This window comes from Jaculus jaculus, chromosome 1 (genome assembly GCF_020740685.1).
Source record: "Jaculus jaculus isolate mJacJac1 chromosome 1, mJacJac1.mat.Y.cur, whole genome shotgun sequence".
Classification (NCBI taxonomy): Eukaryota; Metazoa; Chordata; class Mammalia; order Rodentia; family Dipodidae; genus Jaculus; species Jaculus jaculus.
Window position 1 is genome coordinate 226,552,630 of NC_059102.1, and position 72,089 is coordinate 226,624,718.

Genomic DNA, 72,089 nt, shown 5'->3' on the forward strand with positions numbered 1-72,089 from the left:
CCTGAGCGTGACACCTGGGGTTACCCTCTGGCTTGCACACACACACACACACACACACACACAGCCCACGCTGCACACAAATGTGAGCACACGTCGTGTGCACGCCCAATTCCTCCAGTCAGAGGAAGTGGAGGTAGACACAGAGCTTCTTTCTGAGCTGGTCAAAAGGAGCGAACGCTGGCTATGAGAACAGAATCAGAGCCCAGCTCTGAATATACTCGACTCAGCCACTTGAATGCTTCAAAAGTTGAAGTTGAAGGTTGGAGAGATGGACTGGAAGTTAAAGTGCTTGCCTGCAAAGCCAAAGGACCCAGGTTCAATTCCCCAGAACCACGTAAAGCTAGATGCACAAGGCGGGGCATGTATCTGGAGTTGGTTTGGAGTGGCTAGAAGGCCCGGCACGACCCTATTTTTTTTCTCTCTCTCAAATAGACAAATAAAATATTTATTAAAAAGTTGAATTTTAGGGCTGAAGGGATGGCTTAGTGGTTAAGGCATTTGCTTGCAAAGCCAAAGGATCCAGGTTTGATTCCTCAGGACCTACGTTAGCCAAGGGGACGCATGCATGTGGAGTTTATTTTCAGTGGCTTCTCTCTCTCTCTTGCTCACTTGCTCTCTCTCTCTCTCTCTCTTGTTCTCTTTCTCTCTTTCTCTATCAAATAAATAAATAAATAAAAATAAAACATTTTTTTTTTAAGTTGAACTTTAATGCAGTAAGCAGAGCCCAATGAAGCTGCTTTGAAAAGCTGGCTTTAAGAAGTGTTGTGTGGCTGTGGAGATGGCTCACTGGGTGAGACCTCTTCCAGCTTAAGCATGAAGCCAAGAGGACCTGAGACCAGCCAGCTTTGATTCCCCAGCACCTGGGACTCAGATGCACTCTGGGTTGAGGGAGACTCCAACTTAAGGAAGGACACCCAGTGTTCTCTTGCCTCTCCATACATACGTACACGAGGGATACGCAGACCTGCACACATATGTGCATGCACCACGTACACATCACATCATACACCACACCACACACTTTGTGCAAGCATGCCAAAAACTGCTTTGTTGTTTGCAGACAGTTTCCCAAATACTCACTTGTCATCAAAATTGGAAGATTCATAGCAACAATTATTTTTGAACAATTTGAATTTCAAAAGCTTTCTGTTGTTTTCCTCTCAAAGGGGAAGCTTGTCCAGAGAGGGCATTGAAGCTTATTGCACAGTAGACCTGGAAAAAGCTTTAAAAAAAAAAAAAAACCAAGGAGAAATCACATAAGATAAAGGGTTGACTTACGTGTGGAAAGGATTCAAAGGAAGATAGCGTGAAGCAGGCTAGGAGATCCGTGATGGCTTTATGAAGTGGGTGCTGAGACATAGTTCTTTGGCAGCCTCTCCCTGGACTCTGCCCATGAGCCCGGCCTTCCGCTTGTCTGTGTCAGGGTCGAGCAGAGGACCAGCGCACCGCTGGCAGAGTCCACGTGGTCAGCGTTGGAAGGAGTGAGGAAGAGGGGCAAGACTGTCGACTAAAGCCGAGACAGGCAGCACCCCAAAGAGGACAGGTGCAGCTTGATTGTGACATGTCCCGAGAAGGGACAGGGGTTATAGCTGTGGCCGCCGTCCTCTGGGCTGTGGGGAAAAGACTGATCATGAGAGCTCTGACCTCATCAACGAGGTCAGACGTGGGGCTGGAGACATGACTCAGCAGTTCGACCACAAGACACTGAGGAGATCTGAGAGACCCACATAAACAGCTAGGTGTGGCCACACATGTCTATAGCCCCCCCGATTGTAGGGGAACAGAGGTCTGAGAATTGTTGGCGCTTGCAAAAACAAAACAAAACAAACAAACAAAAAAACCTGGCCAGCTCCAGGACCAGTAAACATCTCCATCCAGCTCAAATAAGGACAATGGACGGGGAACCCCAAAATTCTGCTTTAGCCACTGCAGGTGAGCACACCCTGCCACAGATAAGCACTGGGGTGCTGCATGGGCACACACACATGCATACCACACACACACACACACACACACACACACATACACACACACACACACACACATATATATCCCTCACCCACAGAGACATACTACATGGCACAACACAGTCAAAAAAAAAAAAAAAAAGATGGATAGGATTCAATTATTGGAAGACGGGTTCCTAAAGGTGGGGCCCAGCTGGAGTAAGTGTTTCAACAGGACACCTCATGCCTGTGGTCCCTCTGCTTCCTGGTTGTCAGCTTTCCTCCCCCACATCCCTCTGCAGGGATTTTCATGTCTCACCACAAACCTGAAAGCCGTGGAGCAGCCGCCCATGGCCTTATACCTACCTCTGAGACTGTGAGCTAAAAATCAATCTTTCCTCCCTTAAATGGCCTCCCCAGATATTTTTTCGTTACAGTGATGGCAAAGTGGTCAACCCACCTTTCATCTCCCCTCATCCCTCTTTAGATGAGGCATGGAAGCACAGCCCCACAGACTTGGACAGGGAGAGGTAGGCCCAAGTGGCCTTGGGTTAGACAGGAAGAGACCCTGCGCCACCAGACACTGGGCCAAACAAAGTCGAGGCCTGTGACCAGTGAACTGTGGTCATAGTGTGGAAAATCGCAGCATTCAATTTCCTTGATTCCCCAAACCCACCTACGAGATTATTTTCATTTTTATACTGTAGGAGTTAAACTAAACACAGAAACGGCAATCCAGGAACTACTCAGCTCTGACGCTGGTTTTGGGAGTCCATCAAGGGGTGGCGTTGAGTTGTACCTCTGTGTCTGACAGTGGGGTATTTTCACCCCCGAGTGTTCTGAGCTGATGTGCTATTGAGCAAGGCCACGCTCACATGGCTTTGGGCAAGCTGGATGAGGTTGAAAGAGACGGCTGTTCTCGCGGATGGCAGCTGCATTCCAGAGAGACGCCCTGTGAATGGTGCAATGGCAGGGCCCAGAAACTTGGCAGCCTCGGGAAGGGACCTCAGGAGTGTGGAGCCAGCGAAGTGCGAGCTGCCTCTGATCCACTTGCCCTGGATGCCGAGTCGCATGTGAATGTGAACCATAGCAGATGTGGGGCAGTGTGGCTGGCAAGGGGAGGCTCTGCCATGCCGAGATATGGCCACAAGTGCCACATGTGGGTCTTTATGTCCTGGCTGGGCTGCACTAGACAGTAAGTGGGGTGAGCTGTTGTGAGCTCCCTCACTGGGTCCCTGTCTCAGGCGGAGGTGGACAGTGCTGTTGGGCGCAGAGCCTGCCATCTAGCTTCAGGGATGTGTCACTGTGTCTACGGGAAGTTCCCCAAAACTCTCTTACGGAGCGTGGCTTACGTAAACAGGTGTGTCTAAGAGTTCTTCCAAGACACCAGGGAAGTTGGGTGTGGTGGTTTGATTCAGGTGTCCCCCATAAACTTAGGTGTTCTGAATTCTAGGTTCCCAGCTGATAAAGATTTGGGAACTAATGCCTCCTGGAGGCAGTGTATTGTTGGGGGTGGGCTTATGGGTGTTATAGGCAGTTTCCCTTGGCCAGTGTTTGGCACAGTCTCCTGTTGCTGTTGTCCATCTGATGTTGGCCAGGGGGTGATGTCCACCCTCTGCTCATGCCATCTTTTCCCCTGCCATCGTGGAGCTTCCCCTCGAGCCTATACACCAAAATAAACCTCTTTTTTTCCCCCACAAGCTGCTCTTGGTCAGGTGATTTCTACTGGCAGTGCGAACCTGACTGCGACATTGGAGTTAGCGCTGAGGGTCCGCACTGTCCTCTTCAGCATGACCATTCCATCTCTGAAGGTTTCAAGTCACAAGTGTGATCAGAACCCAGTGTTTTCATGTCATCAAGCAGCAGGCATGCCACGTTCCCAGCCCAAGTCCAGCAGGATGTCACCGTTGCACGCTGGGAGCCCTGGCCGGGGTGTGCGAGATGTTCAGGAGAGATGGATGGAAGGCGCATCCTCTCTTGGGCCTTTTGTTCTGAGGGGAAGCCTTGAGGCTGATAGAATCCTTGGTGGGAATCATGATAGCTAATGTGGATGGTCAACTTGATCAGAGTAAGGGGCGGTGAGTAAAGCACACTTGCTGTGCGTCTGAGAGGGCGTTTCCAGACATGATGGCTGTGTGGGGCAGGAAGCGAGGGGAGAGCCTGGGTGGTGTATACTCCTGGATGGTGGAAGTGGGAAGATAAGGAGCTCCGAGCCAGCCTAGACCACAGGAGACCCTGTCTCAAAACACACAGGCAAAGAACCCGAGGGGAGATGAATGTCCGTAACATCAGCCAGTACCTGAGGATCTCATGAAACAAAGATCGAAGGCGGAGGAAACCAGCCAGCGCTACAAGCTCCATTCTCCGTGAGTGAGGGCGTCTATCTCTGCCACCATCACCGCAGACGTCAGACTCCAGCTTCCTCAGCCCACCAGCGTGGATTCCTACAATGACTTACCTCTTCTCCTTCCCTGACCATTCTACCATCCTCTGTAGTCTCACTACTTAAAGAAAGAACTCTGGATGACTGTCTTTCTACCTATACCTACATATCCAACTTCATACTTAGTTCCCCTGCATATAAATTATATCTATATGAATATCCAAATCTACCTTTCCCACCAAATCAATTGACTATCTGGTATCAATCTATCATCTATCAGTGTCTATAAATACATATGTCATCCTCAGCCATCTACAATATCTATGAATTTTCATGTATTTTTTAAACTTCATTTTTACTTATTTATTTGAGAGAAAGAGGCAGAGAGACACAGAGAGAGAAACAGAGACAGAGAGAATGGGCACGCTAGGGCCTTCAGCCACTGCAAACAAACTCCAGACGTGTGCGCCCCCTTGTGCATCTGGCTTACGTGGGTCCTGGAGAATCAAACTGGGGTCCTTTGGCTTTGCAGGCAAACTCCTTAGCCACTAAGCCATCTCTCCAGCCCATGTATTTCAAAGCTAATTGGTATTATAATTACCTTCTCAGTGCTTGGACAAACCAGCAGACCAAAAGCGGCATATGGTAGGCAAGGGCTTATTCCGGCTTACAGTCTCAAGGGCAAGCTTCATCATGGCAGGGCAGAGGCTGGGCATCACTTGTTGCCACAGCAACTGGGCAGTAGCGGCCGCAAGAGTGAGCTGGCTGGAATAATAACCGATCCCCAGTGGCCATCCCAGTAGCACATCTTCTCCAAGGCTCCACCGAAGACTCAGATAGGGATTGAGAATGAACCCTACCCACAAACGCATGAGGCCACGGGAGACATTTCAGACTCACCATCACAACTGGTGAACGAAAATAGAGTAACAAGCAGTAACTGCTGAACTATACTGTCCTTCATCTTTGACACGGTACTCTGCACGCTTTGGACCCATCTGTTAAACCTCCAAGGGGTGGCATGAGGCGGTGTGAGGTGAGAAGGTGGTCAGGTCATGGGGCCTCGTGCACAGGGCAGTGTTCTTGTTAAAAAAGGCCACAGGTAATCACCCCACCCTCCACATGAGGGTAACATGGTGGCTCACACAACGTGAGTCCTCCTAGATTCAGAAGCTGGTGGCACCTTGACCTGGGACTTTCAGCCTTAGAACTTGGAGACAGACATTTCCACGGTTTCTGGTTGTGGTAGTTTTATCACAGCAGCTTGAAGAATGTGAGACATCAAGTCTTCCTGCTGAACAAATGAGGCATTGCTGAGTGCATGCTGCCCCTTCTCCCCAAGCCCTCTCTGTTCTTGTCCCTAAATCTGCCTGGACTGATGCTGTTTCCATAACTCGACCTTTGCAAGACTTAAGATGGCTCTGGCCCTCAGCAGTGAAGAGGAAGTCCAGGGGTGGCCCTCTCCCTCTGAAGAAGGATGTGTGGTTGGAAGTGGCTGCAGTTGTGGGCTGCAGAGGTGTGTGTCCCCTTCCCCCTGTCTTCTGTCCCATGAGCTTCCCTCTTCCACCCCTGCATTTGTCATTTGTCATTTGCAATCCGTTTCCAATGGTGACTTATCTCACAATCAGTCCTAATGTTGACCATGGAGACATCGCATGAAATAAAAATAAAATTCGGGCCCGGCGTGGTGGCCCTCGCCTTTAATCCTAGCACTCGGGAGGTAGAAGTAGGAGGATCATTGAGTTGGAGGCCAATCTGGGACTACAGCGTGAGTTCAAGGTCGGCCTGGAATGGAGTGAGGCCCTACCTCAGAAAACCAAAATAAATAAAATTATGTAATAAATCTCAGTTTCAAGAACTATTCTGAGTTGTGTGGTGCACAGCTCCAAATCCCAGTTCTGAGGAAGCTGAGGCAGGAGTTTGATCATGGGTTTGAGGCCAGCCTAGGCTATATACTGAAAGCCTATCTCTAAAGAACAGGGATATACCTCAGTGGTAGAGCATTGTCCCAGCATGCACAAGGCTCTGGCTTTGAACCACAGCACTGAAAAATCAAAAAAGAAAAGAAGGAATACTTTGATGACTAACCAAGTCACTTGCTTCTGAGCTATGAATAATATATAATTCAAGTACACTGTCACCTTGAGATTGAAGTCCTACATTTAATGTGTGTGTGTGGTGTGGTGTGCTGTGTGAGTTTGATGTATTGGATAGGTTAGTTATGAGTGTTGGGTGTGCATGCTATATGGGTGCTGTTATGAGTGTGCTGTATGCATTGGGCATATGTGTGTAGGTGGGTGTGTTGGGTGGAATGTGAGCACTGTGTGTGTGCGCACAGAATATAACACAGGGGGCAGCTGCATTTGTCAGGGTCCTGAGTGGCAAAATTGACTTTACACTGGTTAACCTTGGGTGAATGCATTTTGCTCTCTGTGCTTTATCTCATCATGTGAGATAAATATCAAATAAGATATTTGGTAAAGAGATCATTTCTGATTTCAAGTCTATAAATATCCTGGGAGCACACACACACACACACACACACACACACACACACACACACACACACATTTGGGATGGGCTGCAATCAGGACTTCAGCTCTGTCTCTCTAACTGTGCCAGTATTACCTTTCTGCTGCACCTCAGTTCTTTTTAAGGTATTTTTAATTTTCTTCCAAGCAGAGAGAAATAGACAGAAGAGAGACAGACTGAGAGAAGGGGAGCACCAGGGCCTCCAGCCGCTGCAAATGCATTCCAGATGCATGTGCCACTTTGAGCATCTGGATTGCTGTGGGTTCTGGAGACATGACCACAGATTGTTAGGCTTTGCAGGCAAGTGACTTATGGCTGAACAATCTCTCCACCTCCGTGTGCCTCAGTTTTGATCTCATGCCAGCTTTCTTCAGGGCTTAGGATGTTATTGAAGAATTGAACCTGGGTCCTTTGGCTTAGCAGGCAACTGCCTTAACCCTAAGCCATCCTTCTAACCCTGATAACTCTTCTTTTGTAATACATGCTATTGGGACTATTCCTCAAGAGGCCTTCATAACACAATATCCACAGAGAAAGGAAGTAGGATCAGGCTTCATGGGAGCCAGGGAAGGAAAATGGGTTAAGTTAAGGAGAACAGATTCAATTAGGACGAGGACGTTGGCCTAGTGATGGTCACACAGCAGTGTGCATGTCCTTAGTGCCTCAGAACTCCATGCTTAAAAATGCTTGGGATGGTAAATTATACGTCACATGTATTTTGCTAGTTTTATAAAGCCACATTCTTAAAAAGTTGCACCCCAGAGGAAGGGCTTTGGAGGATTTTGCAGCAACATTCACGCCTGTCATGATTTTGCATCCCCAAAAGCCTTCCTAAATTCATTAGCCACACCGATGTCAGCTGCCCCTTGTTCTCTCGATGTTATCTGGGGAAGCAAACACACTTCTAAGCATTCCTCCTGACAGCAGTTGTTGGCCTGACATTAGAAATGAATTATTTTCCATTATGCCCCTGACCTCTGTTGTGTGTTCTATGAACACCACATGTTACACTTCCATATTTTTAGTAATGCGTGGCCTTGCGCATTCTCTGCCATCCCCCTCTGGCATAGGGACAGCACACATGGTGCAGGGAAGCCAACATCCCCCTCGATCCACCAGGGTTTGGCACCTCCTCCTAGCTGGACAGCAGCAGAGGCAGAAGTCTGATGGGGGAGAGGAGGATTGCATTCACTACACGCGCCACAGAGACACAGGCTCACGCGTTGTAAAACACATGTTTGGCAAATGATTCCCTGTTGGTTGCGGAAATCCAGATGGGACCGTGTTCTAAGAGCAGTGTCAGATTTTACATGTGTGGACCCCACAAGCGCATGGGGCCAATGAGAAGAGGTGGGTTGGGTTTTCTTAAACACAGGCCAGGAGGGCTGTGGTTCTGGGGACCCATGCAGAGGATAAAGATCATGTTCATATCCCCTCTCCCCCAGGGAGCCTGGGCATGCGTAGAGCTAGGGTTACATATTAGCATGCCCTGGAAGAGCTCCTAGTTTTACAGACAAGGAAACTGAGGCATGGGAGAGTGGTTGTGGTAAGATGTCCCATGTGGGAGCTTGGACCTAGAATTATTGATGCAATGAAGTAGCATCCTCATGATACCGTCCATGGCCATAGCCCACACAGTGGGACGCGAACGCTGTCATTTACTGCTGTGTGACTGAGTGTAGTTGCTTTACCACTCTGATTCTAATTTCCTTCTCCCCAAAATAGGGGTGGTAATAATGGCTCCTTCGCCAGATACCTGGAGGCTTGCGCAAGACAGTGCTTGGCACATAACAAAGCTAATAATAGAGAGTGTTGGCCCAAAGAGAAGAGGCCAACATATTATGACCAGGATGTCCATATGTGGTCACAAGTGGACAAGGGACTGTTTGGGGCCAGAGAGGCTGGTGTGTGTGAGGTGCTGACGGATGAAGCTGTGCTAGCCCGGCCTGAAAGATGGGAGGCTGGTCACAATGTGGCCTTTTTAAAGGCTGACACGGCAAGGTACCCACCTTTGCACGTGTGACTTGGAAGCTGTGTGCTTACTCTAGCTGCATTCTTCTGGTCACCCTCTGCCTTATGAGGACGGCTTTGCAGACCACACGATGGGAGCGCTCATGCTTTCTACTTCCTGCTTCTAGGATCTGGCTTCCTGCTTCCTGTTGGGATTAACCAGCTATAGGCAGATCAGAGAGAGGGCCAGAGATAGGCTGGAGTGTTTCTTCTGCACCCTCCCTGCCCAGCTACAGCTCTCTGCAGCTTTCTCCCAGCTCATCTCAGGCCCATGGCCATGGTTGCTGCTCTTTCAGTCCCTAGAAGCTTCTTTGCCCTCTCGTAGTTCCCCCAAGCTCCATCCTGGCTATGAACACCTGATTCGCAGCATCCTTTTCAGCTGTCACCTTCAAGGGGACCATGGCCCGGGTGGGATGGAGTGTCACACCACAGGGGTCCTGAAATCTATGCTCTGGGTACAGTTTTGAGGTCCTTCATCAAAAGAATGAAGGTTTTAGGGAAAATGACACAGAGGTCTGGCCTGCTTCTGCAGCCATGGAGAGACTTCCTTAGACCAGAGCTTTTCTGTAGCTCACAGTGACTCCACTGCCCACACTGCCGCAGGCTGAAAGATTTGAGTTCACGCTTCCCTCTCCTTCCTTCCTTCCTTCCTCACAGGGACAAAGAAGACTGACACAGTCCTCCTCTGGAATGCAGTGGTTATGCCCCTTTGTGCGTCTGGCTTTATGTAGGTCCTGAGGATTTGAACCAGGCCATTCAGACTTTGCCGGCACGAGATCTTTAACCACTGAACCGTCTTCCCAGCCTGGCTCTGTGGTTCTGCATTGCAACTGTTGGCCCTTCGGGACTGCTGGGGCCCCTTAGGGCATTATGATGTTAAAGGCATTATTTTTCCTCTTCCCAGCATCCATAGTTGTACTGACTGCAGAACCAATGGTGCTAAAATACTGATTTTATAGTGCGGACCATGTCAAGGCCATCGTACCACAGTGTAATAATAATCGTGTTCATAACCACCACATGCTCAAAGTTAAAATAATTTCCTTCAGAGAAGTCCTTGAAGAAGCAGAGAAATTATTAGTATTTTTAAATTTTAACCTGGAGTCTGTGTCTTTTTAAAATTCTGCAGTGAGGGCTGGAGGGATGGCTTAGCAGTTAAGGTGCTTGCCTGCCAAGCCTATGGACTCATGTTTGACTTTGCAGGTCCCACATAAGCCAGATGCACAAAGGAGAGGCCAGCGCAAGGTTGTACGTGCCCGCTAGGTGGAGCTGAGGCCCTATAGTGCCAATTCTCTCTCCCACTCTCCTTCTCTCTGATAAAAAATAATAATTTTGGGCTGGAGAGATGGCTTAGCGGTTAAGTGCTCGCCTGTGAAGCCTATGGACCCCGGTTCGAGGCTCGGTTCCCCAGGTCCCACGTTAGCCAGATGCACAAGGGGGCGCACGCGTCTGGAGTTCGTTTGCAGTGGCTGGAAGCCCATTCTCTCTCTCCCTCTGTCTTTCTCTCTGTGTCTGTTGCTCTCAAATAAATAAATAAATAAATGAACAAAAAATATTAAAAAAAATAATTTTAAAAATTCTGCAATGGAATGGGAAATACAGAAGGAACATGTCTACTGCATCCCAGGGTCTGCATCCCTCTCCAGCACCCAAATGTGTGCAAGACAACCTTTGGTCATCCAGGTGTGAGCTGAGCTCCCACTTTGTCCGTGGTGCATGCGCTGATCACACCTAAGTAGCATACCCCTCAGAGTGAGAGTCAGAAAGGTTTAACCAAACGCCGCTCGAAACCAGGCGTGATGGCGCACGCCTTTAATCCCAGCACTTGGGAGGCAGAGCTAGGAGGATCGCCGTGAGTTCAAGGCCACCCTGAGACTACAGAGTGAATTCCAGATCAGCTTGGGCCAGAGTGAGTCTCTACCTTGAAAAACAAAAAAACAAAACAAAACGCAACTTGAGGACTTCCTTGATGTAGCTTTGGTTTCCACATGTTGACTAGTGTCTAAGAAAACTGCCTCTTGATGATCTGAGGTTGGGGATCAGGGTTCATACCAAAGACCAACAACGGCCACAGTATCCCAGAAGGCTGCCGGCCCGCTCCTTCCCTTCTGAGTATGCAGCTGTGAGCGTGGGCGCGCTGCTTTCCTCGCTAGCCGAGCGCGGTGTTCTGGACACACAAGACTGAGCAGCCACTTCCTGCCAGCTAGACAGGAGTGAGATTTGCAAAATGGCAGCACAATGCCAGTCTCCTTACCACTTAAAAAAATGATCGGTAAGATAGGATTACTTTTTCTAAGATGTCGTTTGTACCACCATGGGATGAGCTTGCTCTTGTTCTCCATGTTATCATTGTGAGCAGCATTAATGTGTGTGTGTGGGTGTGTACGTGTGTGTGTTCATGTTCGTGTGTGGGGAGCACAAGTGTGTGTCCATGTGTGCACATGTATGGCAGCTGGAGGACAAGCTGGGGGGCCTTCTCAGGAGCCCCATCCAACTTTTCCTAAGACAGGGTCTCTCATTGGCCTTCAATTGCCGATGAGGCTGGATGAGCAGGCCAGTGAGTCCCCCTGTCTCCCTGGGTTACAGGTGCGTGTCACCATGCCTGGCGTTTTGTCATGGGTGCTGGCGATGGAACCCACGTCCTCATTCTTGGGAGGCAAGCAGTTCATGCGCCGAGATATTCCCCAGCCCCACTCCTTCTCTTTTATATGCGTCCATGGATGTGATATGTTCAGTGCCTTATCATTTCCATAGCATGTTCTTCACATGGAAGTCACGAACACAAAAGCTCTTGTGGGCGTCGAGGTCCCGACACCCAAATGCTGGGAAACCTCAGCCCCAGTGACGCTTCCAATGAAGGCTGACGCGTGCGGATGCCTGAGCGCCGTGTCCCTGCTCATCATCAGGTCCTCACGAGGTGGGCGCCACCGTGTTACTGCCAGAGCTTAAGGGTCATATACAGACTCAAGTACCCATGGAGGGGACTGTTGGATGTCGACTTCAAGATCTATGACATTTAACTCATATTTTATGAAGGTGAGGAATAGAGGAGCTTGCAGGCTCTAAACATAAGGAAATGAAAGGAGATGGACTGGCTGGCCGCCCTGACTTGTTCAGTCCTTGCTGTGTTGCAATGTCACATTGTACCCTGCAATTATGCCCACTCATTCCGTATCAACTCAAAGGCAGTTTAGAGTTTTACAAAGCTGTGCAACCTTGGGCAAGTCCATCCCCTCACTAGATTCTCACTTTCCCTCTCTGAAAGTAGGGGTTTGCATTGAGCCCTATGTGCTGCTGGGAGTAAATTATGCCATCGGACTGGGTCATGGCCAGGCAGGAGCATGTGCCAGCCCTTAGGCTCACGGCTTCTCATTGCTGGTCGCCGAGTGTTTTGCGCTCCCTGTCCCTCCAACCGCCCACTGAGGCAGCTCACGCTCTTTGGGAGGGTGAATGAGAAAATGCCCATCGCCTGTGACACTCAGAGCCTCCGGATCTCTCTTTCGTACATCTGGGAAGAAATGCCTTTACTTTTCCTGGCGTTGGGCCCAGAAGTTGTTCAGAAACCTCCCCGGGAGGAAGACACTTCCATCAGCCTGGAGACAGCCCTTCCCGGATCTTTGAGAAACAGGTATTTCACGCCGAACTTGGCACCGTCGCCCTCCCACACCCCCTGTACTTGTCTGCCGGGGCTGTTGGGTAATTTTACAAAGAACCTTTTACTGGCAAGGCGGGAGGGGTGGGCAGGGATGGTGGATGGCTATTGGCAGTGGAATATTCCGTTAGGGCACAGGGTCACATTTAGCCCTGGTGGCAAGTGACTTCTGGGGCTACCTGCTTTCTGGGAAGTTGACTGTCTGCCCTTGTTAGGAACCTGGAACGAAGCCCTCAGCTCAGGAAACTCAGCAACATTTACTGTGTTCTCGGCACTTCGGTGAAGGCTCAAAACCCAGTGGTGAGCAAGGCCGGTGGAGCTCATGTCGCCACGGAAGGTTATGTCTAGCAAAAGAGAATCACACATCCAGGACGCCAGAGTCACTTCCAGCTCTGGGTCTTATTTCTTAGGGATGAGGGACAAGTTGATGATGAAACAAATTTTTAAAAAAATCCTGGTGGCTGGAGACACACGTCAGTGGCTGACAGGGCTTGCGAGGCTGCTGACCCAAGGTTGGCCCTCCTCAGTACCCATGTGAAGCCAGACACAAAGTGACACAAGCATCTCTAATCCCAGTGTGTCCATAGCAATGGGATGTGGAGCCAAGAGAATCTGGAAGCCTGAAGGCTGTGGCAGAAAAACTACAAGGGTGACCTTGTCTCAAGAAAGAATGTGGAAGGAGAGGAGAAACACCTTGAGGTTGTCCCCTGACCTCCACAGACACAGTGTGGAATGTGCACACCCATACATTTACATCACACACATATACATGTACACTCACATATATACGCACGCACGTGCACACACACACACAAAGAACATACTTAACAATATTCCTGTATGTCTCAGTATGCAGGTACAGCCTGTTCATGACTGGAGTTACTAACAAGTGTCTCCAAAGCTCACCTTCTGAAGTAGTCCGGGGCTGGTGCTGGGCTCTTAAGCCTTGGAGGTGACTGCCACCTCACAAAGAGGTGTGATGCCATGCGCCTTACCTGTTCAGGTGGGGGCTCATGCCAGAGCACACAAGGTGAAGAGGGGAGGTGGGCCAAGAAGACATGGTGGGTTTGCCTCTGGGTGCAGAGGTCTGTGGAAGGGTCAGATGTCACTATTCACAGTAACCGTGTGACTCCTTGCCCTGTCACTGGGGGAAAGAAAGTTGGGAATGGAAAGAGGAGGGCAGACCAGGTGGTTGCCAGGGGTCTGTTATCAACCTTAAGGAAGACGCTGGGCTTTGGGGCCCAGAGGAGAAGTAGACATTGGTTGGACAGGGGTTGGGGCACAGAAAGGGGCTTAGGCAGCAATGGCAACAGAAAATGTCCCCATGGAGAGTGAGAGGGGCTGTGGCAGTTCTGCAGAGAGAGGGAGTCTCAGTGTGTTCAGCATGAAGCGCTGCACAAATCTACTGGGCGTGCAAGGAGCTGTGGTGACTGTGTAGAGTCTCTGCGCTTCCATACTAGAACTTGGAAATGAGAATAATGGTTTTTTAGCCAATGGAGGAAAATGGCTTAGTTTATAGAGGCAGAGTCTCATTCACATTCCTGAGCAAGCTCTTCACCCTGCACATTCTTGGGAGGGCACAGGAAGAAGACTGGGGAAGAGGAACCTTCTGGAAGGTCACCTCACCTTCTGCCAAGGGCCATGGAGGCCATTTGAGCAGAGACAGTACTGGCTGGTTCGTTTAAAGGATGTCACACCTGTTAGGAGATGCTGTAGTGTCCAGGTAAGAGACTCACGGCCAGGAGTGGGGCAATGTGACAGAGGTACCTGAGAACTCATGTCCCAAGATAATATTTTGTAGGCTTTCTCTCGTGCCTGGCCCCAAACACTTGAGGTCGAAGAAGCCAGGCTCCCAGGTGACTGCTCTGGAGGGATGGTTGAGATTACCTTTCCAGCAAATTCCTGGGGCCACAGATCACAGAAGTCATAGCTCCAGTGAGTGAGTTCACTTGCATTTCTGTTCACTTCATACCTGGCTTGTCTTAAATAGAGGAATTACGCAGCAGGTGTGGATCTTACAGCGATGTATGTGAGTTGCCATGGAGTCTCCCCGTGCCTAAGGACCCAGGGCACGGCGTTCTCTTTTCAGTCTTACCGGGAGGCCCTTACTAACACTGCAGCTCTCAGAGCAAGCCACTCGAAGGCACCAGAATTGGCATGATGAATAACAGACAGGAAGGCAGACCGTGGCTCCGCTCCCCCCACCCCGCCGTAACTCGCTCCCTCTATTATGTATATACAGTTATACTTGCTGAGGTGTAACTCAAAACCTCATGCCTCCACACCGATCCCTCTGTGCGTCCCCAAGCAAGGGCTCATTGGACTGAGGTGACCCCCACGCCTGCCACACATCCACCCTGCGTAAGTGCATTAGCCAGGCTATTGCGAGGCCTCCTGGAGCAGAGCTGGGGCAACCCCCGGCCCTCTGCTCAGCCTTGCAAGTGAGCCCTCGGCTCAAAGTAAGCTCTGTTTATTATTTCAGAGGCCATTTTTCAAGGGGAGGGGGCTGCAACACTTGGAAAATAAAGGTGAAGAATGTCAGCCACACCCCGCCCCTCCACCTGACACTTCAAAGACCTCTTGTGTACCCACGCCCCACCCACCTAAGTCTCAATTACCTCCAAGCAGAAATCAGGCCAGCTACCCAGTGGGGCAGGGACAGAGGAGGGCCCGGCAGGGTACCCACATTGCTGGGGCACACTGGAGGCACCTGCCGGGCTCAAGAGGAAAAGGCTGCTTGGGAAGGTCAAAGAAATCCAGTCAAGTGAACTTGACGGACGAGGAATCTGCAAAGCCACGGGCATCTCGGGCCAGGCTCTCTTCTCAGAGTGGGCTCCATTGCGTCACAAATGAAGTAAACATTCACCACAGCCTGACGGCTCCTGGCAGCGTGGAGTCTGTGTTCCATCAAAGGGAAGGGATGAAGGATTGTGACAGCCTTAAACACACGCAGGCGGAACCCCTCAAGGACTCCAGCGAGGGCTGTGTCCTAGCACACAAAGATGCCTTTCTTCCTTCCATGGGCTTGTGACTTCTTCAGTTTCGCGTTTCCTTACAGACAATCCCTTCTCTTTAAGTATGGCAGTAGAGACCTGCCAGGCAGTACTGGCCTCAGATCGCTCTCTCTTTCCTGGAAATTGAACTCAGGATCTCACCGTGCAAGACAAGTGCTTTACCACTGAGCCACATCCCCTACTTCTTTGCATTTTTTATGTCCAGACAGAGTCTCACTAAGTTTCCCAGGTTGACCTTGAACTCACTCTGTAGCCTACGCAGGCACTGAACTTGAGATACATCTTGCCTAAGCCTCCCAAGCAGCTGAGATGACAGGCTTGCACCACCAGGCTGGGCCCCCAAACTCTTTCGAGTGGCCCTCACTGCAGCCCAGCAGGGACCTGGAAATGCTGGCTGCGCCTGACGCTGTGGATGAAGGGCTCTGTCCACCCCATCCAGATAGGACTAGGGGCCTTTGGCATGGCTGCCACACCTTCCACTAGCGAAGACACCAGCAAGTGAGGAGTATGATCTACTTTAAAAAAATAGCTCTTGTGGCTGGAGAGATATCTCAGTGGTTAAACTTTTTTAAAAAATTTATTTATTTGGGGGGGGGAATAGGCAGGGAGAGAAAGAGAGAGAATGGGCACGACAGGGCCTCCAGCCACTGCAAATGAACTCCAGACCTGTGTGCCCCCCCCCCACCCCATGCATCTGGCTTACGTGGGTCCTGGGGAATCGAACCTGGGTCCTTTGGCTTTGCAGGCAAGTGCCTTAATGGCTAAGCCGCCTCTCCAGCCCAGGCCTCAGTGGTTAAAAGTGCTTGTAAGCTTGTTGGCCAATGTTCAACTCCCCAACACCCATGTAAAGCCAAACTCAGAGTGGTGCGTATGTCTGTGTCCCAATGTACCTATGGCAAGGGGGGAGGGCAGAGCCAGGAGAACCCAGCAGCTTGTGGGCCAGCTAGAGTGGCACAGACGCACGGCTGCAAAGACAACAAGGGACCCCACCTTAAGCAAGGTCAAAGGAGAGGACAAACACCACACAATTGTCCTCAGACTTCCTCACGTGCACATACACATCCATACCATCAACATATAAGAAAGATTTCTAAGATGATTACATGCAACTCCACCTTTTAAGGACTTGAAAATAATGTCAAGTTTAAGGGCAAGGTAGCAATGTCCTGCCACCTCCTCTGTCGGCCCATCTAGTAGCCTTCTTCCAAATATCAGCGCCCAGTGGTGCCCCGGAGCGGAGCTCTAGGCTCTCTGTGATTGTGTTTCTTGATTCTCTGAGTCATCTTCTGATGGGGACACTGTCACTGTCCCCATTTTACAGATGTGATACATGCCCAGTGGGGAGAAAGTGAGTAGGGTAGTGGCCCTAAATGCAGACAGACTTCACCCCACACAAGAGCATCTTTGCACATGAAAAGCTGTGTGTGTGTGTGTGTGTGTGTGGTATACGTGCGCGTGTGTGCGTGAGCTAGCCACATACTCTGAGTTCTGCTTTCTGACTGTTTGCAAGTGTTGGAATACTTCACGTCCACCTGAGGCTCATTATCATAAACACCAACTGCATCTATGAACAAGTTTCCCTCCCCATCTTCTCTGACAACTTGGGGTGGGTACTGAACCATTTCCAAGCAATAAACACATGCCAGAGCTGTTTAGGGCAGTCAGAGCCAGCTCCGGTTGACCCCTTGGTGCCTGTGTTTTGAGGCATGGATAGAGCTTAACTGTAGGAAAGGTGAGTGTGTTTCTGGGAGGAGGGCACAGGTGCTTACGTGCGAAGGGAAGCATGACAGGGCTCAAGGCTTATGGTGGGCTGTGTCTGGGGTTGAGCTTGGGGGGTGTGTGTGGGAGCTGTGCAGCCTGCCTGGGTCCTTATGCCTGGAGTGAGTGAGGGACCTGAGGGTGTAATTGCAAGCTAGTACATTCCTCCACACACTGAGCCCTGCAGGAGAGCTGCCAGCACTGCGACTGAACAAATCCAGGGCAATTTGGTGGGTGGGTGGTCTAATCACCCAGCAATTAGACGTGAGGAAGCCCTGCCCCGAGACACCGCCACATTGACGCAGCGGCTGCGTGGGCTCAGGCCCTGGACTCCTCATCCATCCCGACAGCTTCGGGAACGAGTCAGGGAGCCACATCCGGGCCTCCATGCAGGCCTTCTGAGCTACCCCAGAATTTCTCTACAACAAACTGAGACACAGCACTATTTGGGTGATATGTCAAGGGCCAAGCTCACACGCCACTCCTCAGGAGAGAGTGAGAAATGTTCTTCCAGAAGGGTTAACTGGAGTAAATAGGAGTCAGCCCCTAGCACATGGGGTGAAAGAAAGTGTCTATTGTTCTGGCTTCTCTCAATCAGATAAACTCAATGGCACTGTTCCCTCCCCCCTTGGTGTCTTAGATCCCTAATTACCTTTGGGGGGCCTGGGATAGGGTATAGATGCTCCTCAAGATGTGTTATGTGTTTTTAGGGAGAACGAGGGGATGGCTCTGGGGGCTCCTTCCTCCTGTCACCACAGAGAGGTAAGTTGGGCGTCTTGATAATGCAGGCATGGACCTACGGACACACAGGTGGCACGCTCCAGCCACCCTCCACCATTCCTCAGGAGGGCCTGCCTATCACCTAGTGACAAGGGCAGCTCGTCATCTGTGAGACCAGCCAGCTGCCTAACTGCCCGCCGAGTGACCCTGGGGCATAGCTACAGGATTCGGTAACTCAAAATACAATTTGATCAATTCACTTTGAATTTCAGACACACAACTGTATCGACTTCTTGTCAATAGAAATCATCAACCTGGGCTACTTAAAACAACAGGCTTTCTTGCTTTTTCTGGAGGCCAGAATCCCAAGTCAGGGGTGGATGGTACGGTAGGCCCAGTCTCTTTGGGACTCTGGGAGCCTTCCTGTCTCCTCTGCTCTTGATGGCTCCAGGAGACCCTTGGCTTGTACACATCACTGAGTTCTTTGTCTCGGTCTTGGACCTCGTTCTTATAAGCATGCCAGTCCCTGGATTTAGGCTCCACCCTCTTCCTCGTACTAATTACATCAGATTGAAGTTCTGGTGGCATGAGTTATTTATTTATTTATTTGACAGAGAAGTGAGGGAGAGTGATAGTGAGAGAGAGTGAGAGAGAGAGAGAGAGAGAGAGAGAGAACAATCAGAACCCCCAGAGTTTTCCTCTACTCCCAGAGCCGTCTGCCCATGGAGGAATCCAGAACCCAATCAAGAGGATACTGACGCTTGAGCCTTTCTTACTTGGGACACTCTGGCCCCAGCCATCCTCCTGCAGGTTATAGACACTGGAACCAATACCATTCTGCCTCTCTTCCTGTGCTCCAGCCACAGGTGGACCCACAGAGGAGGCGAGGGGCTGGCAGCTGCACCGTGTGACATAAGGTGTCCTACGCTGGCTCTCAGGGTAACAGCCAATCTCACTACCCTCCAACCCCAGTGACACTCAGTCCAGGCAGAACTGGTTTCAGGTGCTATGTGGAAGGATGTCACTGAAGGTGGTGGTGACTGGAGAACCCCACACCCAGGATGTTGCTGGCGTTCACCGCCAGCCTTGGGTCAGTGGCCTGAGCTCTGGTCTTTAGAAGACTCCCCTCTCCCAAAGGATGAGCATGTTCCTTGTGCTCATTGCCCTGTGGGCCATAAATCTGGACTTCAAACAGCACTTACTGTCTCCTCCAACATACAGACGTGCATCCATGTGAGTAGACGCACGTGCATCTGGTGTAATGGAATGAATGACAGCAGGAAGGCCATGCGATGACTGCTCTGTCCCTCACTTCTCTGCACACGTGGGATGGGACTCTGTGTGCCACCAACACTCCATGCCTGGTTACTATGAGACCCAGTTTCTGGAACTTCAGCCAAACATCTTTTGTAAAGGAGCAGTGCTCTGGCCCAGGGCTAGGTAGTCCCCTGAAGACACAAGCCAGGATGTTCGGAGGTGCTGGGGAGGGCAGCTTCCACAGACAGGTGGCTCTGGAATCTGCTGATAGTCTTAAATGGAGGAAACACCTTGCCTTCCTGGTATTTCCCTTTCTCTGTCAGCCCCAGCTTGGGAGTGCACACTGGCTTGCTCCTATTTTGTCACTGGGCTCATTTGAGCCTCACAAAATGGGCAGGATGATGGAGTGATGTGGGCTAGGCAAGGCTGAGCATGTCTCTAACACAGTGCCAGTGTGCACTCTGGTCCAAAGACAGGGAGCCAAAGGTTGTTCCTTGAATGAGAGGAATTTTCATCCACCTGCCCCCCTCCAAACAGGTTTCCATGTGATGCTGTATCCATCAGCTCCGGCTATGGGCACTTGGATGGAGGGGCCTTCATTCTCTTACATTGCAGGACACTGGAAGTCTTAAGCCAGGGTTATGAGGGCACAGCCTTGGCTTTCTGAGGTCTCCCTTCCTGGCTTACAGATGTCGTCTTCTTCTTCCTGCATCTCCATCTCTCAGAATATGTCTTTGTCCTGATCAAGACACTGGTTGGATTAGATCAGGACCACCCTTATGACGTCAGTGAGCAAGACCACACTTTAAGGGCCTCATCTCCAAATACAGCCACATTCTGAGGCTCCGGGGTTAGAGTTTCACCACATGGATTTGGGAAGCAATAATTTGGTTCGTCACGAGCACCCTGGGATTGTATGGTCATGCCTAGTGGGGGCAAGAAGCAGCCCATCATGCCACACAGTCAGGAGCGGTAGACAGAGGATGAGCTGGAGGTACCTCGCAGTGGGGTTGTTTGCAGTTTTAGAGGCTGTGGTACGGGGAAGGGGGGGTGTCTTAGCTTCCAGCAAGCATCTGGATTGAGTGCAGGGAAAAGCGAGGGTGTCAGATGAAGTAAGTGCGGTGACTACCAGTGGAAGGCGTCTTGAGACAAAACTGAGCCTCGAAAGTTCGTACAAGAGGCCAGTGTGACCAACGTGGAGGAGAGGTGATAGGAGGGTCACTCCCAAGGTCCACTCACGAGGACTTGGCTTTTCTGTCCACTGTTACAATTAGCAATCGAGAGTCCCCATGGACATGCCCTGACAAGAAAGGCATCGTGCAAACCTGGCAGCTTCATCACCTGAGGGAACGTGGCACCGCCTCGGAGAGGCTCCATCCATGTCTCATGCAAGTGCAGCCTGTCTAGCTGCAAGTGGGGTGCGGGACTGTGGACACGGCCCAGCTGGATGGCATTACCGCGGTTCCTGTAATAGAGAACACAGTCTGCTGACAAATTCGCTATTTTCTCCTATGGCTGCCGTGAACTTGACAAAGTGTGAGGCAAACCACAAGTCGTCAGCATCGTAGCAAAACAAAAACACTCACAACACAAGAAACCACACTGCGCGGGCTTGGCCACTGTGGCTCTCCTTGGCAGCTTGCTGGGAAGAGAAGAAGTCGTGGGGGGGGGGGGGCAGGGAGGGCGCAGGGCACGTCCGATATGAAGAGGAATGTATCTGTGGCCACCGCCTGGTGGGGCTGCCAGGGAGCATTCACTGGCTGCTATGGGCTTTCAAGAGGTCAAAGTTCATGAGTTCATGTCCTGCCATTTACAGGGCTTTGCTGCCCATTGTCTTACCTGGGGCTCTGAGCCCGGGAGAGAGGAACTGAGCTCCATCTGAATGGTGATCGATGGCTCCGGAGAGCTCCTGCCCACTGTGGTAAGATTTGGAGACAGTTAATGTCAATTGAGATTTATGCCTGGGGCCAACCATCCATGAAGCCATGCCCACCTCTGTCCTTTGCATGCTAGAGGCAGCAGAGTGGCCACCGGCAGTGGTTTGAGCTGTTTCCTGTTGTTTTCCTCATTCCTAGGGTTGAATGTCTATTTTTAGAAATGACCATTGCCACGAAGTCTCCGTCAGGCCCTTGGTTCGACATGGCGTCTTATAAGTGACCAGGGCCTCCTGGTCAGTGCTCCGTTGAGCTGGGTTTTGAGTTGCCTATGTGCCCCTTCCCTCTGAGGGCTGGGAGGACTCACCTGGGCCGGTAGTATGCTGAGGTGCGCTGGTGGCGGATGTCCACACCTCTGGAGCTGGTGGTTACTTCATCGGACACTATACGGTTGTCATTTGAGAGACTCCAGGATGTCAACTGATTCGTCCATGTGCACTTTGGGTCTACTCCGCATATGAGCCTACATCCAGGGCACCTTCAGAGGCAGTGTACCGGTCCACCTCAAATTCTGTGTTTGCTTCCTATCTGGTTCATCCCAGAGGCAGGCTGCACAAGGACCCCCGAGCTGATATAACTCACCAGGAATGCGGGGTGGGCAGGGAGGGAATCCACCACAACAGGTGGAGCACACCACCAGTTATCACTCTGGACCTTGGGTATTGGCGTAGACTCTGCTTCAGAGTGATCCTAGCAAGGGGTAGGGGATCAGCCCCCAACTCCCCCCATTATAACTGAAAGATACACAGAGCTGTGGGGCTGGAACTTGGTCTCCAGCCCAGGGAGGGGCAGTGAGGTGTGGCAATGCTGATTTTTGGGCTCCTCTAAGAAGCATTTGTTGGCATTGGGACCCAAAATGGGCAGGATTCTTGAGCAGGGAGGTTGTGGGGCCAGACAAGGATGGCCCAAGAAAGAGGCCTGACTCAGCTTAGGCAGTTTGCTTAGAGGACCCAAGTTCAGGTTCCCTGCACCCACATAAATGCTGGATGTGGTGGCACACAACTGTAATTTCAGCACTGGAGAGGAGGAGACAGGGTTTATTAGCTGACTAGTCTAGAGAAGTCAGTGGGCTCCAGGTTCAGTGAGAGATCCTGTCTCCAACAAATAAAATAGAGGGCTGGAGACATAGTTTAGCAGTCAAGGCACTTGCCTGTGTAGCCTAAGGACCCAGGTTAAATTCCCCAGTTCCCACATAAGCCAGATGCACAAGGTAGCACATGCATATGGAATTCATTTGCAGTGGCTAGAGGCCCTGGTGTGCCCTTTCTCTCTATCTGCCCCTTTATTTCTCTTTCAAATAAATAAATTTTAAAAGTGAGATGGAGAGTGATTGGGGAAGATGCCAACATTGATCTCTGACCTCCACATGCACATGCACACACGAGTGGCCACACACATGAACACACACACACACACACACACACACACACACACACACATACCACATACAAATACACTAAAGAGAGCGAGAGACCCTGAGCATGGGGAAGTGGGCGGCAGGACGCTGGTGGGCCCTGTGTGGCACAGTAACTTCTGCTCCTTTTGCTGTGCCAGGCCGTGGAAGCCAATAGCCAAAGTGGGAGGCCTGCTTGGACATGACCCATAGTGAACAGACTCCAAGAAGGGGTCTGGCCAACGTGCAGAGAGACAAGAACTGGGCCTCAGAGGAATCCCTTGATCCAGCAGAAGGCAACAAGTGAGGCATAGGTTCACTGTGCCCTACCCAGGCCCAGTTCATCAGCTGGCCAGGCACCTCCAGAAGCTGTCAGCCAGCATCCTCCAGCAAGCATAACTTGGCTTCTGCTCAAGCCTGCCTGCACAACACGAGCAGCTATGAGATGCATGTCAGAGCTGTGCGACGCATGTCAGAGCTGTGGGATGCATGTCAGAACTGTGCAATGCATGTCAGAGCTGTGTGATGCATGTCGGAGCTGTGGGATGCATGTCGGAGCTGTGGGATGCATGTCAGAACTGTGCGATGCATGTCAGAGCTGTGCAATGCATGTCTGAGCTGTGGGATGCATGTCAGAGCTGTGGGATGCATTTCAGAACTGTGAGATGCATGTCAGAGCTATGAGATGCACGCCAGAGCTGAGGGATGCATGTCAGAGCTGTGGGATGCATGTCAGAGCTGTGGGATGCATGTCAGAGCTGTGGGATGCATGTCAGAACTGTGAGATGCATGTCAGAGCTATGAGATGCACGCCAGAGCTGAGGGATGCATGTCAGAGCTGTGGGATGCATGTCAGAGCTGTGGGATGCATGTCAGAGCTGTGGGATGCATGTCAGAGCTGTGCGATGCATGTCAGAGCTGTGGGATGTATGTCAGAGCTGTGGAATGCATGTCAGAGCTGTGGGATGCATGTCGGAGCTGTGCGATGCATGTTGGAGCTGTGGGATGTATGTCAGAGCTGTGGGATGCATGTTGGAACTGTGGGATGCATGTCGGAGCTGTGGGATGCATGTCAGAGCTATGTGATGCATGTCAGAGCTGGGCGTTGCATGTCAGAGCTGTGGGATGCTTGTTGGAGCTGTGAGATGCATGTCAGAGCTGTAAGATGCATGTCAGAGCTGTGGGATGTATGTCAGAGCTGTAGACTGCATGTCAGAGCTATGTGATGCGTGTCAGAGCTGTGCAATGCATGTCGGAGCTGTGGGATGAATGTCAGAGCTTTGGGATGCATGTCGGAGCTGTGCGATGCATGTCAGAGCTGTGCGATGCATGTCAGAGCTGTGGGATGCATGTCGGAGCTGTGGGATGCATGTCAGAGCTATGTGATGCATGTCAGAGCTGTGCGTTGCATGTCAAAGCCTCTGAAATGTGTTCATTGCCCAGAGTAGACATAAAGAGCGAGACCCACAGTGCTCCACAGGGGACAGGGCTGCAAATGAGTTATACCTGCCAAACCCAAGCCCCGATTTATTTGTCCATGTCTAGAAACAACACTACAGTTTTAGTTTCATGAAAGGCTGTTCCTCGGGGGAAGAGGCCAAAAGCCGTGGGCAAGGTTTTGGCCCAACCTCTCCTGGGACCCCTCCAGCTCTCTGGCACTTGGAAGACAGGGGAACAGCCCTAGCTCACATTCCTTCCACCCTCCTCTGTTTTGGTTTCCCGACTTCTCTCTACAAGTTGTTTTTCTTTTTATATTTTATTTTATTTTATTTTATTTTATTTTATTTTATTTTATTTTATTTTATTTTATTTTATTTTATTTTATTTTATTTTATTTTGGTTTTTCGAGGTAGGGTCTCACTCTGGTCCAGGCTGATCTGGAATTCACTATGTAGTCTCAGGGTGGCCTTGAACTCACGGTGATCCTTCTATCTCTGCCTCCTGAGTGCGCCACCACGCCCAGTTTACAAGTTGGTTTTCATTTCTAAACACGACACATCAAAGAACAATGTTCGGATCTGAAAGTAAAGGTTTGTCTGTTGTGAAGATCGGATGTCAAAAGGTTCCAACGAGATCATGAAACCTAAAAACAAGGGCAGGCCCTGTGGGACAGCACAGCTTTGAGCTGGGAAGTGTATTGCCAAGAAATCACTGTAGGGCAGATTTCTGTTGAGCTTCAGGGAAGATCACAGTCAAGGTGAGCTCAAAGGTGCTCTTGGTGAATGTCTGTTTTTAGTTCTCCACCTTCCCTCCTTGTTTTCTATTCCTTCCTTTCCTACTTTCTTATTTTATAATTTATAGACAGGATCTCAGGTAGGCCAGATTGTCCTTGAATCCTCTATGTAGCTGAGATGACCTTGAATCTCTGCTCCTCCTGTCTCTCCCTCCGAGGTCTGTGGAGTACAGGTTTGTACTTCCACTTCTGGTCTTATGTGGTGCTGGGGCTAGGCAAGCACTCTATCAAGTGAGCCACATCCCCAACCCTCTCTTCTATTTTTTAAATTTTAATTACTTATTTATTTGAGAGAGAGAATGGACATACCAGGGCCCCTAGCCACAGACGCATGTATCACCTTGTGCATCTGAATACTGGGGAACTGAACCTGGGTCCTTTGGCCTTGCAGGCAAGCACCTTACCCACTATTCCATCCCTCCAGCCCCCCTCTCTTTCATTTTAATGCAAACCTTTTTTCTACATCCTTAACCCTCCCCTGACAACTCACTCATCTGTGATCTGCACGCTCAGCAATTCCGCCCCACCAAAACTTGCTCTTTAAACAAAAGTCCCAAACCCAATGCTAGATTTTTTTTAGAATTAAACAAGCTATGACAGAGTTCCATTTCTGTGCTGGGATTGGCATCATAGGCCCAGTGCTTGAATCAGCAGGTGAGTGGGACCCAGTAGCAGCAGCTCCCACGAGGTGGATGGATATCTTTCTAGGCCCGTATTCGTCAGAGATGCCTGTGCAGACATGTGTGTGTGCCCAGGATGTGTGTGCACATGTGTGTGAACACTCCCGTGGGCCTCCTCACTTTTCCAAGTGTCTTCCTGGGCATTGCAGCCCTGGGGACAGGAACCCAGGATGCCCTCCAGAGAGGAAGTGGATGAGTAGGGGACCGTTCACAAGGAGCCACACAGAGCTGAGGGTTCTGGGAGCCGGGATCAGGGCTTGGACTTCTGTTATCCCATAAACACTTGTCATTCTGTAAGTAGGCATCTCAGCCTGGAAGATAGCTCAGTTGGTAAAGTGCTCATGAGGACCCCGGGTCAATCTCCAGGAAAAAAAGAAAAACCCCAGGTATGGTGACGCACCCCTGTCATTATCCCAGAACTAGGGAGGCAGAGACAGGAGGGTCCCCGGGCCCCGCTGGCCAGCCAGAATAGCCTACTTGGTGAGTTCCAAGCCAGTGAGATACCACGGGAGTAAGGGAGATATTATTCAGTGTGGACCTCTGGCCTCCCCCACACTCACACGTGTGAACACACACTCATGCACTCAAACAACAATAATAATAATAATCACCAGAATCTTCATGAGACAGGCTCAGGGCTGCCTGCTGAGAGCGCCATCTTCCTGTCTCTGCTCCTTGACTTGGCAGGAACAGTGACCCCCACCCCCCGTGCCAGCACAGCACGGCTCCCTGAAGAAGAAGGTAGAATGATCTCAGAGCTGTGTGGACAAACTGGTGTATCAGTTCCCTGCTCATTGCTAAGACAAAATATCTGATCAGACGCGGCTTATGGGAGGAGGAGAGTTTAATTTTCCAGCATGGCCAAGCAAAGCATTGGTGGGGAGCCCTGCTATGTCACAGGGAAAGGACAGTTGCAACATCACTGTTGCCTTCTCACATGGGCTCCTGCAAGCGCATGTGCGGGGAAGGATGCTCAGTGCCTGGGGACAGAACCCCCAGTGCTAGGCTCCCCTGCCTTGAGCTGTGCCCTGCCTGGCTCAGCCGATTCTCCACAGGGGGCCCCTCGTCCAGTTTTGTTAACCACACAATAAGGATGTGGGTACTGGCCTGGTGGCAGGTCTTTGGCGCATCTCCAAACCAGCCCCTGCCAGGAGCTCATTCATCCTCAGCCTGTGCTTTCCCGCTGGCTCCAAGTCCCCAGCCCGGGCCCTGGGAGCCATGAGTGTGCTTCTCTGCACTGGCGTAACCCTTAATGATCTCCAGGGAGCCCCTTCAGACAGTCAGCAGGATGCTGCTGCCTGCCCACCTAGGGCTGGCTGAGGCACAGCGATCAGTCTTGGTCCATGAGCCGCGAGAAATGTGTCACTCTGAGGCTGGAATGTGGCGTGGTGAGACCCTTCAGGGCCCCCTTGTGTCAGCAGATGAAGATGGGGGAGCACTCCCCACCTGGGTCTGAGATGCCACAGTGGGCATGTCTGTGAACAAGGAAAACCATCGTATTCTCCGTCCCCCTTTTTTCTTGAGTGTCTAGACCTCTATCCCTGCCCACCTTTCTCCATCCAGCCTTTCCTTTCCTCTATCCCTGCCCACCTTTCTCCATCCAGCCTTTCCTTTCCTCTATCCCTGCCCACCTTTCTCCATCCAGCCTTTCCTTTCTATCCATATCTACAACGCCTCCAGCGCCGAGGCTTTCTGAAGCCTATCTTCTGTCTGGTCAGCATTCCTTGGAACCTCTCACACAGACTTCAAATCAGGGAGGTCTTTGGAAGACACCGTGAATTCACTCAGCTCCACTGACCACATTATGTGAAAAATGACGCCAAGGCCCTATGCCCCCATAGACTTAGGCTGTAGGATGGAGGGAAAAGCCACATGATCTAAGGGCCTGAAGTGGCTAGTGGGAGGCCTCCCCTCTCCTAGAAGCTATTGTTTCTCCTCTTCTTCCTCTGTGTGCATCCCTGGTTGGACCACTTTTCCTTCTTGCTCCTTTGCAGTGGGCCCAGGGCTGCCAAGTCTGGAGGGTCTAAATCCTGATGCACCTTAAGACTTGCTGTCTGAAGGGAGAGGAATGAGCTGGAGAGGCAGCTGATAGGAATCTCAGGGACTTGGGGATCACTCAGCACCTAGAGAGCAGGCTGAGGTGGGTGCCAGGGAGGGAGGGCAGGTTCTTCCCCTGGGCTTCTCAGGTGAAGGATGGAGCTATGGGGGATCAGAGGGAGCCTTCAGGGGGAACCTGTCAGTCTGCAGTGTCCCAGGGAATGTGTTTACAGTGAAGCACCGTCACCTGAAGGCTCCGCCCCGTGGGGTCTGTCCTGATGTACTTTCCCATCTCCAGTATCTTTTGATGGTAAGCAGGAGCTGGGGCTGGTAACCGGGCATGCTGCTGAGTTCATTCAGACGGGGCGTCCCACCCTCAGGGCCTGTGAGAGAGTGAGGGGAGTGCTGGGTGCTGTGGCCCTGCGCTCCCCGAGAACTCACATCGCCCTCCACATGGTACCCCTGTGTCCCTGTCCCAAAGATGCCCCAAAGACCTTCTTGCATATCCAACAGTTCTAATACCTAAGTGACTAGGAGCCAGGGCCAATATATATATATATTTTTCCATTTTCTCCTTACTGTTTGTTTTCTCTAAACTCTGTCTGTAAAGCACATGTTTTCTTGGTTATTCTAATTTGTAATTAGAATAATAACACATCATTAACTCTTATTTGTCGGAGATGGGAGCTCACTACATGGCCCACGCTGGCCTCAGAACTCTTGAGCTTCCTGTCTCCCAGTTAGCGCTTTTCTAGGAATTTCTACCTTCATTATCTCCTTTCACTTCCACCATGACCCCTAGAGGTGCTTGGAATTAATGGCACTTTACATAAGGCCACTGGCTCAGAGAGGTCATGAGAGTTGCCTGGGGTCACTCAGCTCATTAGGTGCAGAGATAACCTTTGACCTTTGTGGTTCCCATCCATGAAGATGCTTTTCTCTGACTCACAGCTGCCTCCTCTGATGAATGAGAAGTGCCTGGACTCACTGGTAGGATGGCATATTATTTACTTACTTATTTTTGAGACAAGTTTAGGCTGGCCTTGAACTTGTGATCTCCTGCCCTTACCTCTACAGTGTTGAGATTACAGGCGTGTGCCACCATACCAGCTAGATGTGTGTGTGTGTGTCCCCATGTGTGCATGTGCACTTAGGGAGGCCAGAGGACAATCTCCGGGTCATCCTCAGGTACACCATTCATTCAGGGTCTCTCACTGACCTAGAGTTTGCCAATTAGGCTAGACCGCCTGGCCATCATGCCCCAGAGATCCTGCTGTCTCTGCCTCCCTGGTACTGGGATTACACATATACACTGCTACACCCACATTTTCTGTGGGTTCTGGATGTTGAACTTAGGTCCTCATGTTAGTGAGGTAAGCACTTTGCCCTCTGAGCCACCTTAACACAGGGGAATTCACATGGGACCCTTCCTCCCCCTCTTTTACACTCAGCTCTGAAATAAATGTATTTTCACTGTTTAAAAGATAACACCGAGACAGTTGACTATGGTGGGTTACATATGTGATCTATAATTACAAAATATTCGCCTTTCTTTGGAGGGTTGAACCTGGTGTCTTCTCAGTACGACCATGTGCCGTGCTAGCTACAGAGAAGTCCTTGGCTCCCCACCACGGTGCCAGACTAGGAGAACTTGTGTCCAGCACCCAGGAATCAGCACCTGGGTTTTTCACACTCGAGGGACTTAACACTCAGCTGAGCTGAGCTTGTCCAACCTCAGTGTTCAGAGACTTCTATCCCAGGGATCACTGAACGCTCTTTAGAAACACTGAGAATTTGACTCAGGTAGAACACACTGGTCTGTATTGTACTAGGAAATGAAAGTCATCTTAAAAATGTTTCATTCATTGATTTATTTTAAAATTATAAGCTCATTTTACATTAACCGAAAAAAACACATTGGTTGGTTTGCTTGTTTTGCCAATGCTAGGTATGGAAGCTAGGGCTTAGCACATACTAGGCAATATCCCCACCCCAGGAAGAATATATTTTTTATTAAAAAAGAAAGCTATCTTAGAAAACAAAGACACGTGGTGAGAAAGCTGTCATTGTTCTGTTTCCGTCTCTTCAGCATCCAGCTTAGGACAGGGCTCTACCCTCAGGCTGGCCTCCGCATCTTCTGGCACTCATGGCCTCATTGGCTCCTCCAGCCCTGCTGATGTGGGACTCAGAGGAGGAAACTGAGGCTAAGTCAGTAGCTGTTGGCATGGAGCCACAGGACCCACATGAGGGTGGGAGGCAGCTTTGCTGGACTGCAAAGCTAGGGTTGTGCACCCCGGTGGACTGCCTCCCCCAGAGGATGCAGGAGCTGGTATGCATGCTCTGTTTATAACCCTTGTGTAAAGTCATGTCACCCCAAAAGGCACTTCCCAAGTCTCCCAGACCCCCATCTGTCTGGTCAGGCATAGACCAAGTCCTCAGTCACTAGGTGACTGACTCCTTCCTTTATTACTATTCTTCTTTTTTTTTTTTTTGAGGGTCTCACTCTAGCCCAGGCTGACCTGGAATTCACTCTGCAGTCTCAGGGTGGCCTCAAACTCACAGTGATCCTCCTACCTCTGTCTCCCGAGTGCTGGGATTAAAGGCGAGTGCTGGGATTAAAGGCATGTGCCACCGTGCCAGGCTTATTGTTATTATTATTATTTTTCTTTTTTGAGGTAGGGTCTCACTCTAGCCCAGGCTGACCTGGTATTCACTATGTAGTTTCAGGGTGGCCTTGAACTCATGGCAATCCTTCTACTTCTGCCTCCTGGGATTAAAGGTGTGCGCCAGTATGCCCAGCTTTTTATTATTATGATGATGATTTAAGACAGAGTCATGTAACCCAGACTGGCCTCAAATGTACTATGGAATTGAACTTCTGATCCTCCTACCTCCACCTCTTGAGTGCTGGGATTACAGGTTTGTGTCACCATTCCCAGGGTATCTGGTGCTAAGAGTTGAACCCAGAGCCTCTTGCTCACTTAGGCAAGCATTCTACCAACTGAGCCATAGCCTCAACCCGGTAATCAACTCCTTCCAATTCATCTGAATGACAGTTCGCAAGACCTCAGAATACTTTCATGGGCAGATACCCTTATGAACCATTCCTAAATGACACCCCTATGACCTGCATGGCCACGCAACAGTGAAAGTACAATGCTTGCTATCCTTTTATACATGAGGAAATTGAGGCTCAGAAAGCCGATTCTGAGCCTGACTTGTATCCAGACATTCGGCTCCAGGAAAGGGACTCCTCATTCTCCTCTAGGTAGCCCTCTTAGGGTCTAGGGCTGTGCAGAAATTCAGACCCTCCTGCCTCTAGTGGCTGTGGGCTGGTTACTGAGATACCCAAGGAGGCCGGGGCTGGAAGGCCTGATAGAACATAAAAATTTTCTCATGCTATCCTCAGGCCCAGTTGGGGCTCTGACTTCTACGGACCACATTTGGTTTCCGTCCTTCTTCCCTGCTGCCCCCACCTGCCGTCCCTCATTCTAGGATGAGACCCACACTGCTACGCTGATGTGCAGGACCCCTGGGCTTGATCAGGAAGGCAAAAGGCTTGTGCCTGGAGACAGGGTTCCAGTCCCGTCTCAGCATCTCCTGGGGTGGCAAGGGGGCTATGCTTGGGGATGTCCTGGAAGCGGGTTCTGTGGCAGAAGTGTGGGAGGAAAGGCAGGGATAACCCAGGCTGGACTTTGCTAAATGTTCCCGGCTTCAAAGGACACTTGGAGGTGACTCCAAGGTAGGGCCATGGCTACAGACTCAAAGCAGGAGCCACAGCCTCAGCGGGCTTGGAAGGAACTTGCCATCACCCATCCTTGCATGACCCGTGAGTCATGGCTGCCTCCTTCCAGAGACCTCACAGGCAGACACAGCCTTATTTATCTATTTATCTATATGACCATTTCCTTTTCATCTACAGAGTGTGTAGGGGCATCCGCTGTTAGACAGCAATTGATCAAGCAGCATGATGCTAGGCAAGCTCCTTCCCATCTCTGAGCCTCAGTTTCCACACCTGTAATTCCAAGATAACACAATCTCTTGAGCTAGGCATGGTGACTAGGCTCACATGTGTAACACTAGTACTTGGGGAAAGAGGCTAAAGGAGGAGAATTACAAGTTAAGGCCAGTCTGGGATTCATAGTGGGACCATCTACCCTCCCTTAATAATGATACTGATAATGTAATCTCCTAAGGTTATATAAGGATGGAGCAAGACAGTACATCCCTGCCTCCTGGCCTCTGCTCGGGCACAATATTGGCTCTCACAGCTATGGCCTGGTCTTTCTGTCTTAAGTGCCGCAGATAAGCCCCTTGTCTCCCCTTACCTGACTCAGCTGAAGCTGGTGGATGGAAATGCATTTATGGATACTTCCACAGCGGAGGCAAGACCAAAAAGGCATGCTCTCTACAGACCTTCCAGGCCGACTTATTCCATGTATCAGGTGATGTGATTAGGATGGGGAGGTGGATCGAGGAAGGTCATGGAAGGTCATCCTGCTATCAAGGAGTTCCACACCAGTATGAGATGGTGAGGAAATGGGGTCAGGCTGGGGAAAATGCCTGCGGTTTGTCACCTCCCAGGAAGAGTAGCAGGGAGTGGGAGAGGTGTTCCTGTCCCCACAGGGAAGTAGGCACAAGGGGAAAGAGTGGCCCTTGTGACTGTTGTCACACCTGCTATTGATTATGGCCACTAAGCTGGGTCATTTTATCCCAGTAAATCTCAGAATAATGCAATTATAGAAGATAACCTGGACTCAGGACTGTAAAATAATTCGTTCCTTTAAAGTGAGGCTTAAGAATAATCTAAAGAGCACCCATCCTCTTTATTTTCCCACCAGCTAAGGTTTCCCTCTCTCCTCTGCCCCTTCCTGCCCCCAGTTCTCTTTCCCCAGACAAAATAAATGCCGCAGAACCCACAGCGCGCGAGACTGAGCCTCTCTCTGAGCGCTGCCCGAGAGCTCACTTTCGCCTTGGACGCATTTCTATTTATCCTTTGTCATTATCTGTGAATATGCTGGAAGTTTTGCATTCTGAGATTTTCTTTTGCCTTCCCATTTTAGAATTTTCCATAAAGATAAGAAACTGAGGGTCTGTTTTAGGAATAGCAAGAGGTAGATGCCAATTTAAAAAAAAAAAGAAAAAATAATAATGATAAAAGAGAGTCAATTGTCTTTCTTTCCACATCCTCAGGATCTTTGACCTCTCAAATGGCTTCCTCAGTCCCTTCTTGTTTTGGGGACTTGGAAAGTCCTTTATTGAGTGCATTCTGCTGACTTGCTGTGTTTCCTGCGGTGGCTCCATATTAACTATTTTAGGGCCAGAGGACAGGGTGGTGGGCTACCTGCTGACCGGAGCACATGCCCCTCAAACCAAAGCAGGAGCCCCAGCCAAAGGCTAGGCAAGTTCTGGTGGTGCAGCGCTGACCGGAAAGACAGACTGACGGTCAGTAGGGAAGTGGATTTAGACTCACTGAGTGCTCTGTAGCCAGGGGGAAACTGAGTCAAGGAATGTTAATTACCTTTGACACCATCTGTTTAGGCATGGATTAGTCCTTATCAGTAAGTCACGTCTTAAAATCAACCCTGCCCAGAGGGAGGCCCAGGAACTGAAGCCCCTTACATTCCTCAGGATTTCCTGTGTGAATCCCTCCAGAATCTCCCCATCCCCCATTTGAGCAGAGACTGAGCCCAGAAAGGTTTTACTCCGAAACCTCCAGGAGCCATGCGGAGGGGACTGAGCCCTCTTGGTCAAAAGGCTGTTTAGTCACTGGGACCTCAGCAGCAGCTGTGGGCAGTGTGGGTCAGGGAGTGACCAGCCAATCACATCGGGTTCTGCAGGCTCTCACTGCTCCCATGGTCCTGAACTCCACAGAGGAAGGAAGCACCGTGGGACCCACTTGTGGGACTCACTAGGGACCTACAGCACCCCAGAACACACCTTGAACACCACATGTGCTGTGCGGCTGGAATGGACCTCACAGTTCAAAAGGAGCTAGGTCCCTGAGTGAGGAGAGAGGTGCTGGAATCCGGTGTGTGTCCCCAAACCCCATCGCTCCCTGTCTCTCCCTCCTTTCTCAGACTAGAATTTCCCCAAGGAATTCTGCAGGGACATCTGGTGAGGCTTTGGGGTCCTCTTGGTGCATTCACAGTCAACATTGTAGACAGGCACGTGGGGAGGAGGGCTCCGTGGCTGCTGGAGCTCCCCAGGTCTCCCAAGGGTTCAGGCTCTGCTCTGCTCTGCAAACACTGCGGAGATCAACTCCTAGTGGCTGAGCGGGGAACTGCAGCCGGCGCTGGGGGTGTCCGGGAGTCTCTGGGAGCGGGGGCGGGGAGCACTTGCCTTCCACTGGGTTTTTATTAACGCACTGGTCTCTGCTTGACTTACCTCGTGTAAGCAAGTGAACAAGATAACAATTCAAAACACCTGGAAGTTTAAAATGGATTCATTTGGAAAGAAAAGCCCGCTGCTAATAAGAGATGATAGAGGCAAAGATTCAGAGCAGATGGGCTCCACTCCTGGCGCAAGTGACAAGCTCACATCCCTTTCTTCTCTTTGAGCGGGAACAAGGGTAGGCTCAGCAGCCTAGGGTCGTCCGGGGCAGATTGGCATCTCCGTGAGCCCAGGCGCGATCCTTGCTACCTTGTAATAACATCGCCTGCCTCCCGCCTGCGGGCTGGGAGCCCCACATGTGGCTAGCACGCTGAGCAGGGATGCTCGTGGGTGCTCAGGCTGGGTGCTGGGTGCAGGCTTGGGGTCTCTGTCTTAGTGCTTACCAGAGCCTCTCCCAGAGGGGCTGCGCCAGAATCACAAACCCCCGCTTTACCAGAAACAGGGCCATTTCTTTCCTTCCTTTTGTTTCCTTTTCTTTCTTCCCCTCCTTCATTTCTTTTCTGTCTACCTCTGCCTTCCTTCCTTCCCCCTACCTTCTGCCTTCCCTTTCCCTCCTTTACTCCTTCCCTTTCTGTCTTTCAAACAAATATTGTAGGTTATTCTTAGACACTTAGAAATCTGAGTGTCCCTATTATTTTTTTCCCTTTATTTATTTATTTTTTTTCCGAGGTAGGGTCTCACTCTGACCCAGGCTGACCTGGAAGTCACTATGTAGTCTCAGGGTGGCCTTGAACTCATGGCGATCCAAAGCAGGAGGTTCTGAGTTTGGATCCCCAGCACACAGGGAAGCTGGTGGTGGCACCTGTAACCTCAGCATGGGGAGATGGAGACGGGGAATCCTTGGGCTCACTGACTGGTAGTTGCTAAGTCAGTGAGCTCTAGCTTCAATGAGAGAGCCTGTCTCAAAGAATTAGGTGGAAAGTGACTGAGGAGGTGACCTAATGTCAACCCCTGGCATCCATACATATGTGCACACATGTGTACATGTACCTGCACCTATAATGCACCCAATACACAAGCATACACACACATGCATTCCACACACACATATGCACAAACAAAAACAGAAAAAGTGCAAGTATGTCCCAAATATACAAGGCATACTTACTTCGTCTAAATCTGATAACTGTGGTGACTCAGTTTAGGGACTGTGCCAATCAAGGGACTTAAGTCAGTGAAATGAAGCAGTGAGTGATGGGAAGTGAGGGAATTTTTAAGCTAGTGGGTGCCAGCTGTAAATGCATTCTTTTTAAAAAAATTTTTTTCATTTATTTTTATTTATTTATTTGAGGGCAACAGACAGAGAGAAAGAGGCAGATAGAGAGAGAGAGGGAATGGGTGCGCCAGGGCCTCCAGCCATTGCAAACGAACTCCAGACGCATGCGCCCCCTTGTGCATCTGGCTAACGTGGGTCCTGGGGAATCGATCCTAGAATCGGGGTCCTTAGTCTTCATAGGCAAGTGCCCAACTGCTAAGCTATCTCTCCAGCCCTGTAACTGCATTCTTTAAAAAACATACATACTGGGCTGGAGAGATGGCTTAGCAGTTAAGGCATTTGCCTGCAAAGCCTAAAGACCCAGACTCGATTCTCCAGTACCCACATAAGCCAAATGCACAAGATGGTACACGTGTCTGGAATTTGTTTGCAGTGGCTGGAGGCCCTAGCACACCCATCCTCTCTCTCTCTCTCTGCCTTTTTCACTCTGTCTGTTGCTCTCAAATAGATAAATAAAAAAATGAACAAAAAATTAAAAAAAAAACACATATACGTATTTAGCATGTGAGTAAAATTCTGTCTCCTAAAGCCCCTCTCCCTTTCAAGAATGTGCAGTGTAAGGAGGGGAAGCAGTGAACTGAAGAGACCGGAGAGGAAGGGAGAGTCAGCGCCCAGGACACGCCCCCCAGCCCCAGTGATGAATGACTGCAGGGTGATGGCAATTTCACGCATCAGCAGGAATGGCCAGTTCACATTGTTCCTGAGATAATGAAGCCATTAGTAGACTTGGAGCACCAGGCGTGTGGCCTCCAGGCTCCCATCAACCGCAGACACCTACCTGCTTTTCTTCTTCTTCTTTTTTAAACATTTTATTTATCTATTTATTTATTTACTTATTTGACAGAGAAAGAGGGAGAGGGAGAGAATGGGTGCATCAGGGCCTCCAGCCACTGCAGATGAACTTCAGACGCATGCGCCCTCTTGTGCGTCTGGTTAACGTGGGTCCTGGGGAATCGAACCTAGGTCCTTTGGCTTTGCAGGCAAATGCCTTAACCACTAAACCATCCCTCCAGCCCTGCTTTTGTTCTTGACTCAGATCAGTGGTGACATCTTGATGCTGTTTGGCAGGCCCTTGATGATATAATTCTCATAGTTGTACTGCATCCTGTGGTCTCTGCTCTGGCCCATGTCTTTCTGGAGCCCCTGTTTATTCATCTAAAGGACAGATTGACAGGAGGCCACTAAGGTGTGAGAGTCATCAGATGGCCCTTTTGCCTGACAGGGTCCCAATGATGTCTGCTGTCCATTGTTATTGAGTGTCGCCCCTTAGCCTACAAGATGTCCCCACCACCTGCATGGAAATTTACACACGAGCATCCATTCAATTTGACCACATTCCAAGATGGAAACTGTCTCCACGGCAACCCAGCAGGCACAAGCCATCAGGCTCTGTCCCCAGCTCTAGGTTTCCACAATCTGTCTGAACTGTGTTGCCTCTAGCTCCAAATTCCAGCTACTTTACAGACCCACCTGGACCAATTGCTAGGCTGACTGGGAGCCAGTGCTGGACAACAGAATCCACAGGCAGTATCAGTGACATTCCACTGACATCTCCAGCATTCTAGTGTTTCCAGTGGCTGAGCCAGGAAAGGCCCTCAGCCCAGAGTCTGACTGGCTGCAGGAATGGGGAAGTCGTGCCCCTGATTCTGGGCATCTGTTTCTTCAGTTGGTATTGTCAAGGTAACCTAGTGACTGTGGGACACAATGTCTTGGCCACAGCAGAAGCTCTTGGCTGTCTTGGGAAGGATGAACTAGGACTGGCCACCACATGGCTAGATGGCCATGTGGGTTGAACTCAGGTGCTCACTGGCAAACGTAGCCATACTGCCAAGGGGAGCCTCATGAACCTCGCCATTACTCTTGGGTCTGGCTGTCAGACTAGAAGCCTCTCATGACCTGTGGCTCATCCCCCACCCCACCCTTGGCATACAGATGGCCCCTTTCCTACAAGAAGGCTCATTTGACATATGTGCCTTGTACCTCAGCCACAGACAGGGCCAGTCCCTGGGCCTCTTGGCCTCTGTGACCTTCAGCAGGGTCCAGGAGCACAGAGGGCCATAGCTGCGGAAGGTCGGGTAGAGGCAAGCAATGAACTGAGGGCAGATATTGGTACTCCTCCTTCCCACGAAGGATCAGAGCCACAGCCTGGCTCCTTGGAACTGCAAAGTAATAAAGTCGTTCCCACTCTGCTAGCTGATGGCAAACCAAGTCTCATGTTGAAGATGAACGAACTCACCCCATGGTCCTTGAGGCCACCAGTGCAGACTCCGGTACTTCAGCCAGTACCAGCACTCTCTGCCCTTTCCCTCACCTGCCCAGCGGGATGGGGCAGTGTCTATCTCAGGGATGTTTGAGGGTGAAATAAGGCAGAGCCCGGAGCAGACAGCTTGAGATGGGGACAGGGCCTGATGCTGGGCCCAGGGAGTCCACTACCACTGCTATTGATTCCTTTTTGGTAGGGGTCAGGGTAGGGGGGGGGCTTTCATGTGTTCCGTTGTGCTTGCTTGTTTTAGAAGCAGTCATGGGGGCTGTTCATCGTCACCTTGTTGGCACCCATCACCTCTTGACAAGAATCCTAACCTCTCAGTTCTGGTGGCTTGAATGACTAGTGGGTCAGTTTGGGACAATCACATGCGTCCTCTGACACTGGTGTAGGTTCAAGAATGAGGCTGTGCATGGCTGGAAACCAGGAGAGAGTCAGTCCCCAGACAGTCGGCGCGTCTAGTGCCAGAAGGTGCCACATGGGCAACTGGGGGAAATGACCAATATCTGTCCAAGCAACTCATTGTCTAACCTAATTAGCAACAAATAACCTGGTGTGATGCCCACACAAGTGCAATAGTGGCACACAGCCATGGTGGGGAACCAGCTGCTCTTGATTTGGCTAACTGATTCCTTCAGTGGTACGGGACCCATAGCTGGAGCTGGGAAACAAGTCAGAACCACACCCAAACATAAGCCCACTCTCCAATATCAAGCTACCATCAATCATGGGCTACAAGAGGACCTACACCTATTAAACTCTCTATCAAAAAAGTAAGTGTTATCTCAATTTTCCGGATGCTAACTTACTCTCCGTTGGAGAATCTGCTTCTCTTTTTCAGATAGATGCAGATCCTAAGGAGAGAGCTGCCCCAACATTCCTCAAAAGGGGCCCGACTGAAACTTAGGAAAATTGGCGAAACAAGCAAGAGTGCCGTTTTCCTGATGAACTGGATACCAGCACAAAGGGGAAGGAGACCAACACAGAGAAAAATCAACTCCTACCGAATCAGAGAGCCAGAGCCTCAGAGGCCCCCAACACCTCAGCACTGAAGCAGACCAAGTATGAACCCAACATGGCTCAGGGAAATTTTGTGGAAGAGGGGGCGGAAAGAATGGGTCATGATATGCAGAGACATATATCGTACCAATAACTGTGGGCTAACTCCACAATGCACGACCCATTTACATCAACAAGAAGGGTCCATTGGGAGGGGGTAGATCATGGATGAGCCTAAACAATGGTACCAAACTGCCTGTATTTGCTGAAAAGAAAACTAACAAATTAAATTAAAAACAAAAAAAGAACGAGGCCGTGGGGTTGGGGACATGGCTCAGTGGTAAGGGACTTGCCTTGCAAGCATAAAGATAGAGTTTGTTCCTCAGGAAACCCACATTTACAAAGCCAGGCATGGCAGCACATGCTTGTGATCCAGCACTGGAGAGACGGGTGAGCAGATGGATGGGGTTCACTAGTCAGCCAGCTCAGCCTATTTGGCAAGCTCTAGGTCAGTGAGAGACGCTGTCGCAACCAAAGGTGGACAGCGCCCAAGTAACGACACTTCAGGTTGGCCTCTGTCGTACATGCACGTACACGTGCTACCACCCACACGTGAGCACACACGGACACATAAACACGGAAGCATGAGTCTGCAACATAAATTCCTCCAACCAGAGTAAATCTCAAGTTTTTTATTTGGGAGGAGAGGAAGGTACCCTCTCTTCTGTAGCCAAACGTAGACCGTGGACTTCAAAGCTGACCCTACTCACCATGGGGTTGTCATTCTAAAAGTGACACTGTCACACACAGGTGGGAACGGTCCTGGAGATGTTGGCCACTTCCGTCGCAAACCAAGCTGGAAAGCCCGCCTCTCCCTAGACTTTCCAGCTACGTAGACCAAACATATTCCTTTCATGATTGAAACCAGTTTGGATATCTGCTTCTTAACCTTAACCAATCCACAGAAGTAATTTTCCAAGTACCGAAGCTTAGCATTTTTGGCTTCTAGCTAAATGAGATAGTGTGTGAAAAACATCTAGTCCTTAACTCACACAGACATGCCACAGGAGTTAAATTTCCCTTCCTTCCTTTCTTCCCTATTGGATTCAAAGCAATTTCAACCACACCACCAAAAATTAGATTTCCAGACTATGCATGGAGAAATCTGCTCATTAGTCTGGGCTGTTTGGGGCCTTTTCAAATAATTGCATGCCTTGGGAAATATTAATACAATGCCCTTATTTTCCCCTTGAGATAGAATATGTGTCACACTAACCCATTTGGAATCCAGAGACTCACTTGAATGTTCACTGTGGGCTTGAGTTAAGCATCAGGAACTGGTGGTATTTAGTTAAGATTTTGATAATTGCTTTTCCACAATTCTGCTAGCTGCTTGGGGCTCAAAGGAGCAAAAAGAGAAGGGACCCAGTTGAAAGGACTTTGCCTCAGGTTGACAGGCAAATCTCTTCTCCAGTGTGTGACTCCGGGACATAGGCCCCTGCTTCCAAATGGCTCTCAGGTCTCCCTGCTGGAGTTCATGCATACCCTGCATTCCTGAACTCAGGATACAGGGAGCCTTGAGCTGGGATGAGAGAGATTTTCCCCTCTCCCTATCCCAGACTAAAAGCCTTGCCTCTGAGTTGCAGGCAGCAAGGCTCCTAGTCTGTGGAAACCAGCTCTTCTCCCATCATTCACCTGGAGATAACCTGAGACTTTGCCGTCACTCGGGAGTCACAGAGACTGTTTGCAGTTCTTCTCTGGACACTGTGCCCAAGAGCGCGCATCACTACATCACTTCTGCCTGGACGCTGGTGCATGTGTCTACGTGTATTTCAGAGCAACTGGTTTCCCTTGTCCTCCCGAGTAGTTCTCAGGACAGAAAACATCATTCTGACAAGTTCCTGTGAGCTTCCCCAGAGGTCCAAGGGTCTGGGGGCCACATCTGGTCCTCAGCAGTGAGAGAGAACACTGGGGACAGACGCAGCCAGGCTCATGGCTAAGTGTGACACTCACACTGATGCACATTCACCAGGCCACAGCCAGACATGTGGGCCAGGACACAGTCTCCGATGGACAGCACCTGGCCAGTGCTGTAGAAACACCTGTTATGGAAGGCATACGCCACAGGGGCCACTGTCATCCAGAACTGCATAAGCCACCCATATGTCTACCTATGATCTCAGCTTGCTGTCCTTCTTGTGTTATTATCATGTCCATCCCCTGTGGGATCCCTGTCATGGATACCTCCCATCACAGATACCCCCATCACGTATGCCTTATGGGAAGGACCAGTCTAGCATAGCACGGATGGGGGTGTAGCAGAAACCTGAGAAAGGTAGGGACAAGTGCATATCTATGGCTCATGGCAATTTTTGTGACCTTCCTGACCCCAGACAGGCAATGCGTAACAAGTCCCAGGCCATATCCATACCTCTACCATCAAGTAAGGGTCACACTTACTAAACTTCTGTCACACACATGCACATACCCACATATACACACCATGCATGCACATGTCTGCATGCACACATACATATGCACACATGGGCACACACATGTGCGCCAGACAGGCATCTTCCTCATCTATGCCCCACCTCCCTGCCCATCTCCACATGGAATATTTATGATTTCTAATAAATCGGGGCCACAGCTCATTAGCCTGCTTGGCCACACCCCCCGAGGCCACCGAGGTCCCACGGCCTGCGGTTCCTCTGTGTCTCTGAGTGCATTGCACTGCACATGCCACAGCGATGACCTCACGGTAACTGGCTCCGTCCCTGTGCCTGGGACAGCAGTCATCTTTCAAACCAGATTAAAAGAAAACAAGAGCAGGGCCATCCCCAGCTTGAGCGCAGGAATTGTGTGCTTCACGGAAGAAGTCGGAATGTGGCCCATTAATTACTTCTTGTCCTCAATTAATTACTATTTGAAATATGGCCCCCTGGCTGCCTGTGCAGGGCCCCTTCCCTGGGGTGAGGTGGCGGGAGTGACTGCCCCTGCTGTGAGCTGATTTGGCTGCTCCCTGGCATGAAGTGGTGTCTCCTGGGCATGGGCCAGCCAAAAGAGAGGAGAGGGAGCCCCAGAGCTCTGGCATAGCTTTTGAAAAGCGGGGGTAGACACACATTTCCTGAACTTAGGGAGCAAAGATAAGGACCAGCTTTCTCCCTGTTGTGGACAGATAGACTTGGAGGCTTAACTCCAGAGCTGCGGTCCAACCATCTGCTTTGTGAGCTCCAAGGACTATGGGGCAGAGAGCCACTCTGAGTGGGTAAAGGATGCCTCCCTGAGGAGACTGGGCAGCCAGGATGTCTCTTTGGAATGAAGAGGGCATAGGAGAGGTGTGGTGGGGAGATGGTGGATTCGTTCCCATAGGCAGTGCCCAGTGGTGCTGTGGGTAGAACAAGAGGCTGGGAGCTGAGAGGCATCCATGCAATGTGGGACAGGTTGGGGACTCGGGCTCTGCACTCCAGCCTTGCTCCTCTGGTCCTGGTGAGCTGGAGGTGGGGAATACTTCTATACCCATGCCACAGCTGGCCCAGGGGACAGAGGAGAAACAAGGGCTCAACTACTTTTTTTTCTTAAAGATTTTTATTTATTTATTTGAGAGAGAAAGACAGAGAGAAAGAGGCAGATAGAGAGCGAAAGAGAGAATGGGCATGCCAGGGGCCTCCAGCCACTGCAAAAGAACTCCAGACGCGTGCGCCCCCTTGTGCATCTGGCTAACGTGGGTCCTGCGGAATCAAGCCTCAAGCCGGGGTCCTTAGGCTTCACAGGCAAGCGCTCAACAGCTACGCCATCTCTCCAGCCCAAGGACTCAACTATTAATGGTGTGCACTGGTAAAACCTCCCTGCTCCACGGACCTCGGGGGATGGGGGAGGGGGATGACTAAAACCCCAGAAGGTGTCAATAGTCATCCTGGCATTTAGGGAGCCCTATGTGCCAGGATCTTGGCTAAGCAGGTTACACGGTTTTGCATTCAGTTCCCCCGCAGGCACGTCGCACTTACCCACTTTGCAACTGAAGGAGCAGACTTCCAGAGACGAGGCAGGGGCTGGGCTGAACTTGAACTTGGAGCCAGCTGCTTCTGTGGATGATCAAAGGTGGGCCCTAATGTTTTGGAGGTTTGGGGTTTTTTTTTGACATGTGTGCATATTTATGATGTTGTATGGTGGGTGTGCATGTGGAGTATGTGTGATGTGGCATGTGTGTGTGTGTATGTGTGTGTGGTATATGCATGTGTGCAGATTCACGGACCCTGCGTGCACCTAGAGGCCGGAGGAAAACATTCTCCTCTAACACTCATCACATATTTCCTTGAGACAAAGTCTCTCTCTGAGCTCAGAGCTACAGATTTCGTGAGCCCCAGGGGTGCTCAGGTCTTTAGCTGACAGGTTTCAAGTATACATGGCCAAATGCAGCTCTTTATGTGGGTGCTGGGGAATTGAACTCAGACCGATCAGGCTCTCATGCTTGTGCAGGAAGTGGTCTTTATCCACTGAGCCATTGTTCCAGCCCCTGCAAGGTTTTCACAGGCTAAAACCAGAGTCTTCCCGACCTCTATGGGGATATATTAGGTTGAAGGGAAAACAGACACAGGCCCAAGTGCAGCGTGTAAGCCCAAAGCCCTGTACGCAGTGAAGGCCTCTGTAATCAGTGCCCAGCCCAGGGGCTGCTCCAGTCAGCATGCCAGAAGCCACCTTGGGCCTCATCAGATCTTTACTCACAAAGAAGACATGGGTTTAACCACTTCCTAGGAGATGGTTCTGGCCTCTTATGAGCTGGCCATGTGTGGACCCAGACAACAGCAAGGGCTCTCTCCCTCCGGGCAGCACTCACAGAAACCCTGTGCCACATACCTTAAACCCACCTTCATCTCCAAGCAGACACAAGAACAGTAGTGTGAGACATGACCACAGTCCCAACCAATGCTACACACCTGGTGACCGAAAACACACAGCTCTCACCTCAGAGGGAAGAAGAGCTATTTTTGGAGTGAAATGTGGGTGACCACGGCTCAGGAACAGAGATTTAGGTTACTTGAAAGTCCATGTTCCACAGTGATAACCTTTTCATGAAGTTCTTATAGGAGTAGAACGAAGAAAGTTATGAATCAAAACCCCTTCCAAGAACACTGGTGAGAACATCAGGCAGGTGCTTACAGCAAAGAGAGGTGTCTCTGCCTTTGGCTTCAGGTGCTATCTAGTGACATTCTTAACTTCTGGCCTGGTGGAAACTACGGGTCTATTCACATGTTCCAAGGGATTTACCTAACAGCCTTGGGATGTTAGGTCTCACACCTAGTCATAGAAGCACTGATGTGCTCAGTACCCCTTCTGTCATAGAAGTACTGATGTGCTCAGTACTCCTGCCATAGAAGCACCACTGTGTTCAGTACCTCTTTTATCATATAAGGGAGAAGGGTGGAAGGAAAACAAAGATGTTTGCTTAGTGCGTTAAATCACTTTCCTGTGACAAAACACATGGCAGAAGCGCCTTGAGGGAGGTCGGCTTAACTTGGCTCACAGTTCAGAGGCCGTCTTGGGGCACCAGGCATCAGCACTCATGATGAAGCTGGCTTGTTGGTGGGTCAGGAAACAGACAGCCGAGTCAGAAGCCAGCCAGCTCACAACTCCTAAGACTGGCGCCACCAGTTATCCACTTTCTCCAGTGAGGCTCCCCTCCTTAAAGCTCCACAGTCTCCCAGGACAGGTCCCCCAGCCAGCAGCCAAGTGTTCGAACACTCGAGTCTGTGGAGAACAGTTCACATTCCAAGTATACAGACCACTCAGGTTTGCAGTGAATCTGTAAAGGAGAACATATGATCATATGACCTAGCAGAGTATTAAGCATTTAAAAAGGGATCAGAAATTTCTTTTTATTAATGTCTTTTATTTATTTATTTGAGAAAGAGAAACAGGAAGATAGAGAAAGAGATAACAGGCATGCCATGGCCTCCAGCCACTGTAAACGAACTCCACATGTAGGCACTGCCTCATGCATCCGGCTTACATGGGTACTGGGGAATCAAACCTGAGCCCTCAGGCTGCACAGGCAAGTACCTTAACTGCTAAGCCATCTCTCCAGCCCAAGCATTTTTGCTCCTTAGCCATCTGGGTGAATGTTTTTGTGCTGAGTCTTTTCAACATAACCAAATATTTTATTTTCCTGACATCTTCCTCTCACAAGGAGCCTATTTATTTACTTATTTTGGTTTTTTAAGGTAAGGTCTCACTGGTAGCCCAGGCTGACCTGGAATTCACTCTGTATTTTCCGAGTAGCCTCGAACTCACAGCAATCCTCCTACCTCTGCCTCCCAAGTGCTGGAATTAAAGGTGTGCACCACCACACCCGGCAGAGCCTGGTTATTTCTCAGGCAACTGAGGTTCCTCACCCAGTGGGCTGTACCCCAGGCTGAGGGTTCATACCTCAAAAGCCAGTGGTGTGAGCCATCTGCATGGGATCAATTGTACAGATATTTCAGCCTCTGGGTGATTAATATGCAATGACCAGATCACTCTGGCCATTACTCTACCAGAAAGCAGGGTGGTGGCCCAGGTGACCATGCCAGCAGAGTGGAATTCATCAACAGTGATCTTCCACCCCCTTCCCTCTGCCGTTCTCACAGTCACACTCAGGCTGGGACCCTGTATAATTGAATGATGAGGCTTTGGCCTAGAAGTCACTCTAAACACTCGTAAGAATGCCATTAGTGGCTCAGCATGGTGTTAGTGGTAGCTAGATTACTCTGCCCGCCCCAACACCCTGCTTTCTTCAGGGCCAGGAGGCTCTTGTTTTGCCACTGTGGCTATGGCACTCCATGGCCCACTCTTGGCCTTCCCAAAGCCTTTGCCTCCATGGCATGGGCAGTGTATTGAGGACACATGAGCGAGCAGGCCAGAGGCCACAAGGTTCTGCAGCAAAGTGCCCAGGAGGAAAGGTCGCAGGTGGTCATAGCTTCTGATATCGGGAGGCAGTGGGGCTCCAGCCTCCTGCAGCTCAAAGCCTCAGGAGCAGAGCATTTGTCAGAGCTGTGATGGAGATCCCCCACCCCGCAAGGGCACCAGATGGCTGAGGAATTCACATCCCCAGGAGTCCTGTCCTGAGCGTTTCTGTTCTTAGATCCATCACCGAAGTGAGCCAGGACATACCTTCTTTGGGAAGCTGCTTTCCACAAGCAGCTAAAGTCCTTGTCAGCAAAATGGCCTTTCTTTTCAGAGGCTGTGACTCTCCTCCTGGTGGGGGGTGGGGGCTGCCTATTCCTAAGCAAGTTTGTTCAAGGATCATTTGGCATGGAAGACCCAAAGGACATAAGGATATAGCAGAGGGAAGTGCAAAGGTTTACGGGTAGGAGAGCTCCCAAGTTGTCTACTTTCCAGAGAGAGATAAGTGAGGCTGGAGAAGATGGCTTAGCTATTAAGGCACTTGCCTGCAAAGCCAAAGGATCCCGGTTCAATTCCCCAGGACCCACGCAAGCCAGATTCACATGGAGACACATGCATCTGGCATTCGTTTGCAGTGGCTGGAGGTCCTAGAGTGCCCATTCTCTGTCTATCACTCTCTCTCTCTCTCTCTACCTCTTTCTCCCTCAAATAAACAAATAAATTTAGAGAGAGAGAGAGAAGTGGAGAGAACCCAAGGCTGCTCTTAGCAAGCACCAAACTGGGTGCTGCGCTAAGTTCCTTGAGCACCTGCTAGTTTACACCCTACAAAATTGCCAGTTTTGTAAATCCAAATACCATTGAAAGCCAGCAAGGCTTAGACTAAGGCATTATTTCATGCTTTGTGAGCCCCTTGAGATTGTGGGTGATATCCCATTTTACAGAATAAAGGGAGGCTCATGGAGGAGTTGGCTGGCCTCAGCCATCTATTTAATGAGAGTAGCAGAACCAGGGTTTGAATCCAAGTCATTCTGGCTTGAAAATTTTGCATTCATAAGTATATTGCTAGAGTGCTGGTACAAAAGAAATTCATTCTTGTGAAGTGCTTAGCGTGCTGGCCTCAGGTAACTGCTACATAAGCAGGACCCAGGCTAGTGAAGGTCAGAGGACACCTTCACGCTTTCCCCCATAATCATAGCGCATACGTTCTAGTCGGACCTCCAGTTCTGACTGTGTTTGGAACTGATGGAAGTCCTCTCACTTGGCACATTCTTCCCACACTGTCTGCATGGCCCCAAGCACCCTCCAAGGCACATGGTCTACAGATCGCAGGTCAGCCCATAGGCCCCCGTGCCCCCCTTTGAGAACATAGAAGTTATCACAGCCTCCAGAGCAAGCGTGGCACGGTGGCTCAGACCTGTCATCCTAACTAGTCATGAGGTTGATACAGGTGGATTGCAATTCAGGGCCTGCTTGGGCTACAAGGTAAGTTCAAAGACAGCCTGGGCAATGTAGTGAGACCATCTCAAAAGAAAAAAAAAAATGCTAAAAGGGCTGGGGATGTAACTCGGTGGCAGAGAGGTAGAGCACTTATTTAGCATGTGAGAGGCCCGGGGTTCCATCATCAGGAGAAGAGGGAGAAAGAGGGGGGAGAAGAAGAAGGAGGAAGAGGAGGGAGAGGAAGAGGAGGAAAAGAGAAGGAGAAGCAGGAAGAGAAGGAGAAGGAGGAGGAGGAAGAGGAAGAAGAGGAAAGAAAAGAAGGGAGGGAGGGAGGAAAGAAGAGAGGTATGGAGGGGAGCGTTTACTCCAGAAGGATCATGTGGCCTCCTCCGTAGCAGGGCTGCTGAAAGGCGGTGCGGTGCCGTGTGCAGATGACTTCTATATGTTCCCCGAGCCAGTTGTGTGACCTGCGCGGTCCCAGAGCTCTCTGCGTGGCTTTGTCTCTCTATGCTGTGTGGACAGGATGCATCTTTAACCTGTGGTCTGCCTGGGTCCACCTCACCATGGCCTCTCAGCCTGTCTTCCAGTTCCTCCACTCCAGGTCCCCTCTAGCTAGGAGCCTTAGATCTTATTGGCTGTGTCCCTCACTCTTGCCAAGGTGACCCCCAAAGTAGCCTCTCCTTACTACTTGTTCACTGCTCAGGGAAGCCATCCCTATCCAGGCATGAAGTTGCTGAGCCCCAGTCACCCCACCAAGCACAGTGTTAGTGCTCGGAGTTTATCACTGTGCTTATGCGTTTACTTCACATTTGTCTCTCCTCACCAGCAGCCATAAGTCCTTGAAAGTGAGGACTTTCCCCCCCACACACACTCTGCCCTAGTCCTCAGAGCACAGAGAAGCACACAGCATGTGCTCAATGTATGCGTTGCAGTCAGGTCCGCATTGCTGATAGAAATCACCTAACCAAGAGCAGCTTGTGGGGAAAAGAGGTTTATTTTGGCTTACAGGCTCAAGGGGAAGCTCCACGATGTCAGGGAAAACGACAACATGAGCAGAGGGTGGACATCACCCCCTGGCCCACATAAGGTGGACCACAGCAATAGGAGAGTGTACCAAAGACTGGCATGAGGAAACTGGTTATAACACCCATAAGCCTACCCCCAAAAATACACTGCCTCCTGGAGGTGTTAATTCATCAGCTGGAAGCCTAGCATTCAGAACACCTAAGTTTATGGGGGACACCTGAATCAAACCACCACAGTGTGTTAACTGAATTGCTTAGTGAATAATATAAAACTCCAATGCCCCTCTCTTCTTTGGTTTTCCCAAAGTTGCTAAAATTGTGTTGCACTGAGCAGATCCCCATCATTACAACAGCCATATGGCAGCCTTTTGTGAGTCATCACTTAGGGGGGAAAAGGGCAAAAATGAAGCAGGCTTTAATAACATGGGAGAAAGGTTGATTCCCACAGAGAGGCCCTGGGATGACCCAATGGTTAACCAACACAAACCACCTGTCCTGGAAGCACAGGAGCCCCTCCTTCCCCCGGTGGTCCTTAGTCACCACACTGCGCAGTGCATGCACTCTTCCCTCGTGCTGCTGGGCACACATGGCCTTTGAGTCCTTGAAGTGGAGCCTGTACAATGGAGGAACTGATTTTCAATTAATTTTAATTTGCATAAATGTAAGTAGCCTCAAATAGCTAGTGGCTTTCATATTTGACACTTAATGTGACCATGAGCTGTTAAGTCATAACACAGTGGTTTAAAACCCTGATCTCAAGCCAGATGACTTGGATTTGAGTCTCACCTCCATCTGTAAGATTCCCTACATGCCTGTGCCTCAGTTTCCTCATTGGTTCCATAGGGCACAGTTATTATTATCATGGAGAAAGTTTTAAAAACATATTTTACTTATTAATTTTGGAGAAAGAGGGGAGAGGAAGAGAGAGAGAGAGAGGAAAGAATGGGCACACTAGGGCATCTAGCCACTGTAAATGAACTCCAGATACATGTGCCCCCTTGTGCATCTGGCTTACATGGGTCCTGGAGAATTAATTGAACTGAGATCCTTTGGCTTTGCAGGCAAAGGCCTTAACTGCTAAGCCATCTCTCTAGCCCATGGAGAGATTTTTAAGGACATAGTGAGCTGATATGTAGCAAACACATGGTGGGGGACTCTTGGATATGTGGTGGACACTCATAGATGTGAGTGACATTTTGAATTGTATGGAGAGACGGGGATGATTAGAAGGTTCTAGATCCCCAAGCCCAAAACAAGTGTAGATTTCAGGCATGATGAAGGGTCAGTGCAGGGATGGAGAGATAGCCCAATTGATAAAGTGCTTGCCTTGCAAGCACGAGGAACTTGGTTCGATCCCTAGAACCCATGTGACAATACAGGGCATGGCGATGTGCACTGGTTCTCCCAGTGTTTGGGAAGTAGAGGCAAGAAGATCCCTGGGGCTCACGAGCCAGCCAGTCCAGCCTATATGGCAAGTCCCTGGCCAGTGAGAGACCCTATCTTGAGAAGAAAAAAATGTTGGGTGGCACCTGAAAGAAATGACACATGAGGTTGTCCTCTGGCTCCCACACACCTGTGTACACAGAGGGTCAGCACAGAATAACCTATGGATCCTGACCACAGCCGTGTATGGGGGCTCAGAGTGTGGCAGAGTTTTGTCCCTAAGTCCTGACATGTTATTGTGCTCTAGGCGCCCAGAACAGTAAGTCAAGGACTCCCTCTCTTTCTCTCTCTCTCCCCCCCTCTCTCTCTCTTAGTCCTAGTCTCCAGGGCTGGCATCGAAGAGTAACCGACCCACCTGACAGAGGAGGAAAGGACTTTCTGGAAGAGGAGAGGAGCTGAAGACACAGGGGTCATGTGAGCTAGCCCAAGACTTGGATTCCAACATGGATGTCCCAATGCCTTCTGGGTCATTCTCCAAGTCATCCTCCCTCACAGGCTTGAAGAAGCAGGTGGCATCTGCCCAGCTCCTCCAATCCCCCATCCCCACAAATTCCAGACTCCCTACCTATTCCCTGAATCGGGAAGTGAAAGTGACCCGGCCAGGCACTGAGGTGGATTCTGGCCACATCACACTTTCCCTTTGGGGTGGCTAGAATAGAAACTTGCTGTGAGTCACTGCTGTGCCTGTCCCCAGCAGGCTGGCCAGAGGCCACCCCTAAAGGAAAAACTGAGAAGGCAGCCTAGCCTGGGACTGTTCCTGTTACATTCACTGCCCCCCTGGTCCTGGGATGGCCAGAGGCTGTGATGGGAACACTATCTGCCCCTGCATGGGGCCTGCCTGCATTTCTCTATTTACTCCTCAAAGCATCCTAAGGGGGTGTAGTCACTGCTTCCAACCACCTTAAAGAGAGGGGGCTGTGTCCAGGGGTGTAACCTGCTGGCTGGCACTCAGGGAACACTCAGGTATTCTGGCTAGCAGTGGTGTCGCCTCTCAAGAGCCCACACAACAGCGAGGGCATAGGCTCTCCCTGTGTTACGATGCCAGCTCCGCTGCAAACCGCCTGTGTTCCCCTTAGTCAAAGCTGTTCCTACGGTAATCCCCAATGGGGCACGATTTCCAAGGGCCCTGAGGCCCAAGAAGAAAAAATTTCCAACGATGTATACAGAGAAGTAGAGCTGTTCCTCTGTGAGCTTCGGGCCAATGAGCCCCAGAACCCATCGGCCCAATGTCTCCTAACTGCACGAAGGCTGAGTGAATCCTCAGCCCTGGCTCACTGCGGGCTTCTGTTTGGGAGCCTCTGTCTCTTCACCCAGGCAGGGCACACTGTGACACAGGCCCCAAGGGCCATAGCCATCCTGGGGCGCAGTGGGAGAGCCTACAGCAATGGCTGCTATTTAAAGCGGGGAAACTGGGCTGGAGAGATGGCTTAGCGGTTAAGCGCTTGCCTGTGAAGCCTAAGGACCCCGGTTCGAGGCTCGGTTCCCCAGGTCCCACGTTAGCCAGATGCACAAGGGGGCGCACGCGTCTGGAGTTCGTTTGCAGCGGCTGGAAGCCCTGGCGCGCCCATTCTCTCTCTCTCTCTCTGCCTATTTCTCTCTGTCACTCTCAAATAAATAAATAAAAATGGACAAAAAAAAATAAAGTGGGGAAACTGAGGCTCCAGGAAAGTCCCATCTCAGCCCCAGTGGTTTGGAATTTACTGACTTGAGTCATCCAGGGAGGGAACCAGCCTGACTTCACACTGTCCGGCGGCAGTTTGGGGTCAGGGGATGAGTGTGAATAGTACTTCCCAGGCACAAAAGATGATATTTGGCAGCCTGAAGTCACTGTTCTTGAAAATGGCATTTTATTGGCCACAAAATGCAATTTCATGACAGACCCTGGGCTGCCCTCCTGTACCCCTAATGGAGTTTTTTCTTCATCTCATGCTCATTTTATTGATGATGTCATGACATGGCCCATCAGCCCTTAATTAGAACCATGGCTGCAGCATTAAGCTCCTTTTAAACCGTGAAAGCCAGGGCTTTGGATGGGTCTCCGAGAGTGGCTGGTGCTGGGATGAACCAGGGGCCCTTATTGGTTCCTGGGCGGTGCTGTCCAGTGGGGAGATCCCAGGGTGTTAGCGACTATGAACTGTGTGCCTCCCAAAGTAGACACCCAAGCCCTGACCCCCAGGATCTCTGAGTGTGACCTTATTTGAGGGTTACTGCAAATGTAATTAGCTAAAATGAGGTCAGCCTGCAGCGAGGTGGGCCTCTAATTGAATATGACTGGTATCCTTATATGAATACGGTCACGAAAAGACAGACACCCACAGACAGGGGACACCATGGGACAATAAAGACAGAGACCAGGGTGACATTTCTACAGGCAGCAAATGCCAAGGTCTATCAACCACTAGCTCAGGTGGGCAGAAGCCTGAAATGGGGTCTTGTTCTGGGTCTTTGGATGGAACGGGCCCTGATGGTACCTTTATGTCTAGCTGTCAGCCTCCAGGTCTGCCAGGGAATGTCTTTTGTTAAGACACCCTTAATCTGGTGTCCCCATAGCCTCCACAGAGACTCCCACACAGGGTTTGGCTGCCCTGGCCTGGGGTGGTCAACATTAGGCAGATCTTTGTCCCTCCTCTGAACTCAGTTCTGTCTGTCTTGCCAGGCAGCGAGGTCCCTGCTGGACATCAAAGGCATTTTTTATTTTTTTGGTGCTGGGATTTGCTGTGCCATGACCCACTGTGATCTGAAAGCCCGGGCCCCAGGGAAATGAATGCTCCAGAAAATTAATTGCACCAGGCTTCCAGGGGGTTACTGGTTCCTCAGGTGACTTGTCATGGGTTCCACAGAAGGCTCTGGAGAACCAGGATGTCGGCCTGTTCAACCTTGTTCCAGGGGGCACCAGGAGTGCTCTCTCACGTGATTGGTCCTAGCTGCGTATTTTCTGAAGTCAACTTGAACCTCGTAGCAAAGGCTATGTGAAAAGGTGCCCCTGTGAAAACTTCTGGGCAGAGCCCATGTATCTCATCCGCAGGCAATGCAGCATACCTTCACCAGTGCACACAACAATCTGGGGAAGCCTCGAGAGCGCCGTGTGTCAGCTTTGGATTTCTTTTTTTTTTTTTTTCTTCCTTCGGTTTTTCAAGGTAGGGTCTCGCTCTAGCTAGCCCAGGCTGACCTGAAATTCACTAATTAGTCTCAGGCTGGCCTTGAACTCACAGCAATCCTACTACCTCAGCCTCCCAAGTGCTGGATTAAAGGTGTGCGTTGCCACACCTGGCTATAGAGAGAATGGGCACTCCAGGGCCTCTAGCCGCTGCAAATGGACTCCACACACGTGCGCCGCTTTGTGCCTCTGGCTTTACGTGGGTACTGGGGAACTGAACGAGGTCATTGAGCTTTGTAGACAAACGCTGTAATAGCTGAGCCATCTCTCCAGCCCCACCTTTGGATTTTAGGTGCGCATTTTCCCTTATCAATCAGCGTATGGTTTCATTACCTCTTGAGTCCTTCTCTCTCTGTAGCTACATTAACATAGAAACCCATCCATCCCACACTGACTGAATGTGTTTGACTTAATAGCAGAGAAAGTGCTGGGTTGGATGGGAACCTCATCTGAGCTCTTTCCTATCTGAGGGGGCTTGGAGGAGATTTCCTAGGGAGGCATGCTGCTGGCTGCTCACGGCCTGGGGTTTGATGTTGATGGTTCTGCTCCAATGGGTGCCACAGCTAGACTGACACAGGCATCTCATCCCAGGCCAAGCTTACTGATAGAAGCAATTGACAATGTCTGCAGAGTTTTTAAAAATATATATTTTACTTATTTGAGAGGGAGAGAAAGGAGGGTGGAAGAGAGAATGTGGGAGGGAAAGAATAGGCATACCAGAGCCTCTAGCCACTGCAAAGAAACTCCAGATGCATGTGTCACCTAGTGCATATGGCTTTATGTGGGCACTGGGCAATCAAACCTGGTTCCTCGGGCTCCACAGGCAAGTGCCTCAACCGCTGAGTCATCTCTCCAACCCTAGAAAACATATTGCTGAAACTCAGGCTCTAACCAGGTATCTTTAGACCTTCAGTCTAACGCTTTCCCAACTGAGCTATTGCGGCACCCGTCTGCAGATTTTTACTGGTGCTTTCCAGTTTGGATGCTGCTAGCATTGACTTGGCGGATGCTACAGTGGACTAAATGGTACCCACAACAAACACCCAGAATTGGCAATGCCAAGCTTGAGATGTCTCGTCTAACCATGATGAATTTTCTTTTTCAAGGTGCTCTGGCTGACCTGGACTTCACTATGTGGTCTCAGGCTGGCCTCAAACTCATGGCAGTCCTCCTACCTCTGCCTCCTGAGTGCTGGGATTAAAGGTGTGTGCCCCCATGCCTGGCTCATGATTAATTTTAAATATAATTTACATGTGTATGCAATTTTGATATTCAAATTAACTTATTAGGAAAATATGGTATGTACTTTATTATATTTAAGTACTTTAAGACATCATCTTTGAATTTTATGAATAAAATGCAACATGTATATGCGCATATATAGACACATACAGGTATATAGGTATATATACACATATACCTATATATATACATACATACATACATGTATATATATAGGTATATACATATATATACCTATATAGGTATATGTGTCTATATATGTATATGTGTACACACACACACACACACACACATATATACATATATGCCTATATATGTGTACACACATGTATATATATACATATGTAAATATATGTATATATACATATATATAAATGTATGTATATATATGTATATATATATATACATATGTGTACATACACACATACACAGATACTTGGACATGTCTCCTTTCCCATCCTAAGTGTCCCACCTGAAATGAATGGGTCTTCCCTTCTGCCCAATGGGAGATATTGTGTCCTTGGTTGGCCCCTAGATCAGCTTTCTCAGAAAAGGACATTCCTTGACCCCTTGAGTGCCTGAGAGTGCCTGTCTTCGCTTCGCTGCCCAGCCAGTGGCTAGGCCATGAATTCTCAGGGGAGAGCTGGGCGCAGCGTTCCAGGCTGAGCTCTGCGGGCGCCACCCCTCAAAAGCAGCGTGCCCTGTTGTTCACTGCCAGGAAGATGTCTTTACCTTGCTCTTCCAGCTTTTCTCTTGAACTTTCCCGCATATGCTACCATCTTTTCACCGTCAAGAACTTTCTGAGGGGTATGCGTTCACTTGTTCCTTTAATAAAATACTATTCTTGGGGGCTGGAGAAGTGGCTTAGTAGTTAAGGCAGTTGTCTGTAAGCCTAAGGACCCAGGTGCGATTCCCCAGTAACCACGTAAGCCAGATGTACAAGGTGGCACATGCATCTGGAGTTTGTTTGCAATGGCTGGAGCTCTCTCTCTTTCTCTCTCTCTCATAAATAAAAAAAAAATTAATGTTCTTGTTTTGTGAACATGTTTTATCTCTCTGATTTTACAGATGAGAAAGTTATTCTTCTGTAAAATTTCTTCTCACTAAGAAAGTCCCCTCTTTTTTGTTATTCTGACCAAATTCAGATATAAAAATGGCCCTTTTCTTTTTCTAATATTTTATTTATTTATTTGAGAGAGAGAATGGGTGTGCCAAAGCCTCTAGCCATTGCAAATTAACTCCAGACATATGTGCCACCTTGTGCATCTGGGTTATATAAATTGGCCTTTGTTTAATCATATAAAAGTTTCAATTCAATGGTATTAAGTACATTCGTTATATATGAGTTTCCTCACCTTCCACTTTGAACTTTTTTTTTTTTTTTTTGAGCTAGGGTCTCCCTCTCTATACCAGGCTGACCTAGAATTCACTATGTAGTGTCAGGCTGGCCTCAAACTCACAGTGATTCACCTACCTCTGCCTCTTGAGTGCTGGGATTAAAGGCATGAGCCACTACACCTAGCTTTTTAAAAAATATGTTTATTTTTGGGCTGGAGAGATGGCTTAGCGGTTAAGCGCTTGCCTGTGAAGCCTAAGGACCCCGGTTCGAGGCTCGGTTCCCCAGGTCCCACGTTAGCCAGATGGACAAGGGGGCGCACGCATCTGGAGTTCGTTTGCAGAGGCTGGAAGCCCTGGCGCGCCCATTCTCTCTCTCTCCCTCTATCTGTCTTTCTCTCTGTGTCTGTCACTCTCAAATAAATAAATAAATAAAATTTTTAAAAATGTTTATTTTATTCATGTGAGAGAGAGAGAGAGAGGTAGAGAGAAAGAGAGTAACCCTGGGCATGCCAGGATCTCCTGCCACTGCAAACAAACTTCAAACACATACACCACTTTGTGCATCTGGCTTTACATGGGTCCTGGGGAATTGAACCCAGGTCGTGGGGCTCTCAAGCTTGGACAGCAAGCAAGTGCCTTTAACGCTGAGCCATCTCTTCAGCCCCACACTTTGAACTTTCTTCTCCTGAACCTTCTCACTTATGTTATCACATTGTTTACTGCTACATTTTTTAAAACAAAACAAAACAAGACAAATGTCACTGTTGTGCATCCCCACAGCATTCCCATCACCCCAAAAGGAAGCCCCCTTCCCATTGACAAGTCCCTCTCCACCCCTTCCCTAGGTCTCTGGAAGCAGTTTACCCACTGTCTCTGGATTTGCCTGTGTTGGACATTCTATGAAATGGACTCATGCAAGATGTGACCTTCTCTGTGACAGCTCAGGGGGATGATTTCCGGAGGTGTCCCCAAGGACTTCTGGAAGCCCGTGATGTGTGCAGGCTCCTATGTGTGTCACTGTGGATCTCCAACACTGGCACTTGTGGGTGTGCCCTCTAGGACTGTGGTCCCCATATTGGAGGTTCTTTCCCCTGTACTCCCAAGGGTGAAAATCCAGCTGCTGATGGCATGGGCCAGTGTTGGCAGATGTGAGAGGGGCTCATGCACCAAGCATGTGCCAACCACTAAAGCCCCTGCCCCACACTGACAGTGCATGATGGAGCTCATGCTGCTGAATGGTGTGGGCACTGCCAACCGTCAGGAAGGAGCTATGGAAAAGGGTCTGGGGCCATCCTTGCCTACCCTTCCCGAAGCACCTGGTACAGCCCCTGAGCCTTTTGGGGTCCCTTGCCCCACATTGGGAACCCTTCTCGCCCCTCCCAGTACTGTGTTATGATTCAGTTTCCCAGAGCCACTCCAAGAGCTTGTAGCTCCCAATTTCTCTGCAGTTTTCTCCTCTTTTGCTGGACTTCTGGGTCCATGTCTCTCATAAAACCACCTTGATATCAAAGCATGGCTCCTCAGGAAGGGCTCTCTGCGGGCCTCAACATGGGAGGCTGTAATGCTGAGAGGCTGTGCTGCCAAGAATAAGAACTGTCTTCTCCAACCCTGACAGGGTCCCCTGTGGGCAGTGGTGTGGACAGGAACAGGGGCCCCTGGGGACACAGCAGGGACTAAAGAACAAAGAGGACCACTTCCCTTTTGGTTTTGCTCCCGTTGCCTCTGGTGATGGCATGGTTTGGAGAATCATTCAGTGGTCACCCATGTGCTCAGACACAGAAATGGACCGGATGTTTAGAGGTCACATCCTGCTCAAACCCTGCTGCCAGTTGGCTTCTGTTCATAGGACATTTGGGGCTCAAAAAGGGGCGGGTAAACTAGAGATGAACACCATGGCCGGGTGCCGCATCAAAGGCAGTCTTGTGTATGCTTTTGTGGTAGAGTCTCTAGGATGGTCCCCTGCCCTTCCTAGGTGACTCGGTTTATCAGATCCAGCCCTTTTTTGAAGATATCCCATGCCTGCTTCATGGAATGTCTTAGAAAACCTTGTAACCTGAAACCTCAAACATAGAGGGGACCCTGAATCCAAAGCAGAGGTGGGCACCCACAGTGGCTCTTTCTTGCATTGTCTCTCATTGTTCATTGTTTTACTGACCAAACGCCCCCTTTCTAGGTGGCAGTGATTAAACAAGGAGTTGGGAGTCCCAGCGCCTGGAGATTGGCCACCCAGCCTCTGCCAGTGGCCCAGTTCCTTTTCTGGAAGGGGTCAACTTCAGAAGGCTAAAACAGCTGAGCCCTCAAGGCCAGCCCCCAGGGGGCTGATTCACCGTAGCCATGATCCCCTCCATTGTGGGGGAGGTCAGAGGCCATGGCATGAGGTTTAAACCAATCATCAGCCTGAAATTCTACACACAGTTATCTGGCATGTGAGTTAAAAGGCCACAGAGTGCAGGGTTCAATCGTCCCAAACATCCCTCTGAGCGTGTCATTTCTTGAAAGTGCACACTCAAGGGTACGACCATGCCTCACGCTGGTGAGGTTCTTGTGAACTTGTCCCTGACTTGGGGACTGGGATAGTGGCTTTCTAGGCTTGAATGCATTGAGATCATTTAAAGTGAAGGGAGCAGACTAGGGAAGAAGCAGATTTCAACCATGAAGCCCCCCAGATTCTCATCCCAGGAAATCAGTGAGCCTTATGAATGTAGTACTTGGAAGAAGGGGTGCTTTGGATGGGAAAATGAGAATAGCATCTCTGTTACAAAGAAAGCCTGGGGTAAGAGACACCAATTGGTAACAATTAGAAACAGGTCAGATAGGAGGAGGAGAGTTCAGATACCCTCGGGTGTGTTTATCTATCCTCTGTGGCCCCAAAACCTCGCTGACCTGGGACTGGCTATCGTTTCCCCATCGCTGACCCCACCCCAGTCTTTGGGGAGGTATTTCAAATGTACTTGACTCTGTTCAGTCTCTTTCTTTTCTTCTTTCTTTCTTTCTTTCTTTCTTTCTTTCTTTCTTTCTTTCTTTCTTTCTTTTCTTTCTTTCTTTCTTTCTTTCTTTCTTTCTTTCTTCTTTCCTTCCTTTTCTTCCTTTCTTCTTTCTCTCTCTCCCTTCCTCTCTTTTCCTCCCTTCCTTCTTCCCTTTCTTCCTTCCTTTTTCCTTCCTCTTTCTTTCACATGTGTGTGTACACGTGTGCGTGTGTGTGTGTGTGTGTGTGTGTGTGTGTGTGTGTGTAAACCAGAGAACAGTTTTGGGTGCTATCCTTAAGAACACTAGCCACTTCTTTGTGAGACAGAGTTTCTCAATGGCCCAGAGCTCACCAATCATCTAGATACAGGTTAGCCAGGGAGCTCCAGGGATCCTCCTGTCTCGACCTCGCCAGTGCAGGGGTGGTGGGTGCTCACCGTCACACCCACCGTTTTGTGTGAGTTCTAGGGATCCAAACTCAGCTCCTCAAGCTTGCAAGCAAGCACTTTACTGAGCTCTTTTAAAACCGTTGCTAACTGAGTTTTATTTCCACATCAGTTGCTACGTAAGTAGCCGGGGACACATTTCTTCCAACGATGTAAGCGTTGCACAGCCCACTGTCAACCGGGACCAGGAAAGTGCTGGGGACAAGGGAGTGGCGGGCGGTCAGGGGTGGTGGAGACTGTGGCTGGAAGTCCCTGCTGCTGCACTGACTGACCCCAGCTTGTATTTCAAGAGGGAAATGCTGGTCCACAGTGGTAGAATCTTCTGGGCTTACCAAGACCAACAGTGTGCCTGTCCTTTTTATTTTTCTTTAAGTATTTTTATTTATTTATTGGTAGGCAGAGAGAGAGAGTGACAGAGATGGAGAGAGAATGGAGGCACCAGAGCCTCTAGCCAGTGCAGTCAAACTTTATGTGGGTTCTGAGGAGTCGAACCCAGAATGTTAGGGTTATGGGCAAGTGCCTTAACTGCTGAGTCATCTCTCCAGCTCACCTGTATCTTAAATGCAGTGTTTCCACTTTTGAAATGGGTCAACAAAATGTGCCCACAATGGCTGGAGATTGTCAGAGTTATAGGAAATGGAGGACGCTTCTCTCTACCCACTGCCTTGCTCCTCTTGCAGAGGGCGATAGCCTTTGGTACTGGAAAAGTCTGAGACATAACGTCTACACTTTTCCTACTGGCTGGGCCTGCAAATGTCCCCTGGCTACACCTTTGCCTGCCTGTGCTCAGGGCCAAGAGCCCTTCTGTTATAAGAGTTGGGGTCACAGCCTCTGCCCTGACAGCCCCAACATACCTGGCTCAGCCACCCATCCACATGCCAGTTAAAAGAGGCAAATTAATAGTGAAAAGCAGAAAAAAGGGGGGAGGGGCTGGAGAGATTGCTTATTGGTTAAGGCGCTTGCCTGAGAAGACTAAGGACCCAGGTTTGATTCCCCAGGACCCACGTTAGCCAGATGCACAAGGTGGCACATGCAACTGGAGTTCATTTGCAGTGGCTGGAGGCCCTGGTGTACCCATTGTCTCTCTCTATCTGCCTCTTTCTCTCTCTCTCTCTCACTCTCAAATTAATAAATAAAATATTTTGAAAGAAAAAGAAAAAGGAGATTTATTCAATGTGGCCACATTATGAAGAGAGAGACAAAGAGATTCCGGGGACCTCCCTCCCAGTCCATCTTCAGGGCCTAACACAAGTTTGGGTTTAAACAGGACCAGAGGTCTGCATGGCTAAAAGTCCTGGTCAAGGTCTGGTCCTGCCCATCACTGTCTGGGTTCCAGTCTCTCCTGTATGGTGGTCTGACAAGTTGCCAGCACTGTGTGGAACCCCTTTCTGGGGGAGACATGTTTCTCTTCTGATTGGCACCAGGCTTTGGCCTTTCCTTTCTCACAGCATGAGATTCCTGGGGAAATTCCAACTTCTTGGGAATCCGCTACTTGGACAGCGTGAGAGGCAAAGGGAATGTCGCACGACTCTTCAGAACACCTCCCCCCGACAGCTGGTCACATTGCTCCTCCCTCAGTGCCTCTTGAGATAGGGTTGGGGAGATCTATGTTCAAGACTTTAAGCCAGCCCTTCAATGGCACCCCATTTTGACTCATGGTTGTGAGAGTACATTTAGGATGACTGAGCCCCTAAAAGTTAAAATGGCAGGATGGTCTGCACTTTAGAATTCTTATCTCTTACCTGGACCTGCTTTCCACAAGCAACCTGGACCCCTCCTGGGAGGGAAGGCTTTGATTTAAACATCGCGGTTGGTCAAGTTCAGCGCCCAGAACTTGGCTAGCCTCTTCCTGAGATGGCCTCTAGCCCTAACCAATCAGCTGTCCCTCTGGTTCACCTGAGCAAGAGGACAAGGCCCCCCATACGTTTGCAAGGGGTGGGGGCACGTTCATAGCTGCCTAAGCGTTTGGGAACTTCCAGCTGTGGGTGAGTGTTCCCTGGGCTGGGCCTGGCTCGAGGGAGGGGCGGGCCCCCAGCCCTTACTCTCCACATGGCTCTCTATCCTTTCCAGCTCCCCACATGGCAGGAGCGCCTGGAACATTTTTTTTTTCTTTCCACAGTTTTCCCAGGCACTGCATGGGTGTCTTCCCTTGGCTCTGTACTTCCCTCAATAAATATAATAAAAAAATAATAATTATCCTGCTCAGTCTTTTTAATTTTTGGTTTTTCCAGGTGGGCTCTCACTCTAGTCCAGGCTGACCTGGAATTCACTATGTAGTCTCAGGGTGGCCTTGAACTCGCGGCGATCCTCCGACCTCTGCCTCTGAGTGCTGGGATTAAAAGTGTGCGCCACCACTCCCGGCTTCAGTCTTTTTTTTTTTTTTTTTTTTTAGTCAATTCTTTGATTAAAATTAGAAATGAACCTAGGGTTTGCAGTTCAAGGACTTTCACGGACCCCAAGCACCCCATTATAGTTGGGCCATTTCCTGTCAGCCCCAGACTTCCTTGACACTTGGCCTTCTCCCCTAGCAGGACTTGCTGGGAGGTGTCAGATGTCCTTGGTGGCAGTCTATGCCACTTTACGAGGTTGAAACAGGCTTCGCCCTCACGACTCTTTGTCCGACTTGCCTGAGGAAGCTGCCTAGGTATGTGCACGGTGCCATCCTGGAATGCCATCAGCATCCTCAGCTTATGATGGCCGGCTGCCAGGCCTTGTGTCTGGAGTCCATCCATGAAGCCTTACTCCTCAGCATCTCTCCCTCCATACGTTGTGAGCTCATCTCTGCTCACTGACACTTGGGTTCTAACAATAGGGTAAACTCGAGGCATGCCCTATGGTCAGGGACCACATCTTGGCTTGTCTGAGCTTCCGTGGTTCATCTGCCCTTTCAGGCTTATGAGACAGGGCTCTTCTTATAAGATAATCCATTGCTGGCTTCCATAAACTAATAGAATCTTCTGGAGAGTCTTGCAACCCACATGGGTTTGAAAGCCAGATTTAGAACAGGTCTAAATCCAAGGTAGAAATGGGTACGGCTCTCAGTGGGTCGGGCTCTGGGAAGTCCTTCATGTATAAGCACTCCTCAGTGTAATCTGTTTACGTGAATCAACCCGGCTAGCTGGAGAAAGAGAACTGGGCTCAGAAGTCCATGTTGTGAGCCTGTGTCAACAGCTGTGACCTCCTGGAAACTAGATGCCTTGGTCAGAGGTTCACGAGACAATATATTCCAGCAGTGGGCTGTGCCCTGAGCTCCCAATTTCTGGATTCAAATCCCAATGGTGTTCTTAGCTAAAATGAGATTTGACCCCCAGAGCCAGACCCACACAGAGCCTTTTTCCAGCCCCATCATTATTTATCTGTTATTCATCTATCTACCATCTATCCATCATATAACATACATCACTTATCCATGTATGCATACCATCTATTTATCTATCTGTCTACAAACTATCATATCTATTTATCTACAATCTACCTATCATCTCTCTCTCATCTTTCTTTTTAAATTTTTAAAATTGTTTTTATTTGAGAGCAATAGACAGACAGAGAAAGAAAGAGGCAGAGAGAGAGACAGAGAGACAATGGGTGCACCAGGGCCTCCAGCCACTGCAAATGAACTCCAGACGCATGCGCCTCCTTGTACATCTGGCTTATGTGGGTCTGGGGAATCGAGCCTCAAACCAGGGTCCTTAGGCTGCACAGGCAAGTGCTCAACCACTAAGCCATCTCTCCAGACCCTCTCTCTCTCATCTTTCTACAGGCAGTTAACCACCATCAGGCAATCAGTTAAGAAAGACAGCAGTTTGTCACATGATTTAAGAGAGAATGGATACCCATCCTTGGTGACACACAGAACTGTTGGCTGAACAAGCTAAGGTACACAGGCGCCCCTTGCCCATCCCAGGGGCTGCAGCGAAAGCGTCTTCTGGGTATCTGGCATCACACCAGCCTCTTCCAGTCAGATGGCTTTGCATGACACTTCTCCTGGGTGCTTTTGTCTTTCCTGTGCTAATTTCAGAAGTTGTCTAAAGTTTCTGGCCTTCACTCAGAAGGGTAAAATTTTCAGGGTGACAGACGTGAAGAGCGAAGCAGCTGGAGAAGATGAACGGTTTAAACTCAACCAGAGGAAGAAGCCCAAATGGACCTGTGAAGCCCTTAGTCTCTTCTTACAAACTCACACCAAGTGAGACCTGATGGTTGGACTAAGGAGGCTGCCCTGCCAAGAATACTTGCTGGCTTGTCATTCATTTAAATGAGGGGTTGGCTGAGCCTAAACAGGCAGCTGGTGATGTTCTGAGCCCTCGGGACTATACGTTCTAAGGTTTTAGCAAATGAAACTAAGTTTGGAAAATATGGCAACAGCAGCCCCTTTACCTTGTCTTCTTATTTTTTTCAACATTCACTCTGGGGAGTACAAAGGATTGGGTATCAGTCTCCAAGAAGCAGGGGTTCAAACTCCTCATAGCCACGGGATTAAAACAGGTGTGGCTGTCACCTTCCCAGGATGATGAAAGACCTCCTGATGGGATCCTCTGGGCATTTGCTCCATCACCATCCATCAATACTGTCCCATCCAGAGGTCGAGGTGCCAAGGACAAACTTGTCCCAAGTCTTCCAAGTTCCCTCCAGAGAAGAATGCGCAACTGCCAAGGGAAGTGGCCCGGCTATGATCTCATGACTAGCATGGGCCATGTTCCAGGGGTCACCCAGCCTCCTGATGCTTCATTACTGCCTTGCTTGTTCACACTGGGTCCTTCAGGGCCACCTGCTCAGGAAAGCTAGGACTGGGAGCTCATATTTATGCCTGAGCTATGTTAGGAAAACATTTATACATCTATACACACTTTAGAGTTGCCTAAACATCCTTTAAAAGGGGAGGGGAAGTTGAAGGGGGAAAAGAAGAGAAGGGAAGATGGGTTCTCTTCTTTAGGTAGAGCCGACAGGGGCGATGCAAACTCTCTGAGCCATTCTGTGGACTGACCAGATGTTTCATAAAGGTATTCCATGCATTGAAATTCTCATCCTTATTAAAACCGTGTTAGGCTGGGTGTAGTGGCTCACGCCTTTAATCCCAGCACTCGGGAGGCAGAGGTAGGAGGATTGCTGAGAGTTTGAGGCCACCCTGAGACTACATAGTTAATTCCAGGTTAGACTGAACCAGCATGAGGCCCTATCTTGAAAAACCAAAAAAAAAAAAAAAAAAAAAGTTTCACCTTCCAAGGCTCAGGGTCTAATGTGGAAGAGGTGGTGGAAAAAGAATGTAAGAGCCAAAGGAAGGGCAGGACTCCATACAACATGCTCCTCCAGACACAAAATGGCCTGTATATCCATGGCCTCACAGTGCCTGATATCACCTGCATAAGACCATCATAAGAGGAGGAAAAGATCAAGACAACAAAAGTAAAAGAGAGACTGATTGAGATGGGGAGGGGGTATGATGGAGAGTGGAGTTTCAAAGGGGTAAATTGGGGGAGGGAGGGTATCACTATGGGATATTTTTTATAATCATGGAAGTTGTTAATAAAAAATAAAAACAAAACCGTGTTAGTATGTGGAGTAGAATGTTCTAGAACATCTATCCATACTCCACTTGCCTCTTCATGATTTAACTCTACTTTTGTCCTCTTCCTGTTGACCAACAACTGTTCTGTGGACTGCAGAGAGCTTTATAGACCTAGGTTTCCACCAGAAACCCTTCCTTCTACCCTAGGAACACAACCCTGGACTTCCCAAGCCCTACAAAGACTGTGGGGATGGCTTTAGGTCTATAAACCTAGTTGTACTGAGCTTGAAAATGGTATCCCATTCTAAAAGTGCCTAATTTTCAATGATGCTATTGCTACCCCAACCCAGGTAGCCCTTCTCCAATCATGGCAAGAAACCCGTGGTGTACAATTCACATATTTCAATATCAGCCTAAAGGATTCTAAATCAAGGCCAGTGAGGTGTCTAGGCTCTTAAATCATGGCTGCTACTATGGATTTAACAACTGGGTTTGGCTTCCTTCTGGGGCTTCTGATGGTTGGGTGGCACTCACCTCAGACTGCACCTCCAGTGCCAACTCCTCCCTATACGAAAGGAGAGAACCACACATCAGGTGGGTATTGGCTTATGTCCAGTCGCTCAGAAAAATGAGTCCTCCCTGCACCTCCTTGGCTGCCAGGGGGGTTTCTAGGAGTGGATCCTTGGCAACCTAGGAAGCATGCTGTAGGACTGATGCCAATTCTGGGGAGGACAGCCTTTTCTAAGCTTAGGGGTACCAAGACCATGCCTGCCTGGCAGAGCAAGTCAAAGGCAGAACTCACTCATTTGGTCTAACTCAAGGAGCAGCCCTCCCTCTGGGTTATAAAATGCTATTCGTAAAATATAAATGCCTGTGTGCATGGGCAAGAATATAAAAACCTTGAGCTTTCCTCCTCCAAGTTGTCAGAATGGTCTCAAAGTAAATTAGGTTTATTAGACACAAAGATAGCCAAAGTGCTCCCTAAGTCTAATCTCATAAAGTAAATGCTGTCTCAACTGGCACCATCACAACAGTCACTTTTATTGCTATTATTATCATCATCATCTCCACTAAAATCACCATCATCATCAATGTCATTTCCACTATAGTTGCCATCATCAGCATGCTCATCACTGCCACCACTATCGTCACCATTCTTATCGCCATTACCACCATCATCATTGTTATCATCACCACTACCATTCTCATCACCATCTCTACCACCACCATCACCACCACCATCATCATCACCACCATTGTCATCACTACCACCACCACCATTGTCATCACCATCACCACCACCACCACCATCACCATTGTCATCACCATCACCATCGTCATCACCATCATCACCACCACCATCACCACCACTACCATTGTCATCACTGTCATTACCACCACCATTGTCATCACCATCACCACCACCATCATCATCACCATCACCATCGCCATCACCACCATCACCATCACTATCACCACCATCACCATCACAACCACCATTGGCCACCACAACCAACACCACCACCACCAGCAACATCATCATCATCACCACTATCACTGTCATTGTTACCATCATTATAGTCACCATCAGCATCCCCCTCCTCCTCCTCCTTGTTGTGTATTGTAGCAGAATATAAAAATGATGCATCATCATTGAGCATGGAAACCACGTTCTTATTCTCCTTATTTGGTTTCCACCTTGCCCATGTGCCTTTGCCTCCACGTTCTCATCTCTACTCTGTCAGCACCACTTATAGACACTGTGGGGAATGACCACAGACAGTGTGTCCTCTCTCACTTAACAGGTAAGGAAGAGGCAGTTCCCAAGTGAAACCACAGAAAGAAAGTAGGCAAATAGACTTCTCTTGGCCACACCCCATTGCCTGTCTGTGATGTGAACCTGTTGCTGAAATGATATACCCACTGCCCAGTGAGGTTTTGGCACATCAGTAGGCAAAGAGGACAAGCTAACCTTCTCTAGTTTTTACTTTTTTAAGTATTATTACTGATTTATTTGAGAGAGAGAGAGAAAGTGTGTGTGTGAGAGAGAATACAGGTGCACCAGCGCCCCCTGCCACTACGAATGAATTCTAGACGCATGTACCACTTTGTGCATCTAGCTTTATGTGGGCACTGGGGAGTCAAACCTAGGCTGCCAGGCTGTGAAAGCAGGTGCCACTGAGCAATCTCTCCAAACCTTTTCCATCTTTTAAAATTAATATTCTAGATGTTCAACAGAACTACTCTTCTACTTCTTGCCCATCTACACCAAGGTTATGAGGAGTATGTGGAGCAGGAGGAAGAAGACGAAAGGGCAGAGGCAGAGGAGAGCAAAGCTTCTTAGGGTACCAAGGCCTCCTTGCCTTTATGGAAATCTGGAACAAATCTTTTAAGAGAACACTGAAAATAGTTCCATGGGTTTATGGAGTGAACTGAAAGTCTTGGATACTGTGCCTTAGTGGTCTCTTAATTCTTGTTTGCATGTGGAAATGATTGTCCAAATGGAGCTCTCTAAGCACGAGGGAGGCAGGAACAGCACCAGGCAGATAACATTTAATTAACAGCTGGCCTCCACTTAACTGTCCCAGCCCACCTGGGCTGTGTGGTCATCCCACGGATGCCACATCCTGGGCTCTGCTGATCTGTAACTAAAGGCCAAATGTGAAAAATGAGGACAATATAAATCTGTGGATGCCAGATTGCTCATTGCTCTTTGACGAGGCCATCAGTCCTTCACCTGTGACTGACTATGTGTTAAAATGTTCTTTGGAAAATAAATTAATTGGCCAGGGGGTAGAGAGTAGGGTGTTGTGTTAATCTGTTTGCTTGCTTGTTATTTTTAAGTACTTAATGGGCACAATAAAAGCTGATAATCCTGTCAACTCACCACCCCATTTTAAAATGTTCTCCAACCTGGGGCTGCTTATCTGGCCCTCTCCAGTTGACAGGGAGAAGGCTCATTTGCTCCTTAGTGGAGACTCTCCTGCTGTGTGTCAGTCTGTTAGCAGTTCCAAGCCTAAATCTTACCCTGGGAGGAGGCCCACCCATCCTTACCATCCACGCTTGAGAACTGCTTATTAAATATCAAGGCTTTTAAATTAGGTTTTAGTTTGGATTGCGCTCCTCACCAAAACATTAGTAACAATCAATTCTCTTGAATCTTGCAAGAACAGCTCATCCCTCCTTAGCCTCCCCCGCCCCAGCAACAGCAGCTCCTCCATCCTCATAGATATTGGAATTTATTCCAGAACCATCTGGCACACATCACTGGGCAAATGATGTCCTCACCTAGGGAGCCCACAAGGAGATGGCCCTCTCCAGACCTCCTGTCGGGCTGTTGTTATTGTTAAAGGCAGCTCATTCTGCCGCTGCAGGGAACTAATTTCTTTTCAACACCAAGACAGCCAGAATCTGCAGGCCCTCCAGAATTTAGGAAGCAGACAGGGAGGGAGGAGGGGTGGGGAACCACTCTTAGCTCCATTTCTGGGATCAAAGTCACTTCGGACCTGAAGGGTCTTGGGCTCTCGAATTATAAATTAGGGTTTAATTAGAGCCTTGTCAATCAGCCTTTATCCAGGCCTGCATTTGGGCAAATGGTTCTGACTTTACAAGCCGCCTCTTAAGTGTTTTGGAGAATGCAGGCTCAGGCTTTCGTGTCCATCAGAGGAGCAGATGGGCAGGGCTTCTTTCCCCCTGGAGAGCCCCTTTCTCCCTCTGAGGAGGGTGGGGATACTTTCCATTTGCTTCAGCTGAAATAACCACAGATGTGGAAGTTACAAAGTCCTGAGGCAGCCATGCCTTGCTCTTTCTGGGACAGGGATGAGATGAGGGCTTAGGAAACAGAAGTTTGAGAGCAGAAGGCTTACATTAACCCTCACTCTCATGCCCTTCGGCCTGTCGTGAGGATCCTAATGGGATGGTTTCTCTGTAGTCTTGGGAGCACTCTTTAATCCAGCTACAATTACTGGGTGGCTCTTATGGGACGGGCTCTGTGAGTCCTATTGTCAATAAAAGGAACCAAATCCTTTGTGGAGTTTCCATCTGGATAAGAGCGAAGGAGAATCAACAAGGCAACTGACAACTACCTAAACGTATGATGTGGTGCCAGGAAGTGAAACTGAATACAGAGAGGGAGAAGAACAAAAGGGAGGTGCTAATGTAATGGGATATAAAGTGGGTATGTACATGCTAAGACGTCAGCAACAGTGCCTGGCAGATCAGTCATCACATATCGACGCATGGTGATGGAGATGAGGGTCATAATGATGATGATATGGTGATGATAGCGACATGATGACGATGGTGAAGGTGTTCATGATGATAGTGATGGTGATGGTGATAGTGGTGATGGTAGTGATGATGGTGGTGGTGGTGACAGTGACAATGCTGGTGACAATGATCACAATGATGATAATGATATCAGTGATGATTTTGGTAACTCCTGAGTTCTTGGAATACTTTGATCTCATTACTTTATACACCTCCATCCTTAGAAACAACCTGTCAAGGATCCAACTGGAGGCCAGCTTGTGGGTCAATCAATACCATACTCACATTCTAGGGAGAATGGGCTTATTTGGGTGGCCCTGCTTGGATGATATGTTTACAGCTTGACCATGGAAGATGCATTAGTTGGTTGAGATCCTGTACCAAAATCCCTCAGATTATGGCTTCAACAGTTATTTCCATTTAGTTCTGGAGACTGAGGTCAGGATGAAGGTGGGCAGGGCTGGCTTCTCCTGAGGCCCCTCCCTGTCTTGCAGGTGACATCTTCTCTCCATATCCTCAATGTGTCTCTGCACCCCAATATCCTCATTGTGTAAGAATATCACTCCTACTACATAAACCTCCCCTCCTTCTGACCTCATTTGATCTTAATCACTTGCCTTCCTAATGACCCTCTCTCCAAATACAGTCACAGTGGGTCAGGGCTTTGACATGTGAAGGGACAGTACCTTCAGTGTGTAACAGAGATAGACATTTTGGTGGATAAATCAGTTGTAGTGTGACATCTGCACAAGGAAGGACAGACCTATATGGGACACAAATACAGATGCTTGCTGGACCTTAGCTGGCACAAACCAGTGTGGGGAGGATGGCAGAAACATGACCTTGCCTTACCCTCACAGAGGCTCACTTCTGAGGTAGAATGACCTGTGAGCAATCACAATACAAGTGGGGCCACAGGCCAAGGGTGGAAACATAGAGGAGACACCAAGCTTGAGCCTGCAGGTAGACGTGAGGATGGCTTCAGAGGGCAGCACCAGCAATGGCCATCTCCCAGGTAATCATGGCCATCTCTGGGAGGCCCTCTGTAAGTTTCAAGATGCTGTCGGCTGGCTGTTTATGGTTTGGTACTCAGTGAGTATGATGGAGACAGAGTCAAGCCCAGAATCCCTGTGAATGCAAGGCCTTGAGTTTTGAAAATCTCAGCTCCTAGGGCCCCAAGGCATCTTGCTTCCTGAAGATATACACCTCCATGCTCTACCCTGGCCCCAAATCTTCCCTTTGTTTCCACTCATGAAATGGTCTAGTCCTCTTTTGGGCCCTTGCCCTCCACCCTGAGAATGGAATGGACAGATAGCACTGAGTGGATGAACAAGGATGAATTTACATGGGAACATAACAACTTGAACAAAACCTAGACTCTGGGCTGGAGAGACGGCTTAGCGGGTAAGACACCTTCTCTGTGAAGTCTAAGGGCCCATGTTTGACTCTCCATATCCCATGTAAGTCAGACAGACAAAGGCAAGGCAAATACAAGGTCGCACATGCCCACTAGGTGGTGCAAGCGTCTGGAGTTTTATTGCAGTGGCTGAGGCCCTGGTGAGCCAATTCTCTCTCTCTCCCTAAAATAAAAATAAACGAACAAATAAACTTAGACTCCTGGTGGCTGAGGATTTGCCAACAGGGAGAGAAAAGTTGTTTATGCTGACTCTTGATGGCAGTAGGTTTGCCAACCATGAGGGCACAAGTGTTACAGGTATGTCTTGGTGGCAACTGGTTATTGATCAAGAGGACACAAAAGTGTTACAGCTCTGAATCCATGACAGGCTCTGGAATGCTAGTCAGGGGGCATTGAAGAAGGAACTGGAGTTGCAGGGCAATAGCAGGTCCCACAAGTCAGGAGCCAGGGGCTGCCGAGATTGCAGTGTAACAGGGTGCTAGGCGCTCAGGAAAATCCTTGAACCCCAAATTCTCGGTTCATTTCTGTTTTTAATCAAAGAATCACATAAAATAAGACGGATAGAGATAATTATTAAATTATTATATTTATTGGGGGAAGCACAGATCCAGGAAAGACACCTATGTGGCTTGAGAGGCCAAGTGGAGGGCCTGGGAAAACCACAGGAAAAGAAGAAAGAAAAGAAAGTTCAAAGAGCTCCTAAGCTCCTGCCATGTGGGGAGCTGGAGGGGGTAAAGAGCCCATGGGAAGAGTTAGGGCCAGGGGAGCTCTCCCCTCAGCTCAGCCCAGCTGGGCCTGGGCCATGTGGGGGACAGGGGGTGGTGAACTCACCAGCAGCTGAAAGTTCAGGAGAGGTCAGGCAGCGCAGAGGGCTTGTTCTGCCCTCACAAATGTATGTGTAGCCTTATGGTGATGGGTCCTCTCTTTCAGCTCAGCTCACCTGAGGGACAGCTGATTGGTTTGGTCTGGCAGCTGTCTTAGGAAGAGACTAGCAATGAGGGCAAATTCTGGGGGCTGAACTTTGGCCAACCAGGATTAGGGCTAGATTTAAATCCGAGGAGAGACCACCCTCCTGGGAGGGTCCCATGTCTAGGTAGGAGACAAGGAGTCAGACTCTGGCCCAAAGACATTGCTGCTTTTGTTGTTGTTGTTGTTATTTTCAGGGCTTACCCTAACTGCTTAAAAAGCTCCCTGACTACCTGACTCCCTCTGAGCAGGACTCTGTTGGGTCTCCCCGTGAGGCAGGAGAGAGTCCAGACATCAAAAGCGCAGGTGCTGAGTAGAAGCAGGTCCAAGTTGAGAGGAGCAGCTCCAGCTTTACAAAGGCAGGGACGAATTCAGCACCCCAACCACACGTGTCTCCAGGGGCTCTCAATCCTGGCCCCCAGAGCCCAACTGCTCTAGGCGCTCTAGGATGCAGGACCCCTCATGCAAGCAGCCCCAGGGGGCCTCTGAATCTGTGCAGCCAGGAACCAAGCGTGGGAGCTTATGTAGACACCAGTGGGCCCTGATTGGTGCAAATAAGGCACATGCAAATAGGGTACAATCCTGGGAACCAATCAAAAGAGCCAGTGAATCTACCAAAAATCGAAAGTTCCCTCCAAGTGCTCCTTTTGTCTTGGCGCCAGCATGGGCACTGCCAGGGGCCATGTGCATGGAGAGGGAGCAGGAGGCCCCCATTCACACCCCATACCCGTGAGAACCTTTGCTCCCAGACTGTCATGGCAGCCAGTAAGCAGGCGCGGTACTCAAGTGTCAAAATGAGCACTTGCAGACAGCCATGTGGTTTGTGCTTTGTGCTAAGGTCTTTCTGTGGAACTGCCTGTTTCAGTCACAGCTGGGAGAGAAAGAAAGAGAGAAAGAGGGAGAGAGAGAGAGAGAGAGAGAGAGAGAGAGAGAGAGAGAGAGAGAGAGAGAGAGAGAAAGAGAGAGACCCCTCCTTTCCACCTCACCCAGACTTACCCTTCTGTGTTCTGAGTGATGGAACAGGCAGATGCCGAAGTGGAGTTGGAGACAAGCCGCCTCACACTCGCAAGGGCCCTTAGTGTCCTCCGCGTCCTGCACACAACGAGGACAGCAGTGCACACGGTCTGGATTCACGGGTTCATGTGGAGACAGGCCAGGCAGTACAAAGGATCTGTCTGCTCTCAGGAGCTCTGTCCCAACCCATCTGTTTACTCGTTCGTTAATGATCACTGTCTTCTCTGGACCTTGCCAGTCACACTCATTTGCTAAAGTAACCTCACTGGGCATGCTCTGGGTCCTTGTCCATCAATGGTGGGTTTCCTTGAGAAGGTGACATGATTTTTTCATAGCTCTCCAGAGACACTGTGCCTGAGCACTAATTGAAACAGTTGCCATTTTAACCACCTGACAGCTTATCTGAAGAGGACCACACAAGTTTAAGCATTGACTATGTTGCATCTAATCTTATCCACGCACGTTTTTTATTTGAGAACATTTGGAAAACAGGGCAAAGGATTGTG